The sequence below is a fragment of the Musca autumnalis genome, unplaced genomic scaffold, assembly GCF_047663935.1.
Source record: "Musca autumnalis isolate F117 unplaced genomic scaffold, ASM4766393v1 scaffold_5, whole genome shotgun sequence".
NCBI classification, from domain to species: Eukaryota; Metazoa; Arthropoda; class Insecta; order Diptera; family Muscidae; genus Musca; species Musca autumnalis.
The window spans coordinates 134,121,599-134,193,687 of NW_027412088.1; the positions used below are offsets into that span (position 1 = coordinate 134,121,599).

General features: G+C 34.5%; 2 protein-coding genes across 15 annotated transcripts; one reads left to right on the forward strand and one right to left on the reverse strand.

The window, feature by feature from the left end:
- Positions 1 to 11,321: 11,321 nt before the first annotated feature.
- On the forward strand, positions 11,322 to 13,227 carry LOC141404935 (uncharacterized). The gene is made up of 2 exons (XM_073988779.1): positions 11,322 to 11,657; positions 12,491 to 13,227. The coding sequence occupies exons 1-2, from the start codon at positions 11,505 to 11,507 to the stop codon at positions 13,109 to 13,111; spliced, it is 774 nt and encodes a 257-aa protein (XP_073844880.1). The 5' UTR covers positions 11,322 to 11,504; the 3' UTR covers positions 13,112 to 13,227.
- Positions 13,228 to 17,472: 4,245 nt separating this feature from the next.
- On the reverse strand, positions 17,473 to 41,645 carry Lis-1 (LisH and WD40 domain-containing Lis-1). Of its 14 annotated transcripts, none has more exons than XM_073991090.1 (11): positions 41,348 to 41,487; positions 31,167 to 31,432; positions 30,964 to 31,067; positions 24,574 to 24,733; positions 24,208 to 24,508; positions 23,986 to 24,142; positions 23,736 to 23,913; positions 23,534 to 23,669; positions 23,314 to 23,469; positions 19,027 to 19,222; positions 17,473 to 18,944 (listed from the first exon to the last, which is right to left on the reverse strand). In XM_073991090.1, the coding sequence occupies exons 4-11, from the start codon at positions 24,609 to 24,611 to the stop codon at positions 18,871 to 18,873; spliced, it is 1,236 nt and encodes a 411-aa protein (XP_073847191.1). In that variant the 5' UTR covers positions 24,612 to 24,733; positions 30,964 to 31,067; positions 31,167 to 31,432; positions 41,348 to 41,487; the 3' UTR covers positions 17,473 to 18,870. The 14 variants fall into 14 exon arrangements, with proteins under 14 accessions (XP_073847191.1, XP_073847188.1, XP_073847183.1 ...); XM_073991087.1 differs by lacking the exons at positions 31,167 to 31,432; positions 41,348 to 41,487 and adding exons at positions 33,027 to 33,203; positions 33,748 to 33,875 and having other exon boundaries at positions 30,964 to 31,115; XM_073991082.1 differs by lacking the exons at positions 30,964 to 31,067; positions 31,167 to 31,432; positions 41,348 to 41,487 and adding exons at positions 33,027 to 33,203; positions 33,277 to 33,469; positions 33,528 to 33,756.
- Between the last annotated feature and the right edge of the window lie 30,444 nt (positions 41,646 to 72,089).

Genomic DNA, 72,089 nt, shown 5'->3' on the forward strand with positions numbered 1-72,089 from the left:
TGGGCAGCCATAACTATTCCGAAGTCTTTCTACTCGAAAGATGAAATCTTCGACATTTGGTGTCTTTGGGGCAGCATCAAACTTAATGCCCCACTTACTGAGATATGGATACCTGGGCCTACTAAAATCTTCCCTATTTCGATTTGGAACTTCCTGGTTTCTACTACCCGAACCGGCATATCTGGTATCGGTTTGTAGTGGTGGCAAATCATGAGGCCAATCAATGCTTTGAGAATGTAGTTCTTGTCTGTTAATAGGATTAGCTGGAGGAACAGAAGATTGAGAAAAAGCAGCTTGAACTGCAGCAGCAACCGCTTTCTGCATTTCCTTTTTCATGGTTTCAACCATTGATGCTTGGGTGGCCTCTAAGGCGGACTGAACTACCTCAAGAACTCCTGTGCTACTAAGCCTGTCAACCTGATCTTCATCATTGCCACGAATAGTCAAAGGGCTAAAAGAAGGTCTAGTAATTGTGCTTGGTTGCTCATTTACTTGCGAAAGAGTAGGTGGGCTTGCAAATTCGTTTGGTGTAGGCGGATCATTGCCATCAGCGCTAGCTGGGATACCTGATCCGGTCCCTGATTCTGTTCCAGCAGCTTCTCCCACTGCTTGACTTGTCGACCTAGTCATAATGCCGTAAGTTTTTGGCTTAGCACCTGTAGCAGGCTGCATGTTGTTCAAATCAAAACCAAATCTCAACAAAAAAATATTGAATGACTTTCCAAAAATGTACTTTTATTACTCAGTACAACAATAAATCTCAATAAAAATCTCAAGAAACAATTTCCAAAAAAAAAATATGACTTTTCAAATGATCAACAGGTTATTCAAAAGGTAGGTATGATACCATATATTCAAAAGAGAAATAAAGATATAGATATGTATCGCCGAGATAGTCAAAGTCCAATAGTGAAATTTTAATACACAACAAAACTCGATCAGACTACTGAATGGTTACAACAGGTCTGGTACTTCAAAAAGAATCGAATCTAAGATCAATAAATCATGAAAAGTATCTCAAAAGCAGAAAAAAACTCAAAAATCCTGTAAAACAGAATAAATTGAGACAATAGATTATCTAGGCTGTGGTAGATCAGGGTAAAAGTTTGTAAGTCCGGGTTAAATTAATTCGAATAATATTCGAATCAGAAAAAGAAAGGTCTTAGCTGGTGAAGAAAAAAAAAATATAGGACTTCGATAGGCTCTTCAGTCCTCTTCGCCTACCCCTATTGTTCTATGAGGTAAACCGTTCAAAACGTAGGAGTGATTGTTGCCGGTTAGAATTTCCTCAAAGAGTTTCTCGAGGTCTCTTCAGTGTATCTTTAGTTAAGCATAGAACGGCTTTCTAAAGATACACTGGGAAATCGACAACCAGACAACAACCAGTCCTACGGAAAATGCTCCAACTCAAGGTTGAGCGCTGCCGTCCGAAGGCTCTCCAGACTAACCGCCCCTACAACCTTAAGGTACTTCAGTTGACCTCGAGTCGAACTGAAGACCAGTCTTCGGAAACAGTTAGTCCAGTTCTGTGTACACCCTGTGTGTACGTGAAAACAAACAAAAATATATTGCTACTCAAAGCGTATATATTTTAAAAGTAAGAACTAGCAATCAGTAGTTTGAGCCTATCAAACCCCTCCTGCAGTCTTTTAATCAAAAAGAGAAAGACAAATGTCTTGAGGGCGACGACCCTATGCCTCACGCAATCGAAAAAAGAATGATAATTAGAACCACGGCGGAAAATCCAGCAAAGTGAATAGTAAATTACTACCACCTCTGAAAAATCTGACAAAACTAATGCACCACAGATCCCAATTGAAATCTCGAAAGGTTTCACCAGGTTCCACGACGATGCTTCACATTCAATTCTCAAACCGGAAACAGGAAAAAAACAAGTTTGCCAAAAGATCTTATCAGTGCAGGTGCCAGAAAAAAAAAGAAAACTAATATGTCTTAAATGTGCCAACAATTAATTAAATGTCAATAATTTTATTCCCAATAATTTTCAGACGTATTTCAAATAATTGATGATCAGAATTTTCATAAAATTAAAGGTAATTAGTAGAAGGTTAAGGTATCAGCCAAGATAAAAAATAAAAAAAATCAACAACAACAAACAACCTCCAACATCTTTCAAAAAACGTAGTCAAAAATTTCCCCAAAAATTTCAATTCTAATAAATCAATATATTAAAGCATCTATAATATCGCAAATCATGCAAATAATCATAAATAATCAACTGCAGATGACCATATACTATAAAGCTTTAAAGAAAGTCGAAGTATGAACTTAATAACATAGAAGTTTTGTCACAAAATTGCAGCTTGACATAAACTCAGGCTTGCAAGACGACGAAAACTCTTTCCTTTAAGATGGAATTCAAGAAATGATGTTAAAATTTAATTGACCTTAAGTCGCAATTGGTATGTTGTAATATAACAACAACTCAAGACATACTGAAAACCAATCAAACAAAAATTCATACACCTAATGTACAGGAACAATTCCCATTGATGGGAGTTGAACCTAAGACATTGGCTTGTACGTTGGGCGCCATTGTTATGTAACTAGTTTGGAGTGTAAAGGGGAATGAGGCATACCAAGATGTCGCTGGTATACACTTGCCATTGAAGAAATTCGGTCTAGCTCAGTGGCCACTCCTGACTATCCATAAACAAAATTGATTCATTATTAATTCACAATCACAAACCGGATGCTTTATTTCAAAAAAAATGATATGATGTTGTTGTTGTTGATATGGGTACCCAAGGTGTTTGTTGGGATACCATGCCCTCCCAATGGATTTTCTACAAAATCCCCAATGAGTCTCATCGATGATGATGACTCCCAAGAATGTTGACCCTGGCTGACCTTTACCTTCTACTTTACCTTATAATGATTATCTCAAAACATGGTCATTATGTGCATGTTCATTTTATAATCGAATTCATTTTATTAATTAATGACATATAATTTCATATATCTTAAGATCTACTTAAGATTAGATACTATTAAAGACAAGATGATAATATAATATTTATATGTACATGGGTGTACTGAATGGAATAAAACTCTCAAGAAAAAGATGCTAATCCCAAACATGGAATGCCATTTTGCATTATTAATTCAAACTAAGATTTAGAATCTACCTATGAGCTCATATGGTTTATGATAAAACATCCACTATTTACTATGGTTGGTCTGGGATTCACATGAACAGTGGTATCCAAGATATTCAGAAGAAAATTTCATAAGAAATGATAATTACTATAACGTAATTGTCAATTAATCAAAATTCGACTTTCATTGAACGATTAATTTTAAGTTATAAATCATGTGAAAAGAAATATATGAACTATAATTCACTCTGTGAGTGAATCAAGTTATTATAATCTTACTGTCTCTAGAATTATCTTATTATAAGGTCTCGCGGGTAACGGAGACTTTGTTGTACTAAAATTGAATGAACTTTAATCTAGATTTTAAATTTAGGTGTAAATCGTATTAAAAATTTGAAAATGAGTTATTCCATGGTTTAATAATAAAGGTTAGCTAAAGCTTCCAGTCAATTTAAATTTTTTTCATTCGACTGTTCCTAAAACGTCAAAACAATATACACAATCTTTGTTTGTGTGTGTGATGTTTGCCAACAATTTTAAAAACAATCGAATTCAATGATTTTCAAAATTGTTTTTAAAACATTTGTATGGAAGAAATCCTTCAGCTTATTGTTGAAACAAACATTTTATCATATCCACAACTCGATTATGTGGAGAAACCTTGGCTCTTCATTCATTTTTCGCGTTTTTTATAAAATGCTCAAAATTGGTATTTTGTAAACAAACCCACTTGTTGCCTTTTTGTTTACTAATTTTGAAGTTTTATGAATTCTAGAAAAACAAGGGTTCTATAGATTTTTTTCATTTAAATCTACCTCTTTACTTATACCATGAGTTATTCCATATTAAACTTGAATAAAGGTGGGCCATATTTAATTCGAAACCACAATGTCTTCATTATGCAATATTATACCAAGGTACTATACACAAGGTATAATAGATGACAATCTTTTACATATAAATTAAATTTCGGAAAAATAAACGGGTGTGCACATAAAGTTGGTAGAAATTCTAATAAAATTTCCAAAAAAAACTGAGTCTATAAGTCCAAGCTTATTTTAAAATGTAAAACGGGAAATAATCTCCTCTATTTCCACCAAACTTATCACAAACACCACGTAATTTCAGTTTGCAAATTCATTAAATATTTACGAATATGTCATGGTACAAGAATAAAGGTAGTTTCATGCTAACATATGATTCAATTTTTTTTTAAATTTTGAATTTGAAGTACATTCATTGTCAAAATGAATTTGACACAGAATGTTTATATGTGTGTTTACATGTACATATGTATCTATAAATGTCAGTTAAAATTAAATTTGCATTTGAATTTGTTTTAAATTGAAACGAAAAAAATCGTTATAATCAATCCAGTCTTCAAAAAATGCAAGCGATTTACATATTAAAAATGCTGATTTTGTTGTTGGTGTACCCTACACTGCTCCAACCGTTGGAGCTTTGCAAAAACATGAAGTAATTGATGATAATCATTGTATTTTTACACAGCCAGCCTGCAAAGATTTGGACAAACTTCATACTCTGGCTAAGTTGTTTCACGAATCCAAATGAAAGATCATTACTGCCCTCTGCCTCTAACGAAGAAATGCCGATTACACAAGAAATTTGGTGTCTGGTTTATGCAAAATTGGCAATGATGGCAATCTATTTAAGGTCTGGGACTTTTCTAGGAAAGAAAACAATGCATTTACTCCTGCAAAGCGGTTAAACTGAGTTTCAATATAAATAAATATAAATTTAAAAAGTGAAACAACGTTTGTTATGCCTTTTTATTAATAGAAGTTCACAAAGAATGAGCAAGATTTTTATATCTATAAAAATAATGGTGTCAGGAATTGTCTGTCTAAACTTTTCAGTGTGGTGTATCCTATGTAATAGACTATCTCAATAGTCTATTACACATTATTTAACCATGGCTGTAATACAGGAAACGTCAGCTTGGAATATTGATGATTTGACCCAGCCAATTGTGGGAATGGTCGTGAATGTTTGTGTTTGCATAGGTATTTGTTGTTCTTGCTGATTCGGTGCAATATTGACAACAGCCAATAGTTGCTGTTGTTGTGGTGAAGGTATTGGTCAGAAGGTCTCAATATATATTGTTGTGTTGTTGTAGCATCACAAACAGGTTTGTTAGTATATTTTATTCTGGTACTTGGTTCCTCTGTATCCAGATTCAAAAATTCTGCAACCTGGACTGGCGCTGTCCTTAAAGAATCAAGAGACTGGTGAGTGGGGCTAGCTGGGCAGTTGAAAACATGCAACGTGTTGTGTGGTCCCAATCCACATGCCGGGGATGTGTTGGGTATCGTGGCATCAATTCGGGCCCAATATGAATTGGGCGGCTGCATCGCCCGGATCTTAACTGGGCTAAAACCACTGTACCTTTGTAGGCCTGCGCAACTGCGTCAGTATGAATGCTATTCAAGTCGGCCTGAAAGTCTTGATCTAGAAATTCTCGTTTATACCATTGGACCTCTCTCTCTAGGTCATGAAAATCTCTACTAAATTGCTTGGATGGGGAAGCCTGTCTACATGATCGTGACGGGATGCTCACGGCGGTAAAAACATAAACAAACAGGTACTGACTGCATCGACATCTTGTTGTGTTGATTTATCGGTAAAATCTTCGTATCCTCACTCTGTCCAAGGGCGACATTCTGGCACGTTTGGATATTCTTCTACTACTAACATTTTCGTACCACGCTGGCGCCGCATATCTTACCACAGACCGGTCCATTCATTAATAATTATGTGATTATGTCGATGCGGCTTGATTTGTTGATACTGTAGTTAATCTGTTTGAAATTGATGCAGCTGCGGCTTTTCCAAAATGTATGTCATCCTTGACTTTGTGCATTCGATTTGATTGAACCCAAGAAGTTTCCACAGTCAATTACTTCATATAAATACATATATTCGGTGTTGTTGCATGAAGATTCTTTTGTTATTTTGATTAATTTCCCAATCGTTTCGTTTCCGCAGCATCTAGAAGTGTGGGGTTGTTGAGACTTTGTGGTGTTGAAATTGGTTTTTATATGTGCGCCTTACCAGCCATGGGATTTGTTGATATATTCAATATAACATAAAAATAATCACAAATAAATGTTTTTGAATTTTGTTATGAAATGTCATTTCACATTATTGTTGTTCTGTATTTGACACGCTCCCGTACATACATACAGGGTTGTATTTACCTGAATTTGGCAGATGCGACTACCTTTTATCATTCTACCATGGAATATGTATACCTTGTATAAACGTACCTCACTATAATTTACTGTACCAACATGTGGTTACTGTACCGATTTTATAAATGTACGAACACTCTACTACCCGCGGACATTACCGTTACTAATATTATATACAATCATACACATACACAAATATATAAGACTTATATACAAGTCATCCACGTGCGCTTATTGGATTGGCGCTAAAGTTCAGAATTTGGAATCCAAATTGAAAATAAATATTTGGAAGTTATAGTCGGCTGACCGTCGACTTCAGAATAGAAAAATGAATGTTTACCATTCCCGGTGTATGACTGGGAAGGTACAGGAATAGGCTAACATATACAACACTAAATGCACTGGTACTTAACAAAAGACACTTTTCATCGTCTACTTATCTGCTTATCCGTCCCGCGATGTAAATCCATATGGGGATATAAGACCGGGTGGGTGATGGGATAGTAACAATTAATTCAGGAGAAGCAGCAGTATTTGTTTATGTACCCAGCTGTTGAATAGTTGTTGCCTTTTGTGGTTAGGGCCGCCTCGGACGATGGTAATATTCGGGAATGTTCTAATCAAATAATCAGTAGCGCCTTCCAATTGCAGATTTTGACACTGCCAGTTATTATTGTAGGCAGTAAATGCGAATGTATTAAATGTGTCGCAAACGGGAATGCTGGCAAAAAATTCCAGAAAGTTCTATTTGTCGAGGTGGTGGTGGTGGCTTAATGTAACGTTAGTTACACAACGTGGATAATGGCCGACAAAAAAAATTCTAGGCTGTGGTGGCGGATTTAATTTTCCTTTTTATTGCAAATTGTTTAATTGTTCCATAAAGCGGGCTAAAACGATGGTTGGTTTTCCTCAACTAATTTGTTCGCCGTTGCACTAATTAAGCGAGGTTATCTGCCGGTGGTTGTAGTGCACAAATGCGGCAACACGTGTAATTATGAATTTCACAACTGCAATCAGGAAAAAAACACGAATTCTTTATAATTGAATTCAACAAATTTTCTTTTCCACTAAACTCACCGTTTCTTATGGTTTTACCCTTGCTTGGGGCTATGAAATAATTTTCCAATTGGGAAATTACTTATTCGTTATGCGAATTGAGTGAGATTGGGATTTACTTCCCAATATTCACGAATTACACTTTTTTTAATTTTTTTTTCTTTTCAGGGATGTTGCCGCCACCACAATTTTATTAGAATGATTGCAATTTGTCGTTGTCTTTGGTGCCTGACATTTGCAATTAGCAGTGATGCCACATCGACAAAAAAGAAAAACAAAAATTGTGTGAAGAAGAACACACGATGACTGTGTGCTGTAATGCACACAATCACGACGTCGTATACGCAGCGGCTTACGCCGTTGTTATACAAGGTTAACATAACAATCTTTTGGGGTCCACGCTCATATAAAATTCATCGATGAAGATGCTAAAAAGATGACATGCTAGATCACTTGCACCCATGATTGAATGTCATCTTTGGCATCGAACATTTTGCTGGGGCACTTTAACATATAAAAAGTGAAGCTCGAAGTTCCTAATGTTTTTGTAATACGGGATAGCTATCTCTTGTGCCAGACACTGAAAATAATACATGAAAATATTTTAGCTTTTAGGAGAGAGCGGAGGTGAAGGAGCTCCCTTTCTCCCTTCTTACCCATAAGCTCAAAACATTTTCATGAAAATTTTCATAGTCTGACACAAGACTATGCAGATACATCTACCATTATTATTGTACCATGCCATTTGACGTTTTAAGCCATGGCTGCAGGGTGGCATTTCTCAGTGATTTTCATACCTGGCCTACCTCTACTTTATTGTACCATGCATGGTACAATAATAATGGTAGATGTACCTGCATAGCTATCCCGTATTACAAAAGCATATGGAACGTAAAGCTTCACTTTTTATATGTTAAAAGTGCCATATAGTGTAAAAACATTTCTTTAGCTAGGCTCCAGAATATTCTTGTTGGAAAAGTGTTCCAAAAATAGCAAAAGTTCTTCCCAAACTTATGACAGTGAAAAATGTCATTCACTTATTTTCTACTTGACAAGTTTGGCTAATCTGACATCGTGGTTGCTGGCATCCGATTTGCAGAAAATTGTCAGCATAATTTTTACAAAAATTGTAATTTTTACATTCGCGTACTTTTGGAACAAATTTAAATTAATATCAATATTTGATAGATCGTTGATTCGTAAGTTTTGCTAAAAAAATCAACAATTTTATTTTACCACGCGAATACACATTTTTTTGTCCTTGTTTTCAATTTTAAGATATTGTGTTACAGCAGAAGTTTTTGTTGGAACAATTCAGCGATGCATCTACCTTTATGATTGCATAATGTCAAAAACAGCACAAAATGTCAACCCTGCTTTTGACAGATTAGGCCATAAAAAGAAAAAAGTTGTAATCAGCTGTTAGCTGTGGCCTACCTTTACTTTATTCTACCATGGTTGTAGCCATGGTACAATTAGAAAGGTAGATGCCTCAGCCCAGCTGATCGAATCTAAAACGTCAAAAAACTAGGAATTCGCCATGAAAAATCAAAACAAAAAACCATATGATTCGGTAAGTAAGAGATAGCATGTCTACACTTTATAGACAAACACAAGCGATAAAAAGAGACAACAAGAGACCATTTGGCGAAAATTTTGACAGTTTACATTACAAAAAAAGTTGCTTTGTTGTAGCAATTCGCCGATGCATCTATCTTTCTTATTGTACCATGGTTGTAGCCATGGCCCAATTATAGGTCCTCCAGCAAAATCAGATGATTTCGATTTGAGCTGTCAAAATTCGTATTTGTCATTTGAATTCGCTGTGAGGTACAGAAATGTCAAACTGTACAGAAACAGGTAGATGTATCTCGAAAACAGAAAACAAATAAACCTAATGTTATACATGTAAAAAGTCAGCATTTGTTGTGTTTTGTATGAGAATTTAATGTACAAAAACTTATTTTAGCATTTCAAGTTCGATCAGCTGATATTTTCTTTTTCGTCAAACAAAAATAACTACGGGAACAACTTTTTCTCGGAAATGTTTTGTATGTATCCACCTGAATTGACAGAAAAGAAATTCGCCTCAAAAATTTGTCCGCCTCTGTTTATAAATTTTGACATTTAAAATGTTTTGAATTCGCTTGATGGAGGACTTGTAATGGTTGTCCCGGTCCACACTAGCCATGGTACAATTAGAAAGGTATATGCCTCAGCCCAGCTGATCGAATCTAAAACTTCAAAAAACTATGAATTCGCCATGAAAAATCAAAACAAAAACCCATATGATTCGGTAAGTAAGAGATAGCATGTCTACCATGGTACAATAAGAAAGGTAGATGCATCGGCGAATTGCTACAACAAAGCAACTTTTTTTGTAATGTAAACTGTCAAAATTTTCGCCAAATGGTCTCTTGTTGTCTCTTTTTATCGCTTGTGTTTGTCTATAAAGTGTAGACATGCTATCTCTTACTTACCGAATCATATGGTTCATGGTACAATTACTTAGGTAGATGCCTCAGCCCAGCTGATCGAATCTAAAACGTCAAAAAACTAGGAATTCGCTATGAAAAAACAAAACAAAAAAACATATGATTCGGTAAGTAAGAGATAGCATGTGTTCACTTCACTGTACAAACACAAGCGATAAAAAGAGACAAGAAGAAACCATTTGGCGAAAATTTTGACAGTTTACATTACAAAAAAAAGTTGCTTTGTTGTAGCAATTCGCCGATGTTTCTACCTAATTAATTGTACCATGATATGGTTTTTTGTTTTGATTTTTCAAAAAATTTCATGAAATTAGGAGTTCTTAAATCGAATTCCACACTACAGCAATTTTATGATTCTACTCTACTATGTAAGTCGATCTAGAGACGCATAATTTCACGAAATTTTTTCAATCAAATCACTCTAGTATGGACCGGGACTTAGAGCTGGCAAAAAATCGATGGCACTATCGATAATATCGATTATTATTTAAAAATTCAATATCGATAGATAGTTTTGCCTATCGATATTATCGGAATAAAAGCCCCTAACCTGCAATCCATAGAAATAAATAGAAATTTCGCTGATTTTCGGTTATGTGTGTGTAAGAAAGTAAGTCCGTAGTCACACGTACACATTTTTCGGTATAATAAAATGTATTTTTTTACATTTTTTTATAAAATAAAAGCAGTTGTTTATTCTCATTTACATTTCTGTGAACTACTTTTGCATAATTTCAAGAAAATCATTGACATTTTTGCTATTTTCATTTCCAAATTAAAGGCGATGACAACTTAACGATAATATCGATAGCAATCGATATTTTAAAACATTATATCGAAAATATCTAATGTTGGGAATATCGATGGTTTGCCAGCTCTACCGGGACTGATTGTACCATGTAGAGCTGGCAAAAAATCGATGGCACTATCGATAATATCGATTGTTATTTAAAAATTCAATATCGATAGATAGTTTTGCCTATCGATATTATCGGAATAAAAACCCCTAACCTGAAATCCATTGAAATAAATAGAAATTTCGCTGTTTTTCGGTTATGTGTGTGCAAGAAAGTAAGTCCGTAGTCACACGTACACATTTTTCGCTGAAATAAAATGTATTTTTTACATTTTTTATAAAATAAAAGCATTGTTTATTCTCCTTTACATTTCTGTGAACTACTTTTGCCTAATTTCAAGAAAACCATTGACATTTCCGCCATTTTCATGTCCAAATTAATGGCGATGACAACTTAACGATAATATCGATACCAATCGATATTTTAAAACATTATATCGAAAATATCTAATGTTGGGAATATCGATGGTTTGCCAGCTCTAGTACCATGGGCCTACCTGTAATTTTTCTACCACGATTGATAATATCGATATAAAAACAACTATCGATATTACGCCAAAAATAATAGTGCTATCGATAGTTTGTCAGGTCTAATTCTCATAAATAAGCAAATAATTCAATAATTGTTAGGGAGTTGAAGTTAGTATGAAAAAAATAATAACTTGCTTGCAATTACAGGCGCAGATTGATAAGATGGTATATTTGTTAGTTCCAAAGGAATAAAATAACTATATATTTTTCCGCATAAAATCGCAAATAGACTAAAATGTCACTTATTAAAAACTTGGTAAAGGAGCCTGAAAGAAAGGATTCGGCGAAATCGGATAATGACAGTGATGGGGAAAAGAAACCAAGACCTATAATAAAATCTGCCATAGATTTACAACGTCTTAAACTCGAAAAGCTGATGAAAAACCCAGTAAGTAATACCTGCCTGTAGATTTCAGGCTTAAGCAGGTTCCGAAGAATCATAGTTATAAAGCGGTCATATATTTCCTTTCGAAGGCTGGCTACTTAAAAAATCTTACGATTTAAAGGAAATTTTTGTATTTTTTTTTTTTCTGCGAAGGGTTGGTAAAGGAATTTTGTCCCTTCCCTTTAGCGACACCTGGCAGATAAATATTCTTAAACTAAAGTTTTCAATATACCGTAAGGTGCATGAAAAATAAGACTCAAAAAAATTAAAAAGAGAAGAATGGATGTTTTTTTCCAGGCCATAATAAGTAATTGCTTATGTAAGGAAATGTTACCTATAGCATGTAGAAAATGAATCGTATGCCTGTTTATAGTCCCTGACTTGATAGCAGTAAGATTCGTCGTTCCTTCTGTATGTATATAATGCCAGAACGTCATGTTATCTTCAGTTAAAGTATCTCTGATTAATGAATGATAAATTGTAGCACAACATGGCTGCATCAGCTCAAATAAATGAAATGAAAATTTTTGAGCCGTATCAATATTCGAACTTTTGCTTACTTATGACGAAGACGTTTAGTACTTCACAGGATGGTGTCTTAGTATTCGGCAGAAAATCGAGGTGTTTGAAAGCCTATCCTACATAGAAATAGATTTTTCTTTCCAGGCGGTTTGATAAAAACAATATTATAAAAATGTATTCTTACCTTTCTTAATATTTTCATAAGAGTTTAATTTGCATACACTTAGTAGATGATCGATGATTTTGTAATATGTTCACACTTAATGAAATATGTATATGTACATATTAATAAAATAAACTTTTTTTCGTCATAGGATAAACCTGTCATCATTCCGGAACATCGCAGAGAAAAAGACTATATGGCAAGCGTTCCTACTTTTGTACGAAATGTTATGGGTTCTAGTGCGGGAGCAGGTTCTGGAGAATTCCATGTGTACCGACATTTGCGCCGCAAGGAATATGCACGTCAAAAAATGATTCAACAGAAAAGTTTACAAGAACAATTAGACGATGAGTATCAACAGAAAATAGAGGAAAATCGTCGGAAAGCGGAAGAAAAAACTGCAAAAAAGAGAGCCAAACGCCTTAAGAAGAAACAAAGAGCAAAGAAACCGAAACAACAAAATACTGGCGACAAATCGACGAAGAGCAATGAAGACGGTAACACGTCCAGTGATTGTAGTGAGGATAACGAAGAAAATGATGGTAGTAAAAGAACTAATGACGATATACCATCAACCCAATCTGCAAATGAATGTACTGAAAAAGGATCATTAGATGAGCTTTCTAAAAACAACAACAGTACTGATAATCGTACAACTGATACAACTATAAACCTCTCCGATGACTTAAGGCAAGACAAAGATGCAAACTCGGACGAAATAACTTCGGTGTCTAAAGCAGAAACCAAGGATGATACAGAAAACGAGAAATAGCCTTAGGAAACATGCTAACAAAATTAAGCATAATTTGAATTTGTACAAATAAATACTTTTTATGAAACTACAAAAAATGATAATTATTACAATAAACCCCCCTTTTTTGTAACTAATTTTTGTTCGTTCGTCTATATTCGTAAGCATTTAGGAGTGATCGATTTTGTTAACGACTGCATATAAAAACAAATCAATTTCAAAAGAATTTTTTGGCGATGATTATTGAAATACCTATATTGGAAAATAACTAAAATTACTAAAAAATTTAATTGTTTTATTCATTTTCGTATGACAAATTTCGTGTTTTTATCAGATGACAAACTTTCTATTGAAAATCTGTTAGAGTCCTCGTATAACGATTCAAGCAATGCAAATTTCTTAGTTCTTGTTCAAAAGATGATTTCGAACGAATTATTTTACAATTAAAATTAATTATTACAATTACAATTAATTAAAACATATTTTTTAATTTTGTATGAGAAAATAACTGTCGTTGTCGTAAATTTTTCGCGATACCATACAATAACCCTACGACAACGACTACGCCAATGACTACAAAAACGTCTATGCCAAACAATTATTTTGATTGTAAAAACTGTAGGATTGGTTTTTCTTTTGGATTGAAAGTTTAAACATGATCTACTAACAATTCCATTAATTTTTTTACCAAAAGAATTCTTTGAAATTTGGTATTTGGCCAACCGTAATAAGGCTGATTGTTTTATAAGGAGACGATACAGTCAGTATATTGTCCCAATTAGAACTTCTATATATCAAAAACGGTAAAACATACGAAGATACCAAAATGGTCATTCTTGTAGAGAATTTTCATAGCAACAATATTTTCTATTGTCCCATTTCGATAGGTCTAGCGGTTTCCAAGCCAAATCGTGCAAACCTAAAAAACCCCTTAAAATTTCAACTTGAATCACGATTTATTTAAAAAGCGCTTCTGCGATGAACATTATAGTTTCAGAATCCGCAAAAACTTCCCAGGTGTAAGCACCTTTCATTTATAGTTGTTACAAGAGCACCGTGATGATCTATTAACAATTCTATTAATTTTTGTAGCCAAAGCAATTCTTAAAAACTGATGTTTTTGTTTTTCATAATACCGATTATGAATATGTAATAATAACACGCAAAAATATGTAATAATCGGAAAAAAATATAAGAATTTATCTTATTGATTTTTTTAATATGCAAAATACGAGGTCTAGCGATCATTAGGAATAAATAAAACTACCCAGCAAAATAAATTGGAAGTAGTGCAATGTAGCCTAGTTCTTTCACAGCATGTTTTTATGCAGTTCAAACGGAGTCGTGAAAAAGGCACTCCATTCCTCGGATTTTAACCGCATTTGGATGCAATCCAAAGAATCACATCCATTTGTCACATTTTAACAACATCCGGAGGCAGTTCAACGGAGTCATGAAAAAGGCACCCCAATTCCTCACAATTTAACAGCATCCGGATGCAGTGCAAACGTAGTCGTGAAAAAGGCACTCCGTTCACTACATTTTATTAGCAGTTGTTAGAGATCACTACATGTACATAAATCAGTTTTTACATCTCTACAGGCACCGGAATACATTTCCAAAAGGAGATAATCGTGTTAACATTTCCAAACATTTGTTAATACAAACTAAATAATATTTAATTTGTTAACATTTTTCCGGTAACTCACGAGAAGAAAATTTCCCAATGGAGTGCCGTTGGAGTACATGTCGAAATCTTAACTGGTGATGGGAAGACAATATCAAACCCATTTAGCAGATGAAGCAAAAGCACTTAAGCTTGGATTAAATAAAGAGCAGAGGAAACACATGTTTGCGATTGAATTCAATAGAGAATTTTCATAATTTGTGTTAATTTAATAAAGTTATTAATATTTTTGTTTTACACAATTAATAAATGCATTTTATTTTGTTATTCAAAACACGTGCTCTGGACTGCCTCATATTCTACCCCAAAGGGTCAGTTAAAATGCAATGCCAAAGGGTCAGTTAAAATGCAGTGCCAAAGGTTCAGTTAAAATGCAATGCCAAAGGGTCAGTTAAAATGCAGTGCCAAAGGTTCAGTTAAAATACAATGCCAATGGGTCAGTTAAAATGCGGTGCAATGGAGTGCCTCTTTCCGGGTCACTCCCTTGTAAAAATCATGAGTGAAAATGCATAATTTGATGCTCTTCCAAATCACTTGTACATATCATTTAACTGCCTCTTTGGAGGCAAACTTTTCGCTGGGTAGCGATATACTCGTTAAACCCCTAACTCAAATTATTCCGAATGGACACCAACATACAATTTTTAAATTTGTTACAAACTTAAAAAGTTCCTATTATATTATACACAAAAAGTATATTTGCCTAGTCCCGGTCCACACTAGCGTGAATTTCATTAAAAAATTTCATGAAATTAGGCGTTCTTAAATCGAATTCCCCACTACAGCAATTTTATGATTTTACTCTACTATGAAAGTCGATCTAGATTCTAGAGACGCATAATTTCATGCAATTTTTTCAATGAAATCACTATAGTGTGGACCGAGACCTAACAATTAAAAAATGCTTACATCGGTAGTGCGATTCTCTAACTCATTTTTGGAGTTACCGACTAAAATCGGTAAAATTAGAATGCTTATAATTTCGGTGATTAACGATATTTTTAGGCAAGTAAGCGACCAGCGTCGTAAAGTTCTTCCGTTTTAATTTTACCGATTTTTGTCGGTAACTCAAAAAATGAGTTAGATAATCGCACTACAGTTCGCACATTTTGAAGAAAATGTGCTTATTAGTACAACACAACACACAACGTTTGACACCATTCACTTTAAAAAAACCATAATTTACTGCACGGCTGTTGAATTAGGTGGGTTGTACTTAATTCAAAAACCGTGAATTTAATGCAAATATATTTTGTATTATAAAACAAAATTACAGCCCCCAAAAGTATGCTGTACTAATTTGGTGTAACTAATTTCGCAATTTCTTCTCCCATTTTTTTTACTGCTCCCACGTCGTTGAGAAGAGAATATGGAAAGCGTTGGAATGTTAAATTTTGATCCCATGGGAAACAGCTCCCATGGGAATGTTCAGAATAGGGCTGATTAAATACGATCGGGCATGTTCTGGCATTCACCTCTGCACCTCACTTGTATCAAACACACCTAAAGCTGCTCTGCAACACACTTTACACCTAGTTGGGGTGTATTCTTCACACTGTAATTTTGATTGCGAGAGCTGAGTGAATTCTTATTTTTTAAAGAAACTGATTGAAATTTTCTACAAAAAACTGCATAGGACTAAAATTTAATGTGTTTTTTATTAGCATTTAAAAAAAATATTTATTTTTCTTAACAAAATATCATTTAAAAATTTTTTTCTTAAAGTACCAAATTCAACATGCACGCGCTCTTTTGTAGAAGTTCGTTTCTTTGTTTACGTCTGTTTCGTAAACAATCAAAAGAACAATGCCTACATACACACACGCATGTGTATTCGTTGATGCGCCATCACAGACTCTTATTTGTTCATTGTTAATGATAGAGTTTGAAAGCTGTAATAAGGCTTTCCAAAGTTCTTTCGTGAAATATGAAAGCTCTTTTCACGTGAAATACGGAACAACAATTGCTTTCACAGGTGTGATGTGAAATGGATATACGGTGAATTTCAGTACATGCCCGGATGTGTTTTATCCCTGCTTTTGTAAAAAATTCTATTCGTCTCGTTTTTTAGTCACATTCATTCTTGGTAGCCGAGTCATATAAAGGCTGAGCTTTATATGCTTGTTTTATTACATAAAAAAATATTGCTACGGAAACAGTGGACATTTTTATTTAGTATATATATTATCAAACGCAGATTCGGGATGGATTTAGGTTTTTATTAAATATTTTATTCAGACAAATGACGCCATGACAATTTCTGCTTTCTTATTTTATATAATTTTAGTGTGTTTTTGGGAAATAAAATCATATATAATGAAACAGTACTTCTTTCACTACATTTTTTTTGTTTTTCATAAAAAGCCTCGTTAATACTGTTTCATCTTGAATTCATTTTAGTTATTTTAAACTGTTGAATATATGTTTTGTTTTTTTTTTTATTTAGAGATGTTCTGTCAGTAGAATTGGTGGAATATATTTCAAGCATTTGAATAATATATGTATGTGCATGAGATTTATTATTGTATTTCTTTGTTTGTTTTTTTTTTTTTTTTTTTTTTTTTTTTTTTAATTTAACAATAACAAAATGATTGCAACTAAAAAAGCAGCTACATCCAGTTTTGAAAACTAATAAATGTACATTTTTACGACGAAGGTGGGTGGTGAAAATGTGTCTATTAATAAAACAAGTTGGTTTAGATTTGTTTCGCCAAGTATGTTTATATTTTCACAATTGTGTTGTTTTTGTTGATACTGTTGTTTCCGTTTTATTCTCGAGATAAGTTATGCATATCGAACATGTAACTATAGTAAATACAAGTTTGAATTTCAATACAATTTCGAGATTATATATAATTGGGGTTGGATAAAAAGAAAAGGTAAATACAATTATAAACAAATTCAAAATAAAAATTAAAGGTACATAATTCGCATAATTGAAAAAAAAAAATGTTTTGCATCGTGGGGTAGTCCTAAAAGAAATAAAACAAATTTGTATTCACTTAGTTGTTGAGCACGTTTTGCAAAGTCTAAACTTCTACATGAAACGGACGTCATTGCATGCCTCAGGCTGACTGACTGGCTGTTGTTGGCTGTGGGGTTTCAGTAATTGGAGGTGGTGGTTGAAAAATTGTTATTAAAAGTAAGAAAGAAAAACACACATATAAAGTACTGTCGATTGGTTGGTTGCATGGATGGTTTTACAATATATCATAATTTGTTGCATACACATGGTTTTTGTTTTCTTTCTTGTTATTTAATTATTAGCTCTTTATAAGTAATGTAAATATAACTCGCCTTAATTAAAAAAAAGCCCTACGGTTTAAAGTACAAATTAATATTAACTTAAAATTTCTACTTGAACTTGATTTTAAAGAGACACATTTTCATTAAGATTTATTTTCTTTTTTTCCATTTTGTATAAAATCATAATTCTAATAATGATTGTATGTGTGTATTTATATAGAAGTAATAATAAAAAATAATAATCCAGCAAGCGAAAACTTAAATTGTGTTGTTTACAATTACAATTAAAAGGCGTACACATAACATTCGATTTGAGTTCTACTCAATACTTACAAAATAAGAGAAATAGATCTAAAAACAAGCTTGCCGATTGTTTCCGATTTCTTCTTTAGTAAATGTCGAGAGTGGCTTTGTGTTCCAAAAACTTCGGTCTACTAATAGAATCGGCAAGCTTTTTCTTCTTTTGGACTCACGAACCGATTACGCCTAAAGAAAAAATGTGAGAATTTTGCACTTTCTAGCAATTGCGTTTGCCATATTTTTGTTTTGTTTTTTGTTTAAACGTAATTTTAGTTGGTAATCTATATTAAATAGAGATGAATCACAAGATTCTTAAATTGTTTGTTTTCTTTTTCGAAATTAAATTATAATCAATAAATATATATTTATGTATAGGTTGTGTGTGTGTATTTTATCTGCATTAATTGAAGTAAATTGTAGCTCTTAAACAATATATATATTATTTTAATTTTCATCTCCTTACACAAGGGAGCACACAAATCAGCCAATGCCAAAAATATATGTTCCCTATATCTCCTATCCATGATTAATTGTAATTACTATTGGCTTAACGACATTCCCAAACCTTAACCGTTGTATCTACGCTACCCGAAATGACATATGGATGTGTTTTGTGGAAATCTAAAAAACGACAGTGAAAAAGAGAAGGAGAAAATGTATTAAATAAACATTAATTCAATTTGTGACAAACACACACACATACCAACTGAAGTGCAGAAATGTTGATGCGCGGTAAGAGTTTTCGTGCATCGTTTGTTGCGTAAATCCCAAATTCTTATGGTTTTGTCATCACTGGCTGATATTAAATATTTACCGCCAGGATGGAAAGCCAATTCACGCACCCAATTGTCATGTCCAGTGAGTACAAATAAGCATATTCCAACACTCACGTCCCAGACCTGGAATTAAAAATAAAAATAGTGGTAAATTTAATTTCTCATTTCTTATGGTCAAAAACAAAATTTTCTAAAATTTGAATATAAAGCCTATATTTTATATTAATTTGATTAGCTTATTACTGTATATAATATTGATTGTAAATTAATAAAAAGTACAACTGTGACAACATACTATAAAAACGGTATCAGAATGGTTGCGTTAAGCTTTGTTTTATGTCACGTGTTGACAGGGCAATAGAAATGCTGAGTTTTGATCTGAGTTCATTTAGCTTAGGCTTCAATACTTAAAGATGGCCGGTTTCTCCAAACAGAACCGGTGAAGAGCGTTGTCTTCCGTTGTCTTCTTGAAATGTGGATTGGTCTTGTAGAAGCTACTAAAAGTTTTAACTTTGCCGCCGATCTTACCGACAAAATTTGTAATTATCGAAATTACATATAAGCAAATGAATCTTCGAATCATGAAATCATAATATATGTATAATACTGTTTTCATAGTATTTTCCACGATTATTTATACATAATTTTTACATGCGTCAAACCAATTGTCGAAACACTTTTTCCACTCCGATTGAGACACCTCCAATAGATGGGTTTTGAACGATTCAACAGCATCTTCTGGTGACGAAAAATAGTTGACCACGCATTGTATTCTTGACGTGTGGGAATATAAGGAAGTCATTGGATGAAAATCGGATGACCCATCAATTACCATGTACCCATGTGTGAGAGCTCGCATTGTCATGGTGCAAAATTCGTCTTCTCCTGTTCGGTTTTAGAAGATATCAGGCAAACAAATCTACATTACTTGAGCGGAATTGTCGACACATGGTCAGTTTTACCGAAGAAACAGGCGAACATTTGCTTCGAAGTGCTTCTTCCATGAACAACTTTCGTTGGATTGCTTCGTCTTCCAAGATCGGTCGGGTCCATTATTTCGGGTTCATACGCATAGATCCATGATTCATCACCTGTGACGATCTTATAAACACCTTTAGAAGCCCGAATGTTTTTTGCATCAATTGATAAGATATGTTTTAAGCGATTGCCAAATTGTGCTGGATCCAACCAGGTGTTCATGCAATATCGCTGGTGAAAGTAATGTCCCAGGATGTCTCTATCTGACGTTATGTCACATGCTGATCTTGAATTACACAGTGCAACATTTTTAAAGTAATCTTTTGCAAACAATTTGAGCTGAGGATTTTTTGAAAGTACAGACCCAAACTGCAAAAACTCTAATTGGGTTTTCTTGTGTCAGATCCAGCTTGGATTTTATGGCCCCATCTAAACATGGTTAAATATTGACTTTTTAAAGCAATTCTGGCCTATATCTCTGAAACTAATGTAAAACTTCATCTGACCTCTGAAGCAAATTTGTAGATAAGGACAAGAGTAAAATATTTGTAGAAATAATGAACTCAAAAAACATTTTCATTTATTGCCTCAAATTTTATAAAATATAGAAAATTTCCATAATTTGTATACATTAATCACCATATCTCCAAAACCGTGATTTTTTCATAATGTTTTCTATTGGAAAAATATTCGCTGGAATGTAATACACAACTCTTAAGAACATGCTATTGTTGTAAAATACCTCTATCACGTTGTTTTCAGTATATTTTTCAACGACCATTTAAAAAATACAGCGTACGTAAAAATACTTTATGGAATGTTTCCAATGGTTTCGTTTCGTATTTTCCATAGGAACAATACAAAACGAAACATAACCCACGTTGACCGAACTCATTATTTTGTTTCGTTTTGTTTACATTCGTGAGTGCGAACAAAACGAATAGCGAAAAGTTCTCAATTCCACAACAACAGATAGAAAACGAAAAAGTTCAAAACACATGAACGATTGATTCGTTTGGTGGTTGAAAACATAAACCGTAATACTCGTTTACTGTTTATAACTCTGTTCCTTTACGTTCAAGAATCTTCAAGTTTTACCACTTTTTACTTTAAAAGCGTTCCTTTACTTCTGAGACCATACAATTCATATGGGAGCACTTTACAACTTTTACTACTTTTGCCGGTTTTACCATTTTCAAAAGTAAAGGAACAGACCATATATAACCTGGTACCTTTTTCGTACATCTGGCAACCCTCCTGATTTAATTATTCTGAAGGTAATATTTATTTAAGTTGATGGCAATCCATCCTAGTGAACTAAAGAAACTCATAAAACGTCTTAGTTTTCAGATATTCCAGGTTTAAAATCTATAGAGGACCCTGTTTACATGTAATATTACCTGGTACTCCCTTGGTCCATATGGTAACCCTCCTAGTACGGATATTCGATGCCTAATATTGTTTATACTTGTTAGTAGTTACTCCCTGTTAAAAATAAAATTCATAAATTGTCCTGATTTTCAAGTATTTACCGAAAATATCGGGGTATATTGCAACCTCCATTACATTTCGAAAACATTTATTTGACAACTTGCATTACATGTAGTTATTGGTTTTCGTTATTTTTTGTTGGACTACGTGGGTTAATTTTATCTATACATCCTATCTTGTCTTAAATAAGTCGTCCAACTAATTTTTGCAAAAAACCCGACATTTTTATCACAATTATCATTAATTTTTTCATAAATTAATACAGAAAAATGTTAGTTTTCTTGGTTCGAAAACAATTACTTGACAAACTGTATGTTCCAAGTATGTTGATGTTAGCGCTTACAGGGTTGTTAAGCAGTCAAATGTGTGTGTGACTGAGTGTGGCATTGATCATTTCGCACAGCAAATGTTTACCAAAAATTCGGTGGTGAATGAAACAACACGACAATGCATAGCCGAAGTACATTTGCATGGAAAAGTTTGTGATTGTGTTTTGAGAGCGAAACGATTCAGAGAAACTGAAAAGTTTGTGACATTGTGTGATTGGTACAGGAATCGTTTTGTTTGTTTGAGTTCATTGAATAAATATGTCAATAATGTGGTGAAATCCGAAATGCGAGAATAAACTCTTGGTGTGAACTGTGTTTGAAATGCGTGTTGTAAAAGTGTTGTATGATGCAAAATACCGCTGAAACAACATGAAGTAAGCATTTTAGAGTTTCAGAATGTTCTGAGAAATTTATTTGGAAGATTTTTGCAAGATGTTACTTGGTTCAACTCCCAATAGTATAGCTGATACTGACCAAAATTTCAGCAATTATGTAAAATTTTCTATATTTTACTGATTTTGATGCCCTAGATGGAGTTTTTCTTATGTGGTCTGTTCAAAAGATAAGATCTACTAGCTTTTTGAGATAAAGGCCTGATAAATGCAAAAAACTGTAGTTTTAGCCCGGTTTAGATGAGGCCATAAAATCTGAACTGGATCTGACAGGACAAAACCCTACTAGGGTTTTTGTAGTCTCAATATTTACTTTCAAAAAATGCATACTAGAAGTTGTTTGCATTTTCAGTGTTGCATAGTGTTATCAACGGTCGTTATGGACGACCTTCGTCTTTGAGCGAGCGTCAACTAGTTTTCCAAAGTGCTATAGGATGGGGCTTGATCACCATACAAAGACTTTATTTCATCTATGCACTATTGAACTGATAATACAGGCTGTGAAACACACACAGTTGTGAAAAAGGATCGGGCGAAAATGTTGACATGTAAATTCCATTTTTTTCTAGTAGCCCTCGTAGAACATTCCTAAAATCATGAGACATAGTAAGCAAACTTGGCAGTACTGATGAGTCTTTTTCCTACCGTGTATCCCCTCATGACAGTCAGCAGTGACTCCATTGTATTTTGGAATTGTCGCAATCATCAGGGTGTCATTGAGCGTGTTTTTTTTTTATTAAATAATGAAAAATTGAAGAAAAGCTGCCTCGACAAATAAGTCATTTTGGCGCAATCAAAAAATGATCCTATCGACGTCAACTAACGTAATTTTTGACTTGGAGTTAGAAGCAGAACCTTATAACACTTTTTTAAAATGTAAATAATTCGAAACATTTTATTTGTAATTTGCAAAATTTCATTTGTAATTCGAAACATCTCGATTGCAATTTGAGAATTCCATTTGTAATTCGAATTACTTCATTTATAATTCGGATTATTAAATTTGAGTTGAATGTTAACTTACGCGTATGGTTTTGTCCCTTGATCCAGATGCTAAGAATGGACCTTGATGATGGCCCTTTTTGTTATCTGCTCCTGCAGCCTCATTTATTGCAGAAGAAGCAGCCTCTGGTGCCCAAGCAATGCACTCAACTGTGTGATCATGGTCGCGCAACTCAACCTATTGATAAATATGCAATTCTTTAGTCTTCATTCAATGGTAAATTGTCTGCATTAAAACTTACTTTGCAGTCTTTTGAATTTATCGACCAAACACGTACTGTGTGATCAATTGAGCATGATGCAAACAAATTACCTTCCATGTGTACACGTACCATACGGACCCATTCTCTGTGACCAACAAATGTTTTGACACAATATCTGTATTGGGACAAAATCAAAAGTATTTCAAATATTCATATATGAAAAAAAGCACATTGAACTCACCCTGTGGCAACTTCCCACATTTTAATAGTTCTGTCACGTGACGCTGAAAGCACGTAATCACCAGCTGGCACAAAAGCTACAGATGATACATTGTGATCATGTCCATGCATTGTTTTGACACATTCATAACTTTGCTGGAAATCCCATAGTTTGATAGACAAGTCAGCACTGCATGATGCTGTACGAAGAAAGAAAGTAAAACAAATTATGCATTAAAAATGGAACGGAAAAGATTACTCTGTTAACATACCTAGTAATTTTCCTTGTGCATCAAATGCTATGTCCTGCACAGAATTTGTGTGACCTTTGAGACTGCGCTCATATTCTCCAGTTTCAAAATCCCATATTTTTATTACAGCATCTTCAGATGCGGATACCATTAGACTGAAGATTGGATGAAATATTACCTAAAAAGTAAATGTCATTTTTGTAAATCATTGTAATACAATTTATTCGGGGTAGATGGACCTACTCGTGTTATGCTGGCACGATGTCCTGATAATGAAAACTTTTCAGGTGGTCTGGGAATCCATTCTCCAGGCTTACGATCAACTTTTGTTGGAGCACCCTCTATAACTTCTTTTTGAGTTTCTGCAAGTTTAGCCTCAAGATCCAATACCTTCTTTTGTAGACGTATAACAGAAGTCCACTTCTTTTCTAGCAAACCGCCAAATTTCTTTTCTGTTTCACCACTGAGATCGGCTTCTTTGCGGAAAGCTTCCAATGATTCTGAATATCCATTACTGCCCAAATAGTCGGCAATCGCTTGGTTACTAAAAATGTTTACAAAATAATACAAATTTAGTAGTGTATGCAAGAGACATTATTAATAACTTACAGCTCCTCGCGCTGCCGTTGCGACAACACCATTTTCATGCTGTTCTCAATTAAACTAGGCTTTGTGTTGTTCCTCACTGATAAATGTCACTATTGTAGAATTGCCAAATAATTCTTTGATAATAATATATACTCCTTAGTGCGCAGCACTTTTGAGATATCTGAAATAAGATCGATACAAAAATAATTAAAAAAAAAATTAAGTACATATTATCGATGATGGGAAACCATCCAAACGATAACTTTCTTAATATTATTTCTTAGTTTTTGGTACTTCGAAATATAACTTTATTTGAATTGGATGTTTTGGGAAATTGGGCTTATACATAAATGTAACGAATGAACAGGGTCCTGAAGTTGGCAACCATTGCTTTGATAATTTTATTAGTCTATGATAACATCGACGGAACATATCTGTGGGAAACCACTTGATAGGGTTTTCTATTCTGTGCTGTTCTGCACTCATGGACGGCTTCCGATTTGATTTGACCATATTCAGCAGACTCCTCATACCATAGCCGTTTTTGTCGAGCTATGTACTTTTCGGTAGATGGATGCTATAATCTCTAATCACATGTAGGGTAAGTGTTCCAATAGTCGGCACTTTAAGGATTTGTCCAACTTCAATCATTCACCATTCCGACTAAATTTTTCCAATTGCTATCAACTAAAGCTTATTTGTTTCGAAATTTTGTTTACTTTAAGATGAGAAAAATGCGAATTTAGCGAAATAGTACTTTTTTCCTAGTAGTCGGCACCATTTCCCAATAGTCGGCATGAAATGTTCCAGTAGTCGGCATATCGCATTTTAGTAAAAAAATGCTATAAGTTGATCATTTCTTTTATATTAAACAATAAAAACGCACTTTTACTTTGTTTTTTACTTTGTTAACATTTGGAAATCAGTAAAAATTTTCTTTTTTTGGTGTTTAGAACATGAACATAATTATTTGAAAGGCAATAGTTTTTTTTTGAATTTTTTGTTCACATTTCTATTAATTTTGCATAAAAAAGTAAGAAAATTTAAAAATGTTGCTGAAATAAATTAGTTATTGTCTATAGTCGGTAACTGTAACCTAATTGTCTGTATGCCACAAACGGACGCACTTCAAACTAGGCCTAATATGGGCTAAAATCGCATAAATACTCATTTTTATAGAAGTTATTTTTATTAATTAGACTTTAAAGTATTTATTTAAGTTATTTTTACAATTTCGAGCTAAAAATAATTGACAACGCGCAATTTTGTCAATCCATGCCGACTTCTGGCAAACTTTACATTTTCTTGTCCCTAAAATCGCCATCAGCTAAAATGGCAGAATTAAAACAATTTTTTTAATAATTTCTTTTTTTAATGTGTTCTTTTGAATATTTTCTACCATCACAACAAAATTTTATTGAAAGTTTTCTCATTTTAATACAATTACAGTCATTTTTATGTTGACGTCTCCACTAATTTTTTCTTAAGAGACATGCATTTTCGGTTGTGGTGAAAAACGCTCACCAACAAAAAGGTTAAATTCCGATATAATAAATGGTCTTAGTTCAATGAAATTTTACACAAAGTTAGCTGAGAGTATTGTTGAAGCTTTTCTATTATTATTTTCACATTTTGTTACAGTAATTTTGAGTTCAAATACGTAAGACGCCGACTACGGGTACATGCCGGAGTAAGGAGCATTTACCCTATCAGGTAGTTATGATCAGTATATGGATCAAGTCCCCGCAATACACCGCACATTTTTAGCTGTCCAGCCGAACCTACTTTTGTCCCTTCTGTTTTATAGTTGGACACACACACGCTGTGCCACTGTTAAGAACATTAAAGTTGATTTAATGGTTTTAATTTACTGTGATTATCACAAATTCAATTTTTAGACAATTTTTAATGGCGATTTAAAAACTAGAAAATATAAGACCTATCAAAAGATTAAACCAATAGATTTGCACTCTTCTTTCCACGCCCTTTGAATGTAAAAAAAGTACTACAGCTTGCAAGCACTCCATAAGCAGCTCAAAATACAATGCTTAACCTTCGGCCTTTGGGACTCAGGCAGCACGTAGTGCTCTAAGGCCGCATGAACAGATTCTTTGGCGCTACAGTACCTATGGACATAAATGTATTCTTAAAGAATTAGGATCAGACCCTCATGGGAAACTTAGCGACTATATATCACCAGTCTTGAGATTTGAAGATGTAGATGTCATTATCCCTAGAAGAGATGAGATATAGTCCAAGCAGAAATCTTGCCGATCAGGAAAGCTACAGAATAGAAAAAAGTCCGGATCTTTGATTCGATGACTATTTTTGTGGATTGTCAAGCGGCTCTGAAAGCCATCAAATTCTTTACATAAAATTAAAAATCAATTTTGAAAAGTGTGCTATGGCGCAATTTGCATTTTTAGTGGAACAGTATCCCATAAATAAAATTCAGTCCACATTTGTCGAATTTGCGGGTTGACCTTGTATTAGGCAGAGCCACTTTAAGTAAATAACACAATTTCTTAAGGAAATTTAAATTCGAACGTCAAACTCATAGGAAAAACGTTAGTTGTCCTTCCTAACATTATTTTCCTAAATAAACCTGCACAAAAAATTAAAATTTTATCTCCCCTTCCAGAGTTAACGGGGCTGAAACCCCATATGGACCAAGAATCAAAGATAATGACCCATAAAGGCTCCCAATATATCGCAAATATCAATAATATTTGTCATTGTGAAGAAAATGCGCTAAACTACTATAAAAAATAAGAAAACATCAAAAATCAGTCGAAAAAAGTTAATATTTTTATGATTTTAGAACAAAAAATGGGGGTCCTGTAAAGAATATTACACTTTGTAGATCCCTTGCTCCAATAAACGAGTAAATAATTGATTGTTATCAACTCCAACAGATCTTAGGTTTTATTTAAGGACAGCCTAAACAATTTATGGGTGCAGAAATCACGAATCTTAAACATGGTAACATACATTTTGAGGTTTATGAAGTTTACTACTTTTTATACGTTTTCTACGGGTATATGACGTTTTCGACGTTTACAACTTTCTGAGCGTCGAAAACTTAAAAAATCATCATACAGACCATCTCTGGTCAAGATCCATTTGGCCAAACTCTAAAATTAGGGTAATGACAGTAGTCATTACCGGGCACTGTTACAATAGAGCCAGCACTATCTATCCTGGTAGAAATTTTTAAGGCCAGTTTACTGTTATCGCACATACCTGGTCTGTGGAAGGAGGTAAAGGTGACCTACATCCCCAAGGCGGGGAAACCAAGTCACACACCACCAAAGCCTACAGACCAATTAGTCTTTCTTCCTTTCTTTTAAAAACGCTAGAAAGGTTACTGGATCTTGAAATTAGAACACAACAAAATCTCAATAACATCAGCAAATCAGAACGTGCCTATATACTAAAGGCAGATCAGTGTGGACTGCCCTGCATGAGGTGGTCGGGCACGTTGAGAAAGATTTGGAAAACTCAGGCTTCACTCTGGCGGCCTTTCTCGATAAAGAGAGGACCTTCAATAATGTGAAGCTTGGATCAATCCACAATGCTCTCAGCAACACAGATATTTCCTCTATCCTTGTGGAATGGATTAATGAGATGCTGAAAAGTAGAATCATCAACTCATGCATAGGAGAAAGTTCTGTGAGGAAATCTGTTAACAGAGGCACTCGGCAGGGAGGATTTCTCTCACCTCTGCTATGGCTTCTGGTAATAAATGAGAAATACTTGTGTGTTTCGACCGGCTGAAGACCAAGGTGGTTGCCTATGCTGATGATGTGGTTGTGCTGATAAGTGGCAAATTCTTGCCAACCCTGTCTGAGCTCATGCAAAGAGCTCTGGTACAACTTGCAAGCTGGGCCCAGAACAGCGGTCTGGGAGTAAACCCAGAAAAAGCAAAGCTTGTACTTACTATTCAGTCCAGTCCTGGACGGAATGTCCGAATGTCCTAAAACTAATTAATAGTCGACTTGAGTTAGGTGACAATGGTTGCGTAAGCGATTATATGCCTACCTCATTCAAGTTTGACTCCTTAACAGTAATCTTCCCAAGCAGGGACGCATGGGCTGAGTGCATATCTCTTCTGGACGGTCTGGCAATATACACAGACGGGTCCAAGATGGAATAAGGTACTGGCGCTGGCGTCTACTGTGAGAATCCACTAATTAAAAACTCAAACAAGCTCAACAATAATTGTAGTGTTTTTCAGGCGGAGATTCTTGCCATCAGGAAAGCAGCTGAATTGGTGAAAGGACTTGAAGGCATTCTTACCAGGACCGGCGACTATATATGTCGATAGTCAGGCGGCCCTCAAGGCTCTCAAGTCATGGACCATAAATTCAAGAGCTATTCTTGATTGCAGGATGTACACGATATCGTAAGCTATGTTGGGTTCTGGGTCACAGCAACATTATGGGAAACGAGGTAGCAGATGAACTACACATTTTTCAGATGTAATTCGAATTATTTTAATTGTAATTCGAGAATTCTATTTGTAATTCGTAACATTTCATTTGTAATTCGAGAATTCCATTTGTAGTTCGAATTATTTCATTTGCAATTCGAATTATTCCATTTGTAATTCGAAATATACCATTTGTAATTCGAATTATTCCATTTGCACTTTGAATTATTCCATTTGTAATTCGAATTATTTCATTTGTAATTCGAATTATTCCATTTGTAATTCGAATTATTCCGTTTGTAATTCGAATGATTTCATATAAAATTTCAAAAAAAAAAAAAATAATAATTAATAATAATAATAATTTGGCCTGTTTTTGAGGCAAAAATTAATAGCGGTGTACTTATGGGCTTTTTACACATTTTTAATGCTATATATGGGTGCCACCGTGGTGCAATGGTATGCACACCCGCCTTGCACGCTGAAGGTCGTGGTTTCGATTCCCCGGCCAAGCAACATCTAACAATTTTCAACGGTGGCAAAATACCCCTCAGTAATGTTGGCGACATTTCCTGAGTATTTCAGCCATGTAAAACTTCTCTACAAGTGGTGTCTTAAGACACGCCGTTCGGACTCGGCGATAAACAGTAGGTCCCATATCATTGAGCTAATATGAATCGGGGTGCACTCATTGATATGAGAGAAGTCTCCCTTCTCCCGTCTGGGATGTTTGTGGAACAATTATATATATGCAAAAGTAAGCTAAAATAAAGAATCTTCTTCTTTATTTGCCAACCCGTATTCGGGTGTTAGCGATCATACAATTATGTGTTACATTGTTAACAATTCAATATGCATGTATATGTATATATGATTTATTATATTATAGAGAGGTTCCTATTCTTTGCGGCATTCAGGAGGTTTCTTTCGTCTTGTAGACCCGTCCATTCTTGGATGTTTCTTATCCATGATGTTTCTTTTCTGCCTCTCGGTCTTCTTTCCTCTATATTTGTTTGAATAATGGCTTGGAGCAGCTTATATTTTTCATTACGCATTACATGTCCTAAGTAGGATGTTTTTCGGCTTTTTATATTGCGTATAACTTCTCGTTCGACATTCATCCGTCGTAGCACTTCTTCATTTGAAATGCGGTCTGTCCAGCGAATTTTTAGGATACGGCGATAAATCCACATTTCAAAAGAATTAATTCGTTTTTTGTCTGCTAGCTTTAGCGTCCAGGTTTCGTCAGAGAATAATAATACTGAAAATATGTAGCATCTGACAAAACGTATTTTTGTTGATAGACTTATATCATGGCTGGTCAGCGTTCTCTTATATTTAGAAAATGCGTTTCTCGCTGCTTCAATTCGACATTTGATTTCGCTTGACATATCCCATTGTTCGTTTATCTGTACTCCTAGATATTTGTATGTTATAAATAAAGAATAACACAGTAGAATTCGGATATAGCGCAAATCGGTTATAAGAAACTACGTTTATAACGAACACAGTTTTGTGTTCCCAAAGATTTTTTCTTAATAATTGTACACACATTAAACTTCTTAAAATGACCACGAACAAAAATTGTCACACCGCGAGTAGAATTTCTTACAATTTGTCAGGATTCACAGGCCCGCTTTAACGACAAGCGACGAATTTAAGCACTGTTTTAAATATTTTAATATATAATATTTAAAAGTAAGCTTTAATAAGAATATTACAGACGAACACGGTTTTAACGAACGGCGGATATAACGAACAGATTTTGTTGTTCCTACCCCCTATTCTTATTTTACCTATTTTATTCATTCCAACCCAATGAACGCGGTTAAAACCATAAAAAGGTTATAATGAACTGAAATATTGATCCGCCAAAATTTTTTTATAAACATAAAATTAAAAAAAATATATATTTTTTCTGCAAGGAGGGCACCTTAAAAAAAGTGATATAACTCAAAAAAAAACGCAAAAAATCGCACCTTGGTATATTATGTAGTTGATTCAGAACCCTTTTCTGAAGATATTCCCGGTGTCAGAGTTTCAGACAAAGTTGGACATATTTGTAAAAGTCTATAACAAAAAACTATAATTTTGTTTCCTTAGGTTGTATCCTATATGAAGTTTTTTTCCGCTGTAACAAACATTTTAAAGAACATTATTTCTTAAAACAGAGAGTACATACCGCCACCATTCCACTGAATATCATATCTATGTATTTTATTAGTACCAAACTCATACAAAATTGCGTTTAAATTCTGCTCTGAGTTTTGGAATTTTTATTTTGTTTTTGAAATGTTGATTTTAGTAGTCCTTAGTAGTCTTTCATTCTGTCAGTGTGTTTTTATGCTATGTTTTATTTATTTTATTTTTTTGTTTCTTTTTTTTACCTTAATAACTTTTAAATTAATATTTTTATTTTATCAATTTAATTGAGTAATACTTTTAATTCTTTTCCATGTGCAAAATTGTATTATACATAATTTTATTGTTAGGGTTGATGCTCAAATTCCGCAATTTTATTGTCTTTTTATATGTAATGTTGTGAGCTATTGCTGCTAGAGTTGTGCCAAAGGAACTATCTCGTTCACTTCGCAGTTCCAATGGCCCACATTTTTTCTTTGAACAAACTGCGTATACTTAACATCACACGTTATATTTCATGATGTTACTCATACGTTTTGGAACTAGATTACCCAACTCTAATTGCTGCTCGGAAACCGAGTAGTTTCTTAGCCGGATTGTGTTTTATCCATTATATTCCTATACTTTCACTAGTTCTGATGTAATTAGTGGAAAGTAGTTGTGTATTTGAAGTTTTTATATGTTTTTTTTTATTGTGCCTATGTGGAGCATCTCTCCGATTAACGTTTTGTTACTGTTAAGTTAAATATCCTTTTGTTTTGTCAATTTCTTTAATGTGGTCTTCGGACTTGGAATTGGGAAGAATAAATAAATAAATTAAATTAGCTTCGAATTATACCGCGAGTTTTCAATATTTTTGAAAACAAATTGTAAATCCATATAATTTGACATGTTCTTTCTTCGAATCAAATTAGAATAGAAAACTCGCATTATTAAAAGTGCAAAAATCGACTTTTTGCCTAAAAACCTGTCCAAATTACCTATAGTGCGGTGGTACCCAAGGTTAGCGACTCCATATATACGCAGAGCAGGGAATTGCTCAATCTCTTGAGGGAAAGTGCGTTCCTTAATCCAACTGTCGGATGAAGGTATGGACTCCACGGTTGTCAGACGAACAAGGGTTGTCCACCCCGGTGGTTCCAAGGAGCACTAACCCGGATGAGCAGGGAGTAACTCCCTCAAAGGATGAAATGTCGGGCGGTACCAACAGACCTGTTCTTTCCAGCAGGACGCCTTGGTGGATGATTTTTACACAGTGCTTATATCAGGAAATTTTATTGCATTTTTAATTGAACTAATATGTTCACAGTTTCTTGTATTTCAATCCCAATGACATATGATCTTACTAACGAAAATCTTCGTGGTTCACACTATAGTACATTTATAAATGTGTTCTATACCAATTATAAAATATTTAGCAGATTTAAAATGTACACACAATTTAAGTATTTCGTAACTAGGCCTTGGGATCGATTAGGAAATAAAAACATTTTTATCAACAATTAGCTGCCATATATTTTCTTGTAAGATGTTAATTCGTGTATATTTAGTAGTTACATGTTCATATTTTTTTTTTTCAAAAAAAGTAACAAAATACAAAGGTTTGTAAGTATTAGAATTGTATGCAAGCGATGGCATCTTTCCTTTCGTAAACATGTGCTCGCTTTTTTTTTTGAGAATGTTTTGTTATTTTGTTTGAATTCAAGCTTAGCTTTTTTAATGAATGGCCAATAAAAGTACATCAAGTTTGGAGGAGGAAGAGGGGAGAATCGATTTTCTTTGCCTCAGCAGTATAATTATTCATTTGAATTATAACGGCATGATGAACAAAACAAAAACACACAACTGTCACCGCATTGGATTGGCTTTATGTTTCTCTTGTCTTGTGTTGTTTTTTTACCTTTTTTATGATTTATACCATTGTCTTTGAAAACTTATTAAGTGGTGAATCAAACTATAGAAACGACAGGTGCTGATGTCACATAGATATTTTTACACGGGTTTCAATAAGACACAAACCGAATTTCAATAAAATTGATTACTGGATATTGCTGACGAGTTATTTAGGCATTCCGAACTAAGCAAAGATTGATATGAAAAAATTGACCAGAAAACAACATTTTAATTCCTGTTTTGCAAAAAATATTTACTGGTGTTTTAATCTCTGAGCTCAGCTGACAAACGTCGACGATTAATGAATGAGTCATAACTAAAAATCTCCAAAATGTTGTCAGAGAGCACAATTATACAGTCATGACAGCGCAATTCTAGTAGCCCAGCAGAACCTGGTTTGTTGTTGTTCTCACAGCACAGTTCTCTTATGTTAGCCCTACTCTCATAACACTATAAACAACAACAATGAAATCAACTAAATAAAGGAACAAACAACTAAACAACCAACCAGTTAGTATACTACTGACTTTATTGCCCAAACATAATGAAAAAAAAAAAAACAAATGGAAAAATGCCACCAGCAAATGTGGCTAGCAAAACAAAAAACCAACGTAATCTATATTTAAAAAACAAAGTAAGATTAGATTAAAAAGAAAACTTGTCCAAGTATTTCTAGCTTTTGATTTAAAGCAAATCTGTGAGAAACACTAATAAAACTACGTTCTAACTTTTGACACAATAACAAATTGCACAGATAGTATGGTGGGTGGGTGGTTGAATCTCCGCTATGCAAACTTAGGTATCGGATTTTAATGTTAATACCCTGTCTGTCCCAGGGTTTTCTCGTAGATTCTCCAACTCAATAATCGATTTTAAAAACGGATCATAAGCATGAACATATGTATACCGACGATAAAAAATGTGACGTCGCCAAATGCGACAAAAACTTTTTGTAGGAGGGTGGTTAAAAGACATGCGCATTATAGAAAATAAAGATATACATTATTTATAGGACTTCCTTTTAGTTTCCTTTTGCTATTTTATGCCTCAACTTTTGCTTTACATAAAACACAACAACAATTGAACAGAATAACAATTTGAATTTATTTTTGGTTCGGTTTGCAATTAATGTAAACTTGTCATTGTAAGCCACGATAAACACAGAGTGGGCGTATTATTTAAATTATATCATTTATTACTAGTTTATTATACATACGAATGTACATAAGTAGCGAGGAGGGGTACCTGGGAAACAGGAGAGTGGATTTTTGGTGCAGGTTAAGTTTGCATTAATCATAAAAATTTCTTAAGGGAATAATTAAGATGAAGGAGGTTGTTGTTTGATGTATAATCAATGCGGCTTTGTACACTAATACACTAGATTGAACAAAGATGGGCTTAAACAAATATAACTTTTTCTGGAATTACAATGCCAGTACAATGTATCAACTATGCAAATCTATAAGGACTTTTTCAAAAAAGTTATTAGTTTTCAACTTTAATCTCATACAATCACTTTGGCGGTATTAATGTTCGCTTAATTCCCTCTTTTGGCAATTAGGGGAGCGTGTTTCGATCTGCTTATGAACACAAAAGTATGTTTACAACAACTGGACTGACACTTTACCTTATTAAATTTTATTCAAAATGAATTATTGGATTGCAATTCATCTATTTGTTTTGCATGACTTTGTGTTATCGTTGACGTTTAAAAAGCGGGTTTCATATAGGGTTTATGTTATTTCACTGTTTTGTGTATATTTTTTATATTTGTGTAAATATAAACTTGTTATAACTTCTTGAGATCTATTATTTTCATTTTAATGAAGGTTTGATGTGAACACACAATCACTGCGCACGAAACGATGAATTTACGCGATTGTTATAACAGAATAGACTTCCATTGACGATGTATAAACAATGACTAAAACAGAGAAATAAATACGAGAAAAAGAACACATACAAATTTCGCATTGCATTCAGTGGGTTCGTTGGTGGTGGCTGTAATGTTTATACACAGTGAGATCCACCTTGTTAATATTTTATCTTCGAAACTGCTTTTCTCGGTGGCGGTTACATTTAGACAGGACTTGTAATGATTCCTGGTAATTATTGCAAAGGAGGTTTGGACTTTCCTTCTGTTGGCAAAAATCGGTAACAAACCTTAAATTAAATGTCCGCCTTGCAAACTGAAAGACATGGTCTGAATCCCAGATAATACATCAGATTTTTCCTTTAGCAAAATTCAAGCCACATATTCTGATTATTTCATTTCTGCTATAAAAAAAAACTTCTCTATATGTGGTGTCATGCTATATTCGACACTCTCTTCGGAATAGTCGATAAAATTAGATCCAATATCTTTGAGCTACAAATAAAATTAATATATCAGCGAAGTCCCCCCTTGTTTCCTCGGACATTTAAGAGATCCTATCGCTGAATTTAGCACAAGTGAATCACATACAAGATAAGTCTAGCCAATCACATCTGATATGCCTGATGAACTAAATAACCACCTGGGATTTCCCTGGATATCACTTTTTCAATACAACTCCTTAGGTCATGATAGCTGAATTAATTCAATCAATTAAAAAATTTTATAAATAATCACCTTCTTCCCAATAAGACAACAATAAATAAAAATATCATATCGATTAAAAATGTGACGAAATATCCAAAAGCAACATATGCAGTTTACAGCGTTGTGATGGTTAGGTTACATCGTACTGAGGAAGGATCGCACCAGAAGTGGAGGCGGGGGTATTAGCTTTCCTATTGCACCAGTCTTTTCAATACAGACCCACCTAGCCAGGCTCTAATGACTAGACATCGGATTTTGCATATTTGCATATTTTTTATTAATAAAGATACGAAAATTCTGATTGGACCAAAATTCGTTTTGAAGAAAACTGAATGCAATGACAGGCTCATATTTTTTATTTTTTGCATATTTGCATATTTTGCATATGCACAAAATATGCAAAAAATATGCAAAATATGCAAAAAATATGCAAAATATGCAAAAAATATGCAAAATATGCAAAAAATATGCAAAATATGCAACTAATTTTTTTGACGAAAATCGTCAAATTAAATTTAGGAAGTCATCAAAAAGTGTTCTAAATTAAGTTTATTGTCGTTAAACGTCGATTTCTTAGCAGATTATTATGTTATTAATTATTATTCCGCCACAGAAATAAATCTGGACTAGAAGACTTAGAAAATTTCCTATAACCCAGCTTTCTTATTACATCATAAGTTGCTTTCTAATACAAATTTGTTCAAAAACTCAATCAGAAATGTTAAAATGAACGTATCCAAATATGTTGATAGTTTCTGCTCAGCCAAATTGTCTAACAGAATAACAAATTAGCTAGAAATTAAGACTAGGACAATATGGAATATTACATAAAATCTTACATATTTTACTAAAAACATATAACATATAAAAACATATACAGGGCAATCATGAATATTTCCCTCCGAATTTTCCGCACGGAAAATAATTTTAGAAAGTGAAACTCTTTTAAAATCAATATTTGTTAAAAGTTGAAAGCTACTAGATTCGCTTCATGATGGCATATTCTAGTCGAATCGACAAAAATATTCCCTTCTTGGGCATAAATATGGAAAAAAATTGTGAAATTTGGGAAAGGAAACAAATTATGCACGGAATTTTTATTCATGATTGCACTGATAACTATATTTTAATACCCTAAGGGTATTATGTCTTAGTGAATGAGTTTGCAACATGCAAAAGGAAACGAAATAGATCCAAAGTTCCTTTTGATGATCTGTATAGATTCGCACTTATCCATCTGGCCAGGTCTTTTTGAAAACAAAGTACAGGTCACATTTATAGACCAATTCGCATAAAAATTGGAGATTTTTTGGCCCTAGGGCAATCCCTGTTTATTTTGGTAAGAATCGATTCAGATTTGGATATTGCACCCATATATACAGTATAATCTCAATAATCCCTACACCACAGGTTTCGGCGGTGTCGGAATTATCAAATTGTCCGGATTAACGAATAGTAAAGAAAATAAATTATTTTCTATGATTAAATATCTCGTGGTAGTTATATAATACTCTACGTGCTCTAAGTGTTAAAAATAGTGAGATTTTTTCTATACGACAATCCGGACATTTTTATCAATTTTCCCAAATTACAGAAAACGCCAATCAGATTGTGAAAGTAGAGCTAGAAATATAACGTTTTTAAAGTATACATCAGGATGTAAGCAAAACAAGGGACAAGTGTGAAATTTCATTTTTTTGAAAATTAAGATTCCTTGAAATCTTTGCCATTTAGGTGTATAGTGACTTTGGCAACTTTAATGGCAATATTGCGGCGAATATTTTTCTTAATATAGTCGTATTTATTTATATCCTAGACAACAAGACTAATGTGTTATAAAAGATGTTATATCATTGTACGCGATAATTTTTTCTAAATGTTGCTGAAACAATTTTTACAGCAACTCCTCCATTAAACAACTGTCCAAATTCGAAACATTTGTAATAATTAGTTAAAATTATCGAGTATACGATCAGGTATAAGTTAATTAATTGTATATTTTCTTTTCGACTGTGTTATCAAAATTGTTTTCCTGTACCAGGAATGAAAGAACTATATTTTTTTAGCATTCCAAATGCTTTTCTAGCAGAAATATGTAAGTGGTTTTGTCATGTTAAATATAATTCCAAGGGTTTGACTTATTTTACCACTACCACGTTATTGTGTGGTTTTTCTGAGTGATGTCATTTTGCACTAATCATTTGGTGTTCTTCGCATCAATTTTAACTACATCCCACTTTAAATAAAACTTGTTGTTTTTAAAAATTTGAAAACAACAAACCCCGAGATTAAGCTGAAATTATTTTACAACAATAAAATAATACACATCTCAACAAAACTGCCAAAAGTGAATCTAAAAATAATGCATTACTTTTCGCCGAGGAGTGAACATTTCCCAATTCTGCATTAAGCGGTTGTATGCTTACAATATACATATAAAATTATGTATTTTTAGTGCATTAAACTAAAATCATGTCATCAATATTAAAGCGGCAGTTAGAGCATTTTTCCAAAAAGATTTTTGACCACAAATATAGGATTAAACACTATAAAAAATATTTAAATCTAATATGTGGATATTCAAAACGTATACTTCTAATTATAGTTATATTCCAGAACCTGGAATCGTAAATGGTACTTTAGTACTTTTTCCCATTTTGCGCTAAAAAACGAACCCTTTTTCCAAAAACTAGAAAAAATTGCGCTTTTATCTAAAGAAAAATAGCGAAGACTAACTCTAGCTCCTTTGTTTTTTTTTGCTAGATAATTTTGGCCGATTAGAAACTATCACCATATTTGGACATGCTGATTTTGACATTTCTGATTGAGTTTTTGAAATTTTTCCATTATCTATCTACATTTGTATAGGAAGCAAATTATGTTGTAATAGGAATGCTGGGTTATTTGACATTTTCTCACCTTGTGAAAACTGATTTAAGTCTTGTTAGTCTAGATTTATTGCTGTAGCGGAATATCTGGAGAGTCGCAATAACATAATAATCTGCAAAAACTATGTTAAACGTCAAAAAACTTAATTTAGAATGCTTTTTTGATGATTTTCTAAATTTAATTGATGATTTTTGTCAAAAAAAACACTTGCATATTTAGCATATTTTTTGCATATTTTGCATATTTTTTGCATATATTTTGCATATTTTTTGCATATATTTTGCATATTTTTTGCATATATTTTGCATATTTTTGATATGACCCCAAATATCGAAAAATTGACCCTCAAAACGCCTAGATCCAAAATTTGAGTCCAATCGGATAAGAAATAAAAAACATGCTAAAATCCGATGTCTACTAATGACCCACCCGTACATGGAAGGTATGAACGTATACATCCCGCTGTAGTCAAGATGATAGACATTATCAAGCTTTTGGAGGTTCATACCCGTCTGGTCTTGGGGGACTTTAATGCTCATCATGAGTTGAGGCATTCGGTCCTTGGAAACGACCAGAGGGGTATAGCCCTGGCTGAGCAAATTGATAGCTCTAGGTTTTGTACGGTCAATGAGGACGCCCCTACAGGAATTAGCGGAGTGTGTCACATTTCGTCAGACATCACAATCATTTCATCTGGTCTGACAAACGACGTCACATGGCAACCCGTCGTTTCTCTTGAATCAGACCATAATTATTTCCATCAGACCATCCGATTTCTTAACGGGGCACTTTCATCAATCATGGGAAAGCTAATTGGCTTAGTTTCGGAGAGTTCACTAATCACCACTTCAGAGATCTGCCCAACCCTTCTGAAAGCAGAAAGGACGTTCCGGGACATCATCACTCCAGCCGCACGCTATACACCTGTTAATCAAATACCCGAGTTAAAACAAACTTCCCAGCAGAGGCGACGGGACTAGCACATATATCTGCGAGAAGCAGAGATGAAGAACAAAATCCTCAAGTCCCAATCGGCAGCACTTGGGGTGCATATAACGCTATATGTCGGTCTGCAGTAAGCTATGCGACGCCAGTGTGGTCCGCGAATATAATTGCAACTCGATAGAAAAATATTGAAACCTGTCAGAATGCCGACCTGAAAACTGCAACATGGTGCCTCCCCATGTCTTCAATGAACCATCTACATGAGGATACAAAGATTCGTCTAGTACAGCAACACAATGGCAAGGGCCATACTAATATGGTGGATAGGACCCCTCACCTAGGCATGTCAAGAATGAGAGGTCCACCGTACAAAAGACAGTCCCTAGACCAGCAGGTGTGAATAGAATTCACACAGATGCAGTTGCCGTAAGCAACTACCGTGTGAATGGTCCTCGGAGTACATCCCTTCTTATCTGAGGAGCGTCAGCCGCCAACGCAAACCAGAGTGTTTTGGCTCAACTGCGCCCTGGTGGTGCAGCCGTATGAATATGCCCAGCATGCGGCACAGGCCCGTAAGACATTTCAACTGCATTGCCAAACCTATTCAACTAACTCCAGTAGCTTTGTGGTTACAACTCTCTTAGAACTGGAGATATACCCAGAGCCGGATTAAGAAGGGAAATTAACTTAAAGGTAAAACAACAACAAAATCCAAATTATGGAGGGAATAAACGAATTACCTCGATACGAATTATGGCGATTCCACTGTATATGATTGAGACCAATTTCGAAGGTGGTACAAAAACAACAGTGGTATCCAATATAATGTTTGCATTTCCATACTGCAACATTTCAATCATACATTCCAAAATGATGATATTTTACTCATTAGCAATTAATAATATGGAATCTCTTGGACGGATAGTAAGGTTAAAGAATGCAGAAAGCTGTATATTTATAAAAACGAAGATGACTTGAAAAATCGATGGCATTCAAAATCAAAACAAAAACAACCAAACAACTTTTAATGGTAAATGTCTCATGTTGCAGAGGGAGGGGATGATGTTGTTGTAGCAACTAACTACGGAAACATAGATGTCTAAATGGTTGCTTGCTTTTAGTTCATTTGTTAACATGATGGGTACATGGCATAGTGTACCCTTGTACGCAAACACACATACTCTCATGCATTCACCCAGTCTAGTGTATATACATATTTGCACAAACGGATCACATACATATATACAGAGACAGACCTACAGTCTATATAAACTTGACGCGAGGCGATGTGTCATCGTCGTTACGACAGAAAAAGGCAAAAAGTCGACTTTTATCAATATGAATGAGAGAGAAACAATAACAAATATAATTTATCAAGTACACTACTGATGATGGACATTTAAGCAAAAATCAAAATACATCCAAAACATTAATATCACAGTTTTTTTTTTTTAATTTTTGTTTTCGCAAAACATAGTTCAGGATCGCAACAAACGCAAACCAAGGGGGGCTGAATTGCTTAAACATTGGGACGTAATGAAGATACACCAACCACGGAGACAATTTTGCTCTTACAATCTTGCAACAAATCGCAACATAACACAATACGACCGACCCGTGTACACCAACTAAAGAAAGCAGTCAGAGCAGAGACACCAAAAACTGTTACGAACGGCCATCTTGGAAGAATAAACGAGAAAAAACGTAACGCAAAAAACCAAGTAAAATAGCCAAAAACTTGCATCAGTGCCAGGGTTAAATTACGCACAAAAGTTCACAACAAACTTTTTTCGATTGTCATAAATTTCTTGATTTCGGGTTACACATCTGTAGTGTATAATGTGTATAATTTTGGGGTAATCAAATAATCCACTTTTTTCTCTCGGCCTCCTTGCAAGTTCAGGTCTTCTTACATTATATACACACACACGTCAAATACTTTTCATTGGTTTTTTTCTTTTTAAACTATTTTCTTCACAAATTCCTGGCAAACTTTTGCAGAAACACGAAGAAATGTGAACATTGCACTCAATTCCTTTTTACTTACATGTTTATTAAAGAATTTGTACGTATAATATCGAAATAATTGTAATATCAATATTTCAGGCTGGGTATTTTTTCTGTTGGATTCGAGAGAACTAAGTCGATGATAACATGAAGGCTACGGCGTTTGAAAGACAGACGTGAACGGCGATGGCACATTTGCGAGATGTCATATAGGGACCTATACTTCGAAGAGTATAGTCTTGTTTACATACGCACTTTAAATAATTTGGTTTTAGAGAAAGTTTACATTTATGAAATCCACTCGATTTCAACTGTCAATTCTATTGCTTATATGTCAAATGAAATTCCATTGATTTTAGATGAGGTTTCATTTGACGTATACGCAAAGGAATTGACAGTTGAAATCCTCTCGATTTCGTAAATGTTAACGTTCCCTAAAACGAAATTATTTAAAGTGCGCATGTATGTGTTATAGCCATGGTGTAATGAATGTGGTAGATCAAGATGGAAAAAATCTAAAGAATCCTGTTTTTCCTGAGTTCATATAGAGTTAATTTATTAAAAAATTTCATGAAATTAAGCGTTCTTAAGGCCTCGTCACATAAAGGCCTCGACACATAAGAAGCATGGCATTCATGATGAAGTCATATCTGATAAAAGACTAAAGGCCTGCGTACATAAGCTGCCTTGCCTGCTTACTTTGCTTACTTCTGATAAAAGAATAAAAAAGAAAAGGGCAACCCAGTTCGAAATTTCCTCGGCCTTCTTTATTCTTTTATTTTTATTATGTCAAAAATGAAGCAGGAAAGCAAGCAAGGCAATCAGGCAGAGCAGCTAGCTTATGTACGCAGGCCTTAAGGGGTAGTTTACACTATATGTAAATTTCATATGACATGAAATTTTCCATCGTTATATATTCGCTAATATGTGTAATATTGGAGATTTTCCATTTACTATGTGCGTCCACACCAGCAAAAATATAAAAAAACTACGTCTCCATATTGCCTCCGCACGTTGATCGAAAGCACTGATCTAGCGGCGCGAAATTAATAACTTGCAAACGTATTGAGATACGCCACTAAAATTTGGCACAAACTCAGCTTGTACCTGTGGGTAATAATGGGCCAAATATGAACAATATCGGCTGATGTTTTGGCATAGCCCCCATATAACGGAACCTTAAGATTTTCGGTATTTTGAGGATTTAAGCCACAATTTCGTAGCAAATTACCTGTAATTTGGTACTTAGGGTTCCTAGTGGTCAAAAAATAATTTCACCAAAAATTATGGACATAGGTGCACGTTTTGATATAGCCCCCATGTAACCGTATCTCCCAATTTAAGGTATTTTGAATATCATGACCACATTTTTAAACCAACTTGGCTGTAATTCTGCATTCCGTGTTCTCACTGCGTATAAAATTTTCTTACAAAACATTTTCAACACGGATTTATGTTTCGATGTAGCCCCTTTTATGGTACCCCCGATTCGTTGAATTTTTACTTGTTATTCCATATTTAATAACATATTTAGCTATAATATGGTATTATAGTGTCTCCGGGGGTAGAAATCCTCCTTGCAAACATTTCTCAAGATAGGTCCATATTATGATTTAGCTTCCATACAAATGCACAGCAAAATTTGTATGAATTTCATGCAAAATCCCTTTTTTTTAAAGTGCAGTCATCAAAAGATTTGCAAATACTTGCAGCCCAAATGTGGCTATTCCGTATCCAGAGAGTCCAATTTCTTTCCCCAAAAAATAATCGAACCTAAGTTCGGCTAAGTTTACAAGATGCACTCTATGGAACAAGCGCGTACAACCCATAAAAACACAAAAAAATTTGAATTTTTTGAAAATTTATTGCTATATAACTAAGTACCTCCAGACCCCAAACTAATTTTTATAATTTAAATCTCACCCTCTGCTATTAATTGAATATAAATCTTGTCCAGTTTCATTACGAATGCATTTAACATTCAAACAAATATGAATTTAATTTTTTTGCAACAATTTTTTAAAATCTGATGCAACAAAAACTCTTGCATTTGATAGTGAATAACTGAGTGAATATTTACAACAACAAAAATGAAAAAAAAAAAAACAAAATCTTTGCCTGCAAAGTGTCTGTAATATTTCGCAATTTTATAGTTCGAATTTTTGACTTTCGCGTCGCTAGATCAGTGGTTTCGACCAGTGTGCTCCGTGGGTAAATATGAAATGTTTTTATTTCGTGTCATATGACATTGATAGATAGTGTAAACTACCTCTAAACACTAAGTTCGACCTAATAAAAAGATTTCAGAATCACATTTGAATTAGGTTGAACTTGGCCTTTAGTCATTTACCGGATATGACTTAAACAAGAATGTCATGCTTCTTATGTGTCGAGGCCTTTAGATGATTTCTGGTTTAATTCATTAAGTTTCATTTTCTTATAGTACGTCCCAATTTACATTGGGCGAGTTTACTTGCGGCAATTGTCAGTTTGTAGGTGAGAGAGGGTGCTGAGAGGCAAAGGGTTACCATATGCCTCACCTCTCTCTCCTACAAAATGACAATTGCCGCAAGTAAACTCGCCCAATGTAAATTGGGACTACGTTTATGCCCGTAATTTCAACGTCTGGGTAAACGGGTAGGTAGCTACCTAATAGTTATCTTTACCTACGCGTTTGGTAATTTACCGAGGCGTGTAAATTTTGAAATCATGTGGTAATATTGGTGATTTTCATTCATGATTTCGCAAAATCATTGCCACATAGAAGTGTTTTACAACTTTTAACACATTGGCAACGATTAAATCCTTGGTGTAAGTAACACGGCCGTTTTTGACTCGGTAACGTTACCTACGCGTTCAAATTATAAAATGTTGCTTCACGGGAGATATCTGTGAACTCATAGATAGCTACGTGTTGAAATTACGGGCATTAGACTTATAAATCCATTCGATTTCTAATGTCAATTCCATAGTATATACGTCAAATAAGTCGTAGTTCTAAATCCACTGGATTTCGTTTGACGTATATTGTATGGGATTGACAGTTTAAATCATAGTAGCTTCGCACACATTTAACATATTTTGCGCATATCGAAATGCGTTCTCGTACACCAAAAAAGTTGCAACATGTACACTTCTCTTTGAACAAAAATGGCACTGAATGGCTTCCTCTTAACCCTGCGTTTACAAAAGACAGGACAGTTGACTTCATGTATTGATTGTCAAAAACCCAAAACTTGCCTCTGTGACGTAGGCGTCCAGACAACTGCAAAAACAGTTGTAAAATTATGAATGAAAATCATAGATTTCTTTTTGTTTTCCGTTCACATATTTTGTTTTTGTACCTATTCTTTTGTTTTCAACACATTTAAATTATCATCTCACTTCTTTATTCACTAAATGTCAAAAGTTTGTTAACCCTACTGCCTATGAAAAAATGATGGACAGCTGGGAGACAAACGACAAATGTATGTATGTGTTAGTAAATCAGAGTTGTATTTGAAGACAAACTGTCTGGTGTAAACGCCTAGTTAGAAACTTTTTACACAACAAATTTGGGCGAGCAAAAATGTGCAACATGTTTGCCGGCTTCTGATTGGTTAATTCGCCGACTTTGACGTTTGTTCCAGCTTTTTTGGCGTTTCTGCAATTTTTTCGTATCCGTACATTTTTGAAAAATGTGTATGTGGAACTCATTTTCGACAGTTTGCTCTTTTGACAATTTTATCATTAAAAAAGTACTGGAACGAAGCTAGTTTAAATTCATAGTCTAGTGCTAAGTTTACATTTACGAAATCCACTCGATTTGAACTGTCAATTCCATAGCTCAAAGGTCAAATGAAATCTGATCTGAAATCCATTAGATATCATTTAACGTTTAACCTATGAATTTGACAGTTGAAATCGAGTGGATTTCGTAAATGTAAACCAAGCATAACAGGCGTTTTAATGCCCGTAATTTCTAGCCCTAGGTAACTAGGCGTTTACACCAGACAGTTTGTCTTCAAATACAACTCTGATTTACTAACACATGCATACATTTGTCGTTTGTCTCTCAGCTGTCCATCAGTTTTTCACAGACAGCCGGGTTGACAAATTTTTGGCATTTTTGTGAAAAAGAAGTGAGATGATAATTCAAATGTGCTGAAAACAAAAGAATATGTACAAAACAAAATATGTGAAGGGAAAACAAAAAGAAATCGGTGATTTTCATTCATAATTTTACAACTGTTTTCGCAGTTGTCTGGACGCCTACGTCACACAGGCAAGTTGTTGGATTTTGACAATCAATACATGAAGTTAACTGTCCTGTCATGTGTATACGCAGGGTAACCGGGTAGGTAGCTACCTATTATGTCCAATTTACATTAGCAACTTTTTCGTTATTTATTTGCTAAAACAGGCAACATTTTGCGTCATTTACCATACAAAAATAAATGACGATAGCTGCGTCATTTATTCTAAACAACGCACGAAAACACCATACTATTATAAGCAGCCCTGGTTTTTTGTCATAAACTACCAAAAAATGCCTTTGTTTGTTTGTGTGTGTTGTAGAAAAACAAAAATACTCAAACGATGACAAAAGTGATAATAAATGTTTTAAAAACTTGCAAAAATTATGTTTTTTTGTTTTTAGAATTAATTTAAGTTATTCGATACACATTTGTGTTGTGAAATTCCTATTTCTCTGAATAAATATATTGTATGCGTGTGTTTGTGTTATTGTATAAGTGTGTATGTGCGATTGTGTGCGTAAGCAAATGACGCAAAAAAAACAGATGTAAATACACTTCATTTGATTCTAGGATTTCGTAAAACGAAATCATTTAAAGTGCATATGTAAATTGGACTTTAGTTATCTTTAGCTTTGTTCCTTTACTTTTTTAATGGTAATAGGCCGTTTACATATAACCGGGTTAACCCAGTGGGTCTGGGTTTCAAATGCCATTTCCATTGTGTATACTTCAAATAAATCCTAATAAAGAAGGTTAACCCTGCAAAAAACTATAATATAAACGCCGTATAAGAGTGGTAAGAGAGAAAAGTGTCAAAATTGTTCAAAATTGCTCTCCCATGAACATTTTTACCAGAAAAGTAAAGGAACGGAAAAATGGTAGGTCTGGCAGCAATGTCAGAAAAAAACATAAAAAAATCAATTTTCGTCTTTTATTTCACAGTTTTTAATTTAGTGTTGTCAGTGTTCGACTTTTTTTTTTCTTTTTCTTTGTTTGTGTGTGTTGTAGAAAAACAAAAATACTCAAACGATGACAAAAGTGATAATAAATGTTTTAAAAACTTGCAAAAATTATGTTTTTTTGTTATTAGAATTAATTTAAGTTATTCGATACACATTTGTGTTGTGAAATTCCTATTTCTCTGAATAAATATATTGTATGCGTGTGTTTGTGTTATTGTATAAGTGTGTATGTGCGATTGTGTGCGTAAGCAAATGACGCAAAAAAACAGATGTAAATACACTTCATTTGATTCTAGGATTTCGTAAAACGAAATCATTTAATGTGCATATGTAAATTGGACTTTAGTTATCTTTAGCTTTGTTCCTTTACTTTTTTAATGGTAAGAGTGGTAAGAGAGAAAAGTGTCAAAATTGTTCAAAATTGCTCTCCCATGAACATTTTTACCAGAAAAGTAAAGGAACGGAAAAATGGTAGGTCTGGCAGCAATGTCAGAAAAAAACATAAAAAAATCAATTTTCGTCTTTTATTTCACAGTTTTTAATTTAGTGTTGTCAGTGTTCGACTTTTTCTTCGGTTTTTCGTCCATTTTGTGAAATAATCGTCAAACAAAAGTCGAAAAATCAGTTCTGCCATTTTCTACCGGCAGAAATTTTGCTGGTAGCCTGTGGTAGAAGAGAAAGCCATTTTCGCTCTCTCTCTCCCCTCTCACTCTCTTAAAAATTGCTTCCAGTTGTGCCACTTTTCGGGGTTAAGGAACGCTTTGCAGGTTAAAAATGGTAACAAATGGTTAAAATGTGTTGCGTGGGACTTATTAATTATTGATGGCGTCCTTTTTTTTGTGTCGTGGAAGCAGCATCCCAATGACGTGTGGGTGGTGGCTGCCGGCAAGTAAAAAGTGAGCAAACCGGATACACTGTTCGGCCGGGTAAAATATGAAAAGGTGATGCCACCGTCAGGGATGATTTCCACTGTAGCAATTCTATATCATTGACGTATGGCAAATACACCCCTGATAGTATTATGAGGTTTAGAAACAGATGATTAAAAGACATGCAAATAAATGTCGGAAAAACGAGGGAAAATTATGGAAAATTTGATTTTGGCGTCCTCGGGAAGCAGTATTTAAGCGAGAAAAGCGAAGAAAAACGCCATTATTAAATTGTGGTGTGTTCCAAAGGACAGTTAACCTTTGTCCTTAATCCTTTTTAAAAAAATAGACAACCAAAAATTTTTAAATTGATTCTTTATTGGCACTCGTGTGATTTCTGTGTTTTTTATTTATGTTTGAAGTGTACAAAGCAAAATGTGAGTGTTTTACATGTTGATTAAATAGAAAAATGTAGTTACAATGTGTTTTGGGTTTTTCTTTAAGATTACACCAAACCATACAAATCCAGAAGATTAATCACTAAGAGGGCCGAAGTCCTAATATCCAGAAGCGGAAATCAATTAACAGGGTTCTGGGGTCTTCAAGGTGACGAAACCGCCGGAGGCCACAGCCCTGAGAAATACCAGTTTTAACCTGAAAAGACAAGATGAATTCCCAATAAGTATACAACTAATGAGGTAACAAGCAAAAATTATTAATACCTACCAGAGTTGAATTCCCAGACGATCTGGAATAAATTGAGTGTTGTCTTCTTTTGGATTTATGGGCATGAGTGTCCTTTGATTTGTGAAGCCACCTGAAAAAAAATGAAAATTTAAAAATTATTAATCTTTGAAGCTGACCATTTAAAGTATATAATGTCATTGATTTTTGACCAAAGAAAAACCCACAAAAAATTAATAAGTTAATGTAGGTTTAAGTTTAAGTTAAATCGTGTTGTCCGTAGTTAGTTTAAGTGTTTACATTGAATATTGTGAGGATTAGTAATGCCCAGGTTGTTCTAAAAAATATCGTGAGTGTAGGGTTACCTTTGAAGGCTGCTAGATTTTTGGTTATGAAAATATTTGTGGGGACAATTATAAAGTGCCCAAAACCTTACTAAGCGAGCTCATTTAGTTAGGATTTTTAAGCTTTTAATCTTGTGTCTCGATTGGCAATTTTTCTAGTGGTAAAAAGGGGTAATCTGAGTCAGTGACTCACCTTAAATTAATTGAGCGGGTATTAGTGATCCCAAACTGGATTATGTGTTAAATTTAAGTGAAAGCATGACTATGTCAATAAATAATTTTTATGTTTAATAGTTTAAATTGAATATGTCTTGCTAAGTGTTTTTCTGTAAGAGAGGAAAATAGGGGTATGTTGATGTGAGGTAAGTGTGTGTGGAAATTGGGGCCCTTTAAAATTTGCTTTATTGCTACGCCAGGATGAAAGGGTCAAGGCAGGGTGGGCAAAGTGGGGGAATGAGAACACCAAGTTCCTTCATCGTTGTTGTATGTAGTGTTGTGTCGTTCTGTTTTTGTTTGTTTTTATGTTGAGTCCCTCTTTCATTATTGTTCGACCCCTAGGGCTGATGGTGGCAGGGTTATGAATCCCCCTGGAAGTGATGCCCCGACTGAGCAGTTGGAACCCCACCATAGCGCCGCATTAGGCGGTATGCAACAATATGGCGCCCAAACCAAAAATGTTTGTCCTATCGTCCAAAAAAATCAAAGTGCAATACAACATCAGCACTGCCTAAATAAGAAAATATTTTTTTTTAAATAGACGAAGGACATTAAATGTCGAATATGTGCAATAACACCTAAGCGCAATCCAATAGACCATATGGTGAAATATTCCAAAACGTGATATCGCATTTTCTAATGTCTAACAGATATTGTATCCACAATTTTTATACAAAACTGTGATAATCGTGCAATATTTAGTTTAGGTTTTTTAGAAAATTAGGATGTCTCGTTCCATGTTATAGGGTCTATACAATAGCTCTTGTTCGTCGATTGTAACAAAGAATGTATTGTGTTTATGACCTGTCTTCTATGTTTCCGTGTTTTTGTTTATTTAATAATATTAAAGGCAATAGACGAGGGTTAACATTAGGAAAAGTACAATAACTGCTGTGACGTCGTCAGTCGCAGACTGTATTGAACGAAAATTCCCTTTACACAAGGACTTTTTTCCACAAAATAAGTAGAAAACTGCCTTGTTGTTACCCTTTGCATTAACTGAGTTCATTTTTTGTGTAAGTCCATTTTATCCATACAACATGATGACCGATTTAGGACACTTCTAGAAATCTCAATTTATAATAAAAAAAAAATAAACCACACAATTGATCTCACAAGCAGCTGAAAATACCTCCTATTACCTCTCAGATGTGTATCTTGTGTTCGTAAAAAAAGAAAAAAAAATTTTGTTTTGTCGTAGTGTGTAAACTAGAAACTAAACTTATAACAAACTATTATTATTTTTGTCATATATCTGCTAACGACTAAGTATTTTAACAACTAGAAATAAGTAGCTCTAACCTGTGTTTAAAATTTTCCATTATTTTTTTTAACATTGACCTAAATTTCATTTCAATAATTGCATTCCTGAACTGGGATTAGAAATTCTAATGAACACACCTAAGTCAGCCAAAAGAAGAAGTAAAAGAAATCGTTCCTCAACATTTGATTTGAGTAGGTTTATTCTATCTCCAAAGAAAAAGTCAAAAAAGAAAACAATGCAAGACGCAAATGCAAATAGAGACCCATCAATACGGGATCTATCTGGTACCATAATAAACAGAGAAGCTTCCACTAGTGCTGAGGCCAGATTAGCCCAGAATACTCAATCAGCTTTACCAACTAATACGTCAATTAATCAGTATGAGGTTAGTAATTTAGTAAAAAGTATGGTCCAAGAAAGTTTAAAAAACGCCAGTACAGACATCCACAATTTAGTTAAAGATAGTGTGACCAAAGAGATGCAGCAGGTGTATGGCATCATAAATAAATTGAATGAATCAATAACTAGATTGACCAGTAATGGTCAAACTCCCCAACATTCCAATCCTCAGTCACAACCCAATGGGATTCATGCACAAAATAATATAAATCATGGACATCAGTCACTATCGAATCCAAATCCATTACCTCAGCCAGTTCCAATGCCCAACACAGAACGTCAATCGTTAACCGATAACAATTCTGTACCTCAACCACAACCCCCACAACGGGATAATAACCAAAATTCAAACCACAGAAATAATGTACAGTCATATATTATGAATGTTCCTAGTGCCCAAGGGATTAGAGTTGAAAGATTCGGAATAAATTTTTCAGGACGACCGAATACCCTCACTGTGGAGGATTTTATTTATCGCCTCGAGTATTTCCAATCTCATTATGGACTCACTTGGGAAGGAATATTAAATGAATTCCATATGTTGGTATCAGGGCCTGCGATCGAATGGTTTTGGTTGCAACAAAGAAATAATGCGATTTGGAATTGGGAGTCACTGAAATATGGGTTGCTAGAAAGATTTAAAACTAGACGCACTTGTTTCGAGGAAATGAGGGACTTACTAGAAAGGAAACAATTACCCGGGGAATCAATAGATTCATTTTTCCATGACATCAATTTAATGCGTTCGAAATTGGAAAGGCCAGTTTCCGATTTCGAAATGATTTCCCTTGTCAAAAAGAATTTAAGAAAAAACCTTTCTAGTATTGTTTATTCCATGAATGTTTCTTCCCTGGAACAACTGCGAGTTGAATGTTTGGAAATTGAAAGAACATTCTTCCGCCGCGACCCTGTTTCAATGCCCCCACCACCAGCTAACAAACCGATTAGAGTAAATGCCATTCAAGAAGAAGGAGAAACCAATATATTTCCTATGTTCGAAGAAGAAGAGGATGTAGTAGAGATATCAGCAATAAACAATCAGATTGTATGTTGGAATTGCCAGAACCCTGGTCACGTCTTTAGGGATTGCACTTCAAATCAAAGAGGCTATTTTTGCTTTAAATGCGGAAAACCAAACACGACTGCACCAAAGTGCATAAATTGTAGGTCGGGAAACGGGAGGAAGAACGCGGTTGCAGCGGGGAACCAGCGTTCCTCCGAACAACCCGCTTTTCCGAACCCCCAAACCAATTAAAAGAACCCAATGAAGATATCCACTATACTAAACTTCGACACTATCTGCCCTTAAATGTTAGGGAAGAGTATTACGCCAAAACAAGGGCAAAAATTTTCCAAAACGATGAGGTAGAAAACCCAAACGAAATATCTAACATTCAAATTAAAACTAAACAACGTATTCTAAAAATGAGAAACAAGCAAAAGCAATACAAAATTTTAAAGAAATCTGTTTCGGAAGCTATTTTAAGATGCTATGGCAGAAAAGATCCAAGACCATATGCCACGGTGAAGATAGAAGGGAAGGAAATTGAAGGCCTTCTCGACTCTGGTGCTACTGTGAGTTTATTAGGGAAACATTGCAGAGAAGTCGTAGAAGAACTAGGAGTAGAAATAAAAACCTATCTATCAAATGTCAGCACTGCCTCAGGTCAGTTGCATCGAATTTTAGGTACCATTGTAGTTGACGTTGAATATCAGGGAAAAGTGGCTCAAATGACCTTAATATTATGCCCAGATCTAGAGCAGGAATTATATCTCGGTGCAGATTTTTGGAAATTATTCCAAATAGCTCCCGAGATATTTCCTGTCGAAGAAGTCGATTTGGATTTACAACGGAAAATACATGGGTCATCAACCAATGAAGAAACGAAAATGCATGTCCTGACGAAGGAACAACAGGATAGACTAGCAGAAGTAATAAAAAAATTCCCTACTTTTGAAGAGCATGGACTAGGATGTACAAAATTAGAAAAACATGCGATAAAGCTCGTCGAAGGTGCTAATCCGGTTAAGGATAGGCATTATCCCATGTCGCCGGCGGTCCAAGATATAGTTTACCAGGAGATTGACAATATGCTGGCGTTAAAAGTGATAGAAGAAAGTGACTCCCCATGGAGTAACCGAACAACGGTGGTACGAAAACCTGGCAAAAATCGCTTCTGCTTAGACGCCAGGAAATTAAATGCATTGACTGTGAAAGATGCTTACCCATTGCAGAACATCGACGGCATCTTAAGTAGAATAGACCAAACCCACTTTATAAGCAGCGTCGACCTTAAATATGCCTTCTGGCAAGTAGAGCTGGAAGAGGAAGCGAAGCCGTACACAGCCTTCACGGTACCAGGTCGACCGCTGTACCAATTTAGGGTAATGCCGTTCGGGTTATGCAATGCGGCGCAGAGACTTTGCAGGTTGATGGACAAGGTGATACCTGGAAGACTAAAGTCCAATGTGTTTATCTACCTTGACGACCTATTGATAATTGCAGACGATTTCGAACACCACATTAAATTACTGGGAGAAGTAGCCGAATGCTTGCAGAAAGCGAATTTGACCATCGGCCTTAAAAAATCATTGTTTTGCTTCAGAGAGCTAAGGTATCTGGGTTTCATCATTGGAGATGGATGTTTAAAGACTGACCCAGAAAAGGTCAGTGCGATTCAAAAAATCCCTGTACCGAAAACTCCCAGAGAAGTACGAAGCTTCCTAGGAACCGCTGGGTGGTACAGGCGATTCATTAAAGATTTTGCCTCGATATCCGCCTCCCTCACTGACACATTGAAAAAGAGTCAAAAATTCGTCATCACTCCAGAAGCATTAGAATCATTCAACACCCTCAAACAAGCCTTGACATCTGCACCTGTCCTCCGGCACCCTGACTTCCGCCGAGAGTTCTTTATCCAATGCGATGCGTCGGACTATGGAGTCGGTGCAGTATTGTTTCAAAAAAACGATGATGGAGAGGAGAATCCCATCGCGTTTTACTCTCAAAAATTAAATGCTTGTCAAAAGAAATACTCAGTAACCGAGAAGGAATGTTTAGCAGCCGTGCTTGCAGTAAAACGTTTTCGTCCATATGTGGAATTAATGCAATTTACTATTATTACTGACCACGCTAGTCTTAAGTGGCTAATGTCACTAAAAGACCTCAGCGGTAGGCTGGCCCGATGGTCACTCCAACTTCAAACATATAACTTCTCGATTGAACACAGAAAAGGATCAGAAAATGTGGTTGCAGACACACTCTCTAGAATGCCCATCGATTCAAACGTCACCGTAGAAGAAGTAACTGAAGAGAGTGAACTACTAGATTTCGAAACAACCGCATTTGAAAGTGAGGAGTATGTCGAATTACGAAACACCATAATTGAAAATGCCGAAGTACTTCCCGACTTAAAAGTTGAAGGCGACAAAATATTTATAAAAATGAAAAAAATCGACACAGATTTGGTTGAATATGAGTGGAAAATGTGGATCCCACAAGAGATCACATATGCTCTAATAGAAAAGGCTCACGTCTACAATGACATCGTACACGAAGGAATCACAAAAACTCTCAATCGGTTAAGAAGATTTTATTATTGGCCTAAGATGGTTTCCCAAGTGAGGCAATTTGTGAGAAATTGCAGAACCTGCAAGGAAACCAAACCATCAAACCAGAAAATGAACCCAGAAATCGGAAACGAAGTGGTCACTGAAAGGCCATTTCAAAAACTGTACGTAGACTTTCTCGGGAAATATCCACGATCAAAGAAAGGAAACGCATATATTTTCATCGCAGTGGATCATTTCACTAAATTTACCTTTCTGCACGCGATGAGGGAAGCAACTGCACAAAATGTTGTACAGTTTATGGAAAGCCAGATTTTCAACATCTTCGGCGTCCCAGAAGTTATCCATAGCGATAACGGGAAACAGTTTGTGTCGAAAGCCTTCGAACAAATGGTCGACAACTACAAAATAAAACACATGACAACTGCATATTACTCCCCACAGTCGAACGCCTCCGAGCGTGTCAATCAGTCCGTGTTGGCAGCTATAAGAAGCTATGTTGAAAGTGATCACCGCGACTGGGATTTATATTTACCCGAAATCGAGAAAGCCCTTCGCACCTCTGTACATGCAGCCACCGGCGTGAATCCCTTTTTCGCCCTCTTTGGGTTTAATATGTTTTCAAGTGGCACCGATTATAAGTTGGCCAAAAAGCTACAATCACTAACGGACCACCAAATAGATCCATTAAACAGACATGACAAAATAGAACTTATGCGAGAAAAGATCAAAAATAATCTACACCATGCCTATGAAACAAGTGCCAAACGTTATAATCAGAGAGCGCGGAGAGTTAGTTTAATACCAGGACAAGAAGTGTATAGGCGTAATCATATGCTTTCAGACTTCAAGAACAACATAAACGCCAAATTTTGTAAAAAGTTTTTGAAATGTAGAGTTGTGAGGCCTATCGGGAACAACATGTTCGAATTAGAAACGCTGCAAGGTAAACCTTTAGGTAACTTCCACGCCAAAGATATTAAAATATAACAAAGTGCAATTATTCTGTGATATAGTAATATAAGTGCAATATAGGTTAAGAAAATGAATGTTTGTGAACGTCCATTTTTTTGCCTTTTGCATTTACTTTTACTATTAGAATTATTGACATTGTTAGATTATACACATATATTCCATTAGGCTAAGAAGTACCTAAGATTGCCCGGCTTTTTTGAGACTAACAGGGTGTGGGATTTCCCCACGTTGGGATGTGACAGGAACCTGACATACCAAAAATTCTCAAAACATAATACTCAGCGCGTTTTCTATAATTGTAATTGAAACATATTAGCACGAACCCATTTGATATACAGTATACCTGAAAAAAATCCTTCGAACCTCCCAGCCAGCCTTACCCAAATTAATAATATCTTCCAAAAAGTTAAATCATAAATGGTTGGTTTATTAGTATTTTTTTTTTAATATAGGGTAATAAAGTATAAGGATAGCATTATTTGCTTTAATAAGACGATATAACATATAGATGGAAATTATTAATGGTATACGTAACGATAAATTAATATGAGGTTGAATAAGAGTTAAGAAAAGTTATCTGTCTGGCCATGTTTTTTTTTTTTTGAAAAAAATTCAAATATTTTTTTCTTAACAGTGTGATTCGGATCGTCACAAAAATCACTGTAGATATCCTGTTATATTCGATTAGTCCAATATAATTCATAATAGTATCCGGAGTAGCAATATTATAAATACACCCACGTCTAATGAATACCCACTGAATTTTATTTAAATCTCTATTACATTTTGTTATGCGAAAAGCCTTCAGCCACAAACTAATACAATAGACTCAATCATGTCTAGTAGCACATACAAATTTTAAAAATCACCACTCACAAAATTTTAACAGGCTATAGTTTTTATCGCAGGTTCGCAGGCTCAGGTCTTAACCATTACAAATTCCCTCCAAATGTTTTTCTCTATACTCTGAATCAGTTAGCGTTAATAAAAATCGCAGGTACTAAAATCACACAACGTCATTTTTAATATAGCATAGAATCCCGACACACACGGATAATGATCCAAAAAAATAGTTAAATCTAACGTAGTATATGCCGATTAATAAATAGGTCAAATTTAGAAGCAATATTTTTTTTAATCAACAATCACCAGTAAGTAAATAAAAATAATAGCGTTATGAATAGAATAGGGCACAGAAGATAAAAACATATGGTAGCATAGAGTGTATCGTTGGCAAGCCACGCTCGTATTTTCAATGATAGACTATGAATCCACAATTTTTATTCTTAATAGCCAAACTCTTTTGCAATACTTTATTTTGTTTACATTCCACATTTCAAAACAGTCTAATACATTCACTAATGCACCATTGTTTTTGTCTGCCATGCCAAATTCACAATAAAAAACAAAATGACAAACTCACCCCAATATTTACGTCCTTTCATGATGGCAGGTAATACTCCATGAACAAATAATCTGCGTACACAATTCTGATGATCGGCATGTTAGGTATATTGACAACTTGTCTGTTGTGTGATGGTGCAACAAACGGATAATTTTTGGTTGTGCATTTTTTTTACTTCACTCCTTTATAAATTTAATTCACTCCTCAATAAATTTTCACACACCACCTAAAAAGGAAATGAGAAGCTATTACTAAAAATGAAACTAAAATATTTCAATAAATTTTAATAATAGTAAAAGGACGGTAGAAAAAAATATCCATGGCAAGCTTAAAATATTCAACCATCTCATATTTGTATGGATGTAAACATAAGTCATGTCAACACTTTTTGGTAGCCTTATTGGGCTATACTACACAAGAATCCACTGATAAAAACACACAAAAAACACAAACACACATGTCTCATCCATAAGTTTTTTTTGTAAACTGTAAACTCAATCAGTATTCTTATTGATGGCAATTTCTGACCCATAATAGTCCATAATGCAATTTTTGGGAAACACTTAATCATGCTTGTGTATTTTTTATGGGGAGTTTTAGCACACAACACAATTATTTGGTCACTTTTTAATATATTCGTCGCAGCCGATTATTACCATTGAGTACACAGGAGTTTTTTTCATCACATAACACAAGTATTGGGTCACTTCCTAATATATTTGTCGCAGCCATGAGTAACAATGAATATGATCTAAACACACATGTACACAGACATCTCCACTTTTAATTTTGTTTATCTTTCTCGTAATACACGACAGTCATGTTTGTTTTAAATGATAAAGGCACACACTTTCATGTCATAAAAACACCAATTAATACTAACCATGTATATTTTGGGGGCAAGACACTGCGCTGCAGCTGGTGATGTCAGATGAAGAAAGATTTTATTGACCACACACAATCCATGACGAAAAAATGGTACCTGCCCAAAGTGTTGGTAAACAATGTGGGCGAAATGCTCTGCAAACGAGTCCACACGAACAGTTGGAAACACATAAACAATGGAAAAAAATAAAGTAGAGACCTGAAAGGAAAAGAAATACAAAAAAATTAGACAATAACCAAAACAAATCAGGCAATACACCATACATCTAGACAAATAAACAAATGAAATAACCTACCTGCTTTCTACACAGGCTACACTAGCGAGAGCATCCACAGGAAAAATTTAAATCCATTGCGCTGCCCAAGCTATCAGAATTGTGGCAGGGTGTACAGGTAGATCGTTGGGGTACCTTCGGCTCATTAAAACATGTCATCAATAGTAAGGCTGCTAATGAAATATCCACCCCCTACAGCAAGACGGTTCCAATCAGTTTATCCATTATTCGGGGTAATACGTTTTAAGTGGTGGTGGGTGTAGGCATAAAGAAAAAAGAAAACGAACGTCGAATAGCCAGCATAATTCCACAGATTTAAATTCCTGAAAATAAACAGATAATTATTAAAATTTATCATTAAGATAACAAAGTAAAAAAAACTCACCAATTTCATTGTCTGTTCAATGGGATAACCTTAGAAAAATGTTTCTGTTTCCACTGTGTCGATGAGGAATGAAACGACTCACACAAGTTCAGGTAGACTTCCTTGTGTAATGATGTGTATGTATGTGTGCATGGGTATCCAATTGAATGGGGTGAGACAGCAACAGCATGAATAAATGGCGGTGAATGATATTCCGGCACGTACAGTCACACACACACATACATGTATGTATGTGTAAAACCACGCTACAATTTCTTTGTGCGTACGCACAAATCTACAAACGCCAAACATGTTTTTTCACAATGAGAAAAATCATGGTTATACCTGAAAAAAGGGAAAAACACGCTTTAAATGAATTTTCAGACAGGATTTTTTTTACACGAACTTACCATCTATTGCAGATTCCAGCGTGTGTATGTCCATTCACTCCATGTGCCGGCCATATTTGATGGGAAGGTAGGAAACCCATTCATCTCAATGTTTCATAGCCATCCGTTGTAAAAAGTTTTTATAAACACTTTATAAGTCCCGCACATCCTCATTTTCATCGAACACTTCGAAAATGTCGAAGTTTTGTTGCGTGGGACTTATTAATTATTGATGGCGTCCTTTTTTTTGTGTCGTGGAAGCAGCATCCCAATGACGTGTGGGTGGTGGCTGCCGGCAAGTAAAAAGTGAGCAAACCGGATACACTGTTCGGCCGGGTAAAATATGAAAAGGTGATGCCACCGTCAGGGATGATTTCCACTGTAGCAATTCTATATCATTGACGTATGGCAAATACACCCCTGATAGTATTATGAGGTTTAGAAACAGATGATTAAAAGACATGCAAATAAATGTCGGAAAAACGAGGGAAAATTATGGAAAATTTGATTTTGGCGTCCTCGGGAAGCAGTATTTAAGCGAGAAAAGCGAAGAAAAACGCCATTATTAAATTGTGGTGTGTTCCAAAGGACAGTTAACCTTTGTCCTTAATCCTTTTTAAAAAAATAGACAACCAAAAATTTTTAAATTGATTCTTTATTGGCACTCGTGTGATTTCTGTGTTTTTTATTTATGTTTGAAGTGTACAAAGCAAAATGTGAGTGTTTTACATGTTGATTAAATAGAAAAATGTAGTTACAATGTGTTTTGGGTTTTTCTTTAAGATTACACCAAACCATACAAAACCAGAAGATTAATCACTAAGAGGGCCGAAGTCCTAATATCCAGAAGCGGAAATCAATTAACAGGGTTCTGGGGTCTTCAAGGTGACGAAACCGCCGGAGGCCACAGCCCTGAGAAATACCAGTTTTAACCTGAAAAGACAAGATGAATTCCCAATAAGTATACAACTAATGAGGTAACAAGCAAAAATTATTAATACCTACCAGAGTTGAATTCCCAGACGATCTGGAATAAATTGAGTGTTGTCTTCTTTTGGATTTATGGGCATGAGTGTCCTTTGATTTGTGAAGCCACCTGAAAAAAAATGAAAATTTAAAAATTATTAATCTTTGAAGCTGACCATTTAAAGTATATAATGTCATTGATTTTTGACCAAAGAAAAACCCACAAAAAATTAATAAGTTAATGTAGGTTTAAGTTTAAGTTAAATCGTGTTGTCCGTAGTTAGTTTAAGTGTTTACATTGAATATTGTGAGGATTAGTAATGCCCAGGTTGTTCTAAAAAATATCGTGAGTGTAGGGTTACCTTTGAAGGCTGCTAGATTTTTGGTTATGAAAATATTTGTGGGGACAATTATAAAGTGCCCAAAACCTTACTAAGCGAGCTCATTTAGTTAGGATTTTTAAGCTTTTAATCTTGTGTCTCGATTGGCAATTTTTCTAGTGGTAAAAAGGGGTAATCTGAGTCAGTGACTCACCTTAAATTAATTGAGCGGGTATTAGTGATCCCAAACTGGATTATGTGTTAAATTTAAGTGAAAGCATGACTATGTCAATAAATAATTTTTATGTTTAATAGTTTAAATTGAATATGTCTTGCTAAGTGTTTTTCTGTAAGAGAGGAAAATAGGGGTATGTTGATGTGAGGTAAGTGTGTGTGGAAATTGGGGCCCTTTAAAATTTGCTTTATTGCTACGCCAGGATGAAAGGGTCAAGGCAGGGTGGGCAAAGTGGGGGAATGAGAACACCAAGTTCCTTCATCGTTGTTGTATGTAGTGTTGTGTCGTTCTGTTTTTGTTTGTTTTTATGTTGAGTCCCTCTTTCATTATTGTTCGACCCCTAGGGCTGATGGTGGCAGGGTTATGAATCCCCCTGGAAGTGATGCCCCGACTGAGCAGTTGGAACCCCACCATAGCGCCGCATTAGGCGGTATGCAACAAATGGTAACCTCAGGTAAGTATAGGAACACAGCTGATTTCGTAAAAACATTGTCACATATAAGTGTTTTACAATTTTTAACACATTGGCAACGATCAACCAGGCAAAATCCTTGGTGTAAGTAACACGGCCGTTTTCGACCCGGTAACGTTATCTATGGATTAAAATTATGAGATTTTGCTTACACGGGGGATATCTATGAACTCATAGATAACTACGCGTCGAAAAAAATAGGGCATAAGTCAAAATCAAAGCATATGAAAATCGTGTTTCAGCACACGAAAATCGTGGTTCAGCACGCGTAGAGTTACCGCATCACTACGCGGCTGAATGTGTACCGTAAAGGTGAGAACGCAATGAAAAAATCATGCTTATCAAAGCCTGAATATGTGTAGAAGAATAAAGAAATCCAAAATCGCATTTGAATTTGGTAGTATTTGGCCTTTGTTCATTTTCTGGGCGTTTAACCCAAACAATTTGTCTTCAAATACAACTCTGATTTACTAACACATACATACATTTGTCGGCTGTCCCAGCTGTCCATCGTTTTTTTTTTTCACAGACAGTCGGGTGAACAAATTTTTGAAATTTTTGTAAATATAAGTAAAGATAATAAATGAAATGTGTTGGAAATAATAGAACATGAACAAAAACAAAATATGTGAACGGAAAACAAAAAGAAATCGACGATTTTCATTCATAATTTTACAACTGTTTTTGCAGTTGTCTGGACGCCTAAGTCACACAGTCAAGTTTTGGGTTTTTGACAATCGATACATGAAGTCAATTGTCCTGTCATGTGTACTCGCAGGTGGCCTGTTCCCATACTTTATAAAGTGGTAAAAGTCATACAAGTTGTAAAAGTCGTAAACGATTTTCATATAAATTTTGTGTACGGGAACGCAAAATGTATAAAAGTGGTAAAAATTGTAAAAACTTTTTAGTTCTGGAACAGAGCTAGGGTTACATGAACTTGTGCGTGAAGCAAGCAACAAAAGTCATTTGGCCTGTTCCCGTACTTTATAAAGTGGTAAAAGTCGTAAAAGTGGTAAAAGTCATAAACGATTTTCATATAAATTTTGTGTACGGGAACGCAAAATGTTTCCTTTACTTCTGAAAATGGTAAAACTGGCAAAAGTTTCAAAATTTGTAAATTGTTCCCATATGAATTGTATGGTGTCTGAAGTAAAGGAACGCCTTTCGAGTAAAAAGAGGTAAAACTTGAAGATTCTTGAATGTAAGTCGAAGGTCACACTACAGTGGTTTCATTGAAATTTTTAGGTGTTCTTAGACCCGGGCCACACTACAATAATTTCACTGAAATTTTGATATGAAATGATGCGTCTCTAGATCGACGTCCATAGTAGAGTAAAACCATAAAATTGCTGTAGTGGGGAGTTCGATTTAAGAACACCTAATTTCATGAAATTTTTTAATGAAATTCACGCTAGTGTGGATCGGGACTTAAATCGAGTTCCCCACTACAGCAACTTCATCATATTACTCTAATATGTGGCCTGTTCCCGTACTTTATAAAGTGGTAAAAGTCGTAAACGATTTTCATATAAATTTTGTGTACGGGAACGCAAAATGTGTAAAAGTGGTAAAAATTGTAAAATTGAAAAATCTTTTTAGTTCTGGAACAGAGCTATGGATCTCAACCTAGTAACCCTTGGTTTTATGAAACTGTTTCAATGAAACCCTCTAGTGTGGCCAAGGACTAAAGGAACAGAGCTATAATTTTCGTATGCTTTGACTTTTGACTTTCACTATGTTTACATTTACGAAATCCACTCGATTTCAAATGTCAGTTCCATTGCTCAAACGTCAAATGAAATCCAATCGATTTCAGATGAGTTTTCATTTGACGTATACACAAACGATTTGACAGATGAAATCGAGTGGATTTCGTAAATGTAAACATAGTATTACCCTGCCTTTATACATGATAGGACAATTGAGTACATGTATTGATTGTCAAAACCCCAAAACTTGCATGCGCGACGTAGGCGTCTAGACAACTACAAAAACAGTTGTAAAATTATGAATGAGAATCGTCGATTTCTTTTTGTTTTCCGTTCACATATTTTGTTATTGTTCATGTTCCTTTGTTTTTCAACACATTTCAATTATTATCTCACTTATTTTTACAAAAATTTCAAAAAGTCCCGGGCCATACTAGAGTAATTTCAATGAAATTTTAACATGAAACTTTGCCTTTTTTGAGAAAAACACATAATTTCAAGAAACTAGTGTACACGGTTTCATGTGTTCTGCAATTTTGATTTGTTGCAATATTCGTATGAAACAAACAGACCGTTTTATTTTACAGTGAAATTACTCTTAGTGTGGCCCGGGACAAATTTTGTTAACCCGACTGTCTGTGAAAAAATGATGGACAGATGGTAGACAGCCGGCAAATGTATGTATGTGTTAGTAAATCAGAGTTGTATTTGAAGACAATTTGTCTGGTGTAAACGCCTAGTTAATGAATTAAGCCAGAAATCCTCTTATGTGACGAGGCCATTAGATCGAATTCCTCACTACAGTAATTTCATAAAATTACTTTTGCTCTGTCCCAGAACCTGCAAGAAGCTACTACTTTTTACTACGACAACAAATTTTCCTTTATGTTATCGAAAAAAAATAGTAAAATTAGTAGATTCTTGCAGTTCTGGAACATACTTTGAGTATGGAATTCGATCTAATGCTTGGTTTACATTTACGAAATCCACTCGATTTCAACTGTCAAATCCATAGGTTAAACGTCAAATGAAATCCAGATGAGATTTCATGTGGCGTTTGAGCTATGGAATTGACAGTTGAAATCGAGTGGATTTCATAAATGTAAACCAAGCATAAGAACGTCTAATTTCATCTAATGTTTGGTTTACATTCGGCGTCGTTTCGTGATTTCGAAGGCGTTTCGTGATTTCGCGCGGAATCAAGCAAAATTTATCGTGATTTTGCATACAAAAATGAAATCATCTCATTTCGTGATTTCAGCGAAATCAACATCGAAACCACAGTACACATGATATACAACCCTGTTTTTGCCTAAAAAAGTACCAAAAGTTGCAACACTTTTCACGTGTCAGAATAAACAAGGTAGATGGTCAATTGCTGCAACAAAAAATTTTAGTATAAAAATTTGTAAACAAGGAGGAAAAATATTAAATTATTTTGTTACAATGCTATTTTTCATTGTGTTTCCTTACTTTTTTAATGGTAATGTTAGAAAAAGTGCGAATTGTCAAAAATTGCTTCCCCATACAAATTTCTTAAAAATTACGGAATTAACGGAAAAATGGCGGAAATTGCAAAAACTCCAGCAAAAATATAAAAATTAACCTATCAGTTATTGTATTAAATGCCAATGAACATGCTGCAAGGGTCTACTAGCCCAAAATTGTATGGCAAAAACAGGAGAAGAGGGTGTTATTCGGCGCTATTTTTGTTTAAAGAGAAGTGCAAGTCTTGCTAGATTTCGGAGTACGGGAACGCATTTTGAGCACTAAACGGGAAAACTGCTGCAAGTAGTAATATATTGCAAGTTCTGAACACAAATTTTATCTATCAAAATTTATTATTAAGATGTCTCAACGATAAAATTATTTTTTCATTTGTTAGTACTATACAAAATTAATACGATATATAGATAATTTTCGAAATAAAGCAGTAAAGTTCTACATTGTCGTACATTTTTGATATCTATTTCAATTTACAAGAAATTGTTTGGAAGTTCATGTTCGATCAGCTGCGCATATGCATCTATCTTGATTATTTTAATATGTTTGAAATCAACAAAAAATAAGTGTAAACACCGGGGTGTATTTCAGGATTTCGTGAAATCCAGTGGATTTTGGAGCGCAAGTGTAAACTTGGTATAATTATATCATTGAAATCGCTTTAGTGTGGACCGACACTAACTTTAAAATTAGTCTTATGCCACACATTGAAACATGTGCTAAAAACATCGAATTTTATAGGCGTTCTAAATGGGTGTTTTGCACTATCCATCAATGTCATATGACCCGAAATAAAAACATTCCATATCTTCCCACGCAGACAATGTGGGACGTATTTCACTGCGTTTTTGCTGGTGTTGACGCAAAAAGTAAATGGTGCAAGGAAAATTCCCAATATTGCACACATTACTCAGTAGTCACACGCGCAAAATTTGCGACGAAACTTTCCCATTATTTTGGCGTTCATAGATCGAGTTCCCCAATACAGCATTTTGATAAAATTAGTTTAGTATGTCGGTGGTCAGACTAGCACGATTTCAACATGGCGACGTCCAGTTTATAGGCGAGGGGTATGAAGTAGTGAAACCCATGTACATGGTTTTCTGTGTTTGTTGTGTTGCCTCTTCTTGTTATTCGTTGCAAGATTTTTTCTTCCATTTTCTTTCATTTTTATTTTCTCAAGCAAACGTTAACAACAAAACAAGCATAAAACGATTTAATAAAAACAATTATTTAACGAAATAGTGAAAATTTAACTATTAATATTAATTTAATTATTAATGTTAATTATTTTGTGTTGGTTTTAAGTTTATTTAGGTTTGTTTTGTTTTTATTGGTATGAGAAACACAATAAACGCGAATGGTAAAATAAAGAGGACACGCAAAAATCTTAATTTTGACGTTAACGTGTGTGGACACTAACGAAACTTGAAAAGAAACTTTAACGAAAATGGTTTCAAGAAACCTTGCTAGTCTGACCATCGACTTAAGAACTCGATCTGTGAACGCCAAAATAATGGGAATGTTTCGCCGAACATTGATGGCTAGTGTAAACACCCCGTAAGATCGACCTCCCCCAACAGCAATTTCATAAAATTACCCTAGTAATTTCACTGAAATTTTGACAAGAAAGTAAAATAAAAAAGTAAACTAAAAGATATGAAACCGTGTGACAAGTTTCTTTAAATAACACTGTGCAACATTTTTAAGGTGATCTTGTGCAAACAATTCGAGCTTAGGATTTTTTGAAAGTACAGACCCAAACGACAAAAAACCCTAGTTGGGTTTTGTTGTGTCAGATCCAGCTCGGATTTTATGGCCCCATCTAAACATGGTTAAATATTGAGTTTTTAAAGAAATTCAGGGCTATATCTCTTAAACCAATGCGAATCTTCTTCTGACCTCTGAAGCAAATTTGGACAAGAATACAATATTTGGAGAAATAATGAACTCGAAAAACTACATTTATTGCCTCAAATTTCAAAATATATGCAAAAATACCACAATTTTTATACATTTCGTACCGTATCTCCAAAACCGTTAATTTTTTCTGAATATTTAAAAATATTCCCTGGAATGTAATACACAACTCTTCAGAACATGTCATTGTTGTAAAATGCCTCTATCCCGTTGTTTTCAGTACATTTCTCAACGACGATGTAATAAAAATGTCAATAATGTAGTGAAATCCGAAATGCGAGAGTAAACTGTTGGTGTGAACTGTGTTTGAAATACGTGTTGTAAAAGACATTATGCAAAATACCGCTGAAACAACATGAAGTAAGCATTTTAGAGTTTCAGAATGTTCTAAAGAATTGTTGAGAACTTTATTTGGAAGATTTTTGCAAAAGGTTAGTTGGTTCAACTCGCAATAGTTTAGCCACTACTGACCAGAATTTCAGCAATTATGTAAAATTTTCTATATTTTATAGATTTTGATGCCCTAGATGGAATTTTTCTTATGTGGTTCCTTCAAAAGATAAGTTCTACTATTTTAGGGCTACAATATTGCTAAAGACAGCAAGGCCAAATTCCTATTCGTTTCTGAGATAAACGCCTGATAAATGTAAAAAAGTGTAGATTTAGCCCGGTTTAGATGAGGCCATAAAATCCGAACTGGATCTGACAGGACAAAACCCAACTAGGGTTTTTGTAGTCTAAATATGTACTTTCAAAAAATCAATACTAGAAGTTGTTTGCATTTTCAGTGTTGCATAGTGTAATGTGTTGTTTTTTCCAAAAACGCAAAATTTTATGTTAAAATTACTCTAGTGTGGACCGGAACTTTGCGGTACTTAAGGATGTTTAAGCAAAATACCATTAAATGTTGTTATTTTCTTCTTTTGTAATAACTGTGCTCATGGCACAATTATAGAGGTATAGTAATGCTTGGAATGAAAACTCATCTGAAATCCATTGGATTTCATTTGAGGTTTAAGCAATTGAATTTACAGTTAAATCGAGTGGATTTCGTAAATGTAAACCTAGCAGTAGTCATTAGAAAATCTGATATGGAAACGCTTGCACTTTTATAACTCATTTATCAATAGTCGGTGTTTACATGGTATAAGTAAAGAGGTAGATCTATATGAAAACAAATTATAGAACCCTGGTTTTTCCTGAATTCCTTAAAAGTCAAAATTTTTAAATATAAAGAAGATCATTGTTAATGATTTAAAAAAATAAAATAGAAAACAGGCTGAGCCCGCTGCTTTACCACCAATGAAACCAGGTAACGTAATTTGGTGACTATGTGGGTTCGAGTCCTTGGCTTTCCTTTTTCACTTGCAAATAATTTCCGATCATCAAGCTTAACTCTAAACGAGAAAATTAATAAAAAAATCGTTAAAAATGATCTTCGCCCTAAAAGGCAAAATTTCAAATGATAAAAAAAAAACAGGCTGAGCCCGGCTGGGATTTGAACCCACGTCCTTGAAAACATATCAAAAAATGTTGTCACGGCGTGTTAGCGTTCAAAGCCAAAACTCATAACTTCAAAGGCAGCGCAAAAAAAGCGTTTGTCGTGAAGAAAATACATTTCTGTGGCCAAGTATCCGCGTAAATGTACAAAACACATTTGCATTTGAAAAGCGATAAGTTCTAGGACAGAGAAGCCATTACATAGTCGATACGTCCGAAGATTTGCTTTACCACCAATGAAACCAGGTAACGTAATTTGGTGACTATGTGGGTTCGAATCCTTGGCTTTCCTTTTTCACTTGCAAATAATTTCCGATCATCAAGCTTAACTCTAAACGAGAAAATTAATAATAAATTAAATTTAATTAAAAATCAAATAAATACATATGTATGATATATGTTTACTATTAATTTTTACTGATAAATTTTTGTTCAATTTATTTTTCATCACAAAAGTTTTTAATTCAAATACGCATACATTTGAATTTACTGTTTATTTGCTGGCGGAGAAAATAAAATTAAAGAAAATGCAGAAAAAACTTCGAAGAATAAAGAAACAAAACAGAATTTGCGAGTGCAGGGGTATATGTACCCCCTCTTATTCCTCACTACTCCCTCTCCCATAAACTCAATTTCCTTTCCCATTAACTTTGAACGTCTAAACACCGACATAGGTCTGTACCATGGCATGGTACAAATACACAGGTAGCCGCATCGGCAATTGTTGGCAACATAAGATGTCAAAAATTGACATCAATTCAAAGCAATTGACACATTATGTTACCATCAGCTGGCATGATAATGCTACCTGTATTATTGTACCATGTACCATGGTACGATGATGTATAACCCGGCGTTTACAAGTGCCAGTATTGGCAAGACAATGGAAAAAATACAAACCTTTTTCACAAATACATTTATAAATTTTCTATAAGTTTTAGTTTGGCTTGAGGTCAGTAAATTAAAAACATTTTATTTTGTTTTTAATAGTATTTTATTTTCGGATATTTCGGTTGTCTCCGACAACCATCATCAGGGATTTAATATTTGTTCTATTTTGCAGTCACTAGAAATAACTTCCTCATCTTCCTGGAGAATATTTGTGAAAAGATGAGGAAGTTATTTCTAGTGACTGCAAAATAGAACAAATATTAAATCCCTGATGATGGTTGTCGGAGACAACCGAAATATCCGAAAATAAAATACTATTAAAAACAAAATAAAATGTTTTTAATTTACTGACCTCAAGCCAAACTAAAACTTATAGAAAATTTATAAATGTATTTGTGAAAAAGGTTTGTATTTTTTCCATTGTCTTGCCAATACTGGCACTTGTAAACGCCGGGTTATACATCATCGTACCATGGTACATGGTACAATAATACAGGTAGCATTATCATGCCAGCTGATGGTAACATAATGTGTCAATTGCTTTGAATTGATGTCAATTTTTGACATCTTATGTTGCCAACAATTGCCGATGCGGCTACCTGTGTATTTGTACCATGCCATGGTACAGACCTATGTCGGTGTTTAGACGTTCAAAGTTAATGGGAAAGGAAATTGAGTTTATGGGAGAGGGAGTAGTGAGGAATAAGAGGGGGTACATATACCCCTGCACTCGCAAATTCTGTTTTGTTTCTTTATTCTTCGAAGTTTTTTCTGCATTTTCTTTAATTTTATTTTCTCCGCCAGCAAATAAACAGTAAATTCAAATGTATGCGTATTTGAATTAAAAACTTTTGTGATGAAAAATAAATTGAACAAAAATTTATCAGTAAAAATTAATAGTAAACATATATCATACATATGTATTTATTTGATTTTTAATTAAATTTAATTTATTATTAATTTTCTCGTTTAGAGTTAAGCTTGATGATCGGAAATTATTTGCAAGTGAAAAAGGAAAGCCAAGGATTCGAACCCACATAGTCACCAAATTACGTTACCTGGTTTCATTGGTGGTAAAGCAAATCTTCGGACGTATCGACTATGTAATGGCTTCTCTGTCCTAGAACTTATCGCTTTTCAAATGCAAATGTGTTTTGTACATTTACGCGGATACTTGGCCACAGAAATGTATTTTCTTCACGACAAACGCTTTTTTTGCGCTGCCTTTGAAGTTATGAGTTTTGGCTTTGAACGCTAACACGCCGTGACAACATTTTTTGATATGTTTTCAAGGACGTGGGTTCAAATCCCAGCCGGGCTCAGCCTGTTTTTTTTTTATCATTTGAAATTTTGCCTTTTAGGGCGAAGATCATTTTTAACGATTTTTTTATTAATTTTCTCGTTTAGAGTTAAGCTTGATGATCGGAAATTATTTGCAAGTGAAAAAGGAAAGCCAAGGACTCGAACCCACATAGTCACCAAATTACGTTACCTGGTTTCATTGGTGGTAAAGCAGCGGGCTCAGCCTGTTTTCTATTTTATTTTTTTAAATCATTAACAATGATCTTCTTTATATTTAAAAATTTTGACTTTTAAGGAATTCAGGAAAAACCAGGGTTCTATAATTTGTTTTCATATAGATCTACCTCTTTACTTATACCATGTAAACACCGACTATTGATAAATGAGTTATAAAAGTGCAAGCGTTTCCATATCAGATTTTCTAATGACTACTGCTAGGTTTACATTTACGAAATCCACTCGATTTAACTGTAAATTCAATTGCTTAAACCTCAAATGAAATCCAATGGATTTCAGATGAGTTTTCATTCCAAGCATTACTATACCTCTATAATTGTGCCATGAGCACAGTTATTACAAAAGAAGAAAATAACAACATTTAATGGTATTTTGCTTAAACATCCTTAAGTACCGCAAAGTTCCGGTCCACACTAGAGTAATTTTAACATAAAATTTTGCGTTTTTGGAAAAAACAACACATTACACTATGCAACACTGAAAATGCAAACAACTTCTAGTATTGATTTTTTGAAAGTACATATTTAGACTACAAAAACCCTAGTTGGGTTTTGTCCTGTCAGATCCAGTTCGGATTTTATGGCCTCATCTAAACCGGGCTAAATCTACACTTTTTTACATTTATCAGGCGTTTATCTCAGAAACGAATAGGAATTTGGCCTTGCTGTCTTTAGCAATATTGTAGCCCTAAAATAGTAGAACTTATCTTTTGAAGGAACCACATAAGAAAAATTCCATCTAGGGCATCAAAATCTATAAAATATAGAAAATTTTACATAATTGCTGAAATTCTGGTCAGTAGTGGCTAAACTATTGCGAGTTGAACCAACTAACCTTTTGCAAAAATCTTCCAAATAAAGTTCTCAACAATTCTTTAGAACATTCTGAAACTCTAAAATGCTTACTTCATGTTGTTTCAGCGGTATTTTGCATAATGTCTTTTACAACACGTATTTCAAACACAGTTCACACCAACAGTTTACTCTCGCATTTCGGATTTCACTACATTATTGACATTTTTATTACATCGTCGTTGAGAAATGTACTGAAAACAACGGGATAGAGGCATTTTACAACAATGACATGTTCTGAAGAGTTGTGTATTACATTCCAGGGAATATTTTTAAATATTCAGAAAAAATTAACGGTTTTGGAGATACGGTACGAAATGTATAAAAATTGTGGTATTTTTGCATATATTTTGAAATTTGAGGCAATAAATGTAGTTTTTCGAGTTCATTATTTCTCCAAATATTGTATTCTTGTCCAAATTTGCTTCAGAGGTCAGAAGAAGATTCGCATTGGTTTAAGAGATATAGCCCTGAATTTCTTTAAAAACTCAATATTTAACCATGTTTAGATGGGGCCATAAAATCCGAGCTGGATCTGACACAACAAAACCCAACTAGGGTTTTTTGTCGTTTGGGTCTGTACTTTCAAAAAATCCTAAGCTCGAATTGTTTGCACAAGATCACCTTAAAAATGTTGCACAGTGTTATTTAAAGAAACTTGTCACACGGTTTCATATCTTTTAGTTTACTTTTTTATTTTACTTTCTTGTCAAAATTTCAGTGAAATTACTAGGGTAATTTTATGAAATTGCTGTTGGGGGAGGTCGATCTTACGGGGTGTTTACACTAGCCATCAATGTTCGGCGAAACATTCCCATTATTTTGGCGTTCACAGATCGAGTTCTTAAGTCGATGGTCAGACTAGCAAGGTTTCTTGAAACCATTTTCGTTAAAGTTTCTTTTCAAGTTTCGTTAGTGTCCACACACGTTAACGTCAAAATTAAGATTTTTGCGTGTCCTCTTTATTTTACCATTCGCGTTTATTGTGTTTCTCATACCAATAAAAACAAAACAAACCTAAATAAACTTAAAACCAACACAAAATAATTAACATTAATAATTAAATTAATATTAATAGTTAAATTTTCACTATTTCGTTAAATAATTGTTTTTATTAAATCGTTTTATGCTTGTTTTGTTGTTAACGTTTGCTTGAGAAAATAAAAATGAAAGAAAATGGAAGAAAAAATCTTGCAACGAATAACAAGAAGAGGCAACACAACAAACACAGAAAACCATGTACATGGGTTTCACTACTTCATACCCCTCGCCTATAAACTGGACGTCGCCATGTTGAAATCGTGCTAGTCTGACCACCGACATACTAAACTAATTTTATCAAAATGCTGTATTGGGGAACTCGATCTATGAACGCCAAAATAATGGGAAAGTTTCGTCGCAAATTTTGCGCGTGTGACTACTGAGTAATGTGTGCAATATTGGGAATTTTCCTTGCACCATTTACTTTTTGCGTCAACACCAGCAAAAACGCAGTGAAATACGTCCCACATTGTCTGCGTGGGAAGATATGGAATGTTTTTATTTCGGGTCATATGACATTGATGGATAGTGCAAAACACCCATTTAGAACGCCTATAAAATTCGATGTTTTTAGCACATGTTTCAATGTGTGGCATAAGACTAATTTTAAAGTTAGTGTCGGTCCACACTAAAGCGATTTCAATGATATAATTATACCAAGTTTACACTTGCGCTCCAAAATCCACTGGATTTCACGAAATCCTGAAATACACCCCGGTGTTTACACTTATTTTTTGTTGATTTCAAACATATTAAAATAATCAAGATAGATGCATATGCGCAGCTGATCGAACATGAACTTCCAAACAATTTCTTGTAAATTGAAATAGATATCAAAAATGTACGACAATGTAGAACT

Bases quoted from the DNA above. Each gene is read 5' to 3' on its own strand.
- LOC141404935 (XM_073988779.1), top strand. From the start codon at position 11,505: ATGTCACTTATTAAAAACTTGGTAAAGGAGCCTGAAAGAAAGGATTCG. The intron at 11,658-12,490 runs GTAAGTAATACC...TTTTCGTCATAG, and splicing joins AAAAGCTGATGAAAAACCCA to GATAAACCTGTCATCATTCC.
- Lis-1 (XM_073991078.1), bottom strand. From the start codon at position 24,611: ATGAAAATGGTGTTGTCGCAACGGCAGCGCGAGGAGCT. The intron at 24,143-24,207 runs GTAGGTCCATCT...TTTACTTTTTAG, and splicing joins ATCGTGCCAGCATAACACGA to GTAATATTTCATCCAATCTT. The intron at 23,914-23,985 runs GTATGTTAACAG...TTCTTCGTACAG, and splicing joins TGCACAAGGAAAATTACTAG to CATCATGCAGTGCTGACTTG.